At 41.7% G+C, this 69,312-nt stretch overlaps 4 protein-coding genes across 6 annotated transcripts; all 4 read left to right on the top strand.

The window, feature by feature from the left end:
- Positions 1–10,842: 10,842 nt before the first annotated feature.
- LOC112572935 (putative nuclease HARBI1) lies at positions 10,843–14,246 on the top strand. The gene is made up of 3 exons (XM_025252933.1): positions 10,843–11,556; positions 12,015–12,279; positions 12,604–14,246. Exons 1-3 carry the CDS (start codon positions 11,029–11,031, stop codon positions 12,963–12,965), a joined length of 1,155 nt encoding a protein of 384 aa, XP_025108718.1. The 5' UTR covers positions 10,843–11,028; the 3' UTR covers positions 12,966–14,246.
- A 20,699-nt stretch (positions 14,247–34,945) lies between these two features.
- LOC112572922 lies at positions 34,946–42,096 on the top strand. Its single transcript, XM_025252913.1, has 4 exons — positions 34,946–36,312; positions 39,111–39,332; positions 39,718–39,900; positions 40,058–42,096. Exons 1-4 carry the CDS (start codon positions 36,031–36,033, stop codon positions 40,448–40,450), a joined length of 1,080 nt encoding a protein of 359 aa, XP_025108698.1. The 5' UTR covers positions 34,946–36,030; the 3' UTR covers positions 40,451–42,096.
- A 4,132-nt stretch (positions 42,097–46,228) lies between these two features.
- On the top strand, positions 46,229–54,021 carry LOC112572902. 2 transcript variants are annotated; one of them, XM_025252885.1, is made up of 5 exons: positions 46,229–46,253; positions 48,272–48,932; positions 50,969–51,190; positions 52,183–52,365; positions 52,818–54,021. In XM_025252885.1, exons 2-5 carry the CDS (start codon positions 48,651–48,653, stop codon positions 53,133–53,135), a joined length of 1,005 nt encoding a protein of 334 aa, XP_025108670.1. In that variant the 5' UTR covers positions 46,229–46,253; positions 48,272–48,650; the 3' UTR covers positions 53,136–54,021. The 2 variants fall into 2 exon arrangements, with proteins under 2 accessions (XP_025108670.1, XP_025108668.1); XM_025252883.1 differs by lacking the exon at positions 46,229–46,253 and having other exon boundaries at positions 46,990–48,932.
- Positions 54,022–59,840: 5,819 nt separating this feature from the next.
- Positions 59,841–68,119, top strand: LOC112572752. Of its 2 annotated transcripts, XM_025252615.1 has the most exons (5): positions 59,841–60,578; positions 61,946–63,015; positions 63,558–63,779; positions 64,761–64,943; positions 66,919–68,119. In XM_025252615.1, exons 2-5 carry the CDS (start codon positions 62,734–62,736, stop codon positions 67,279–67,281), a joined length of 1,050 nt encoding a protein of 349 aa, XP_025108400.1. In that variant the 5' UTR covers positions 59,841–60,578; positions 61,946–62,733; the 3' UTR covers positions 67,282–68,119. The 2 variants fall into 2 exon arrangements, with proteins under 2 accessions (XP_025108400.1, XP_025108401.1); XM_025252616.1 differs by lacking the exon at positions 59,841–60,578 and having other exon boundaries at positions 61,850–63,015.
- The last annotated feature ends 1,193 nt before the right edge of the window (positions 68,120–69,312 follow it).

Here is a 69,312-nt window from a genome sequence, read left to right as displayed (position 1 = left end):
ACAAAGTTATACAGACTATTGTATTTACCTGCTGACTAAAACTTTATGAGCTTTTCTCACAACTTCATTATATGTCAGTCAATGTGGACCTTATCTCTCATTGACGACTGACGTTCCTGCTTTCAATCTTTTGCCAAACTCGATTATTTAACTGTATGGTATGTTACACTGTAAAGAGGAATTGACTGTTTTAAGATCGAAATCTCGGTTCACACTTTCCTGTAACAAGTCCTGTCAGTCATCCGTGACAGAGATGAACTGTTATCAGTCGGCTACCTGTAATATTTCTCAGATTATTTAAATGTTCAACAATCAACGTTATAACACGAATCGCGATCTGCACAGGGCTATTACTTCTTACTTATACACAGAGTATATAAAAACCAGAAAAATCGAATAACGGCATCCTAAGGTAACCCAGCTTTTTATAGATCCCTTCTAAAATGCTAAAAACTACAAAATAAAATAACAATAAAAGAATTAATATAAGAAATTAGGGCAGTTAGCCTGACCTTGACATCGCCATCCTCCAAGGCCGTCAAACTAAGAAGTACTCATTTCTACAGTAGTGTCACATCGCATTAAGGGATGGAACATAGACGCACACGGAGGGAGGTGGAATGGGGTCGTGATCTGCGTACAGCACGTGAAGTGGAAAGTGTGAGGGAGTCGACTACGACAGGATGCAGGTGCCGGATGTGGTTGGGTGGTGGAGGATGAAGAGGTGAGGGGAGATAGAGGAGAACAGCTAGCGCCAGCGACGATTCTGGAGACATAGGAGACAATAACTGAGCAATAAAGCCGTTTTTCGAACCCTCTACATCATCTTTGGCTCGTCTGCGGTAGGTGGCATAGTGCGTTTTATGTATAACATCTATATGTACAGCTCCTTGAAGACAATAGCACAATAAGGAAAGAGTTCGAGGTGGTTGGACGATGGGTAGATAGCATCTCTTTAGGGGCTTTGTCGCAAGAGAAGAAGGTCGATGGCGATTGTTAGTAAGCGATGCTGATACATCGCCGAGGTCGGGATCGTCCCACACTTTAGTTACAGTAGCAGAGCCTCCCGGTGACATAACTTCCTCTCCACTCTATCGGGCACCCCACCGTGCGAAACTGTCTCTCACTTAATTACTTCTGCATGCTAGCCTCTTTTACATCCTCCTCCACTCCAAACTTCCCGCAACTACCGTGATCAATTTATAACCTCTAATATTTGCGGACATGCAAGTTTTAAATGTTTTTGCAATAATTGTTGTTCTATTTTGGCTGGCGTGGGATAGTAAATTAGCAGGATAATAAGTCCATTGGTATCAAGGATTATGTGTAGACTAATGTACTTGTGTTGTTTGGTGATGGAGATAAAGGTTAAAAAAAAAAGTCTCAGTGTTCTTAGTAACTTACGAAAAACAGCAGCTTGATGTCTCTCGCCTACAGCTGCAGCGACGACGGCGGCCCACATGTCGGTTCACAGAGTGGCAACTCATCACGCTGATCTCACTTGTCCTTCGATGCTGGCAGGGCCGCCTCCTCCACCCACTTCCGAGGGCACCTGAGCAAGCAATCTCATGGCACCAACGTCTTTCAGGGCGGTTCACACGGATAAAATCCAGTGTCGCGCGTCACTTTGGATTGTCAGCGGAGAAATAATACCGCTACTACATTCTCTACGACTAGTCCCAGCACCCAAATTGTATTCTACAGAACTGAAACTCAACTTCCGCATGTGTAATGTGGGGTGTTCTTCTTAGACTTTCTTAAATAAATAAAAAGAAAAAGAAAGTAAAAGAAAAAGAATCTTCTTGACAAGCCGGCCCTTGACAGCGCGGGCCCGGTACAGACCGCCCTGTCCCTCCGTCATGCCTGTTAGGAGTGGAAGAGCAACATGAATAGAAGACTTTAGTGTAAAAGTGAATTGTATGTAAGAGGTCAAACATGACAATAAAAACAAAAGACAGTCAGCAAATGAAGAGGTTACAAAGATAGGTGGAATCATGGTGCCACCTCATCCCATACACGCACTTAACTCGCTTCCCAGGGCAAGGGCTTTGGGCATTTGAAGGACGATTAGGAAGTGAGACTTGGATGGGAGCGTGTAATTCGATCTAAACGACGCGTCCATTCGCGACTTTTTTTCAGCGCTCCGAATTTGTAGCCCAGTAATCGTGTCGCATGCTAACCCGCTGTTTTCACCCCGATCGCGCGTGTACGGTATAGAAGGTCAGTCGGCCGATTTACTTGACTTGCAACGCGACATTTTGATGTAACGGTTATCTAAGTGAAACACGCCGATTTCTGATGTTTAATAAAGTTAAGTGAAAAAGAAAAATTTTTTTGCCCCCCTTTTTAAAAATATATTATAAAGTGACTTAGTCATGAATTATGATCAATATAATATGGTAGTGCTTTTTGTTGAATGTTTCACGTGTTACGGAGTCTACCATTCCACTGGCTCAACAGCTTTTACCTTGAGTCTGTTTATATGTGCTGTAATATTAAATGGGTTAACATATCCTTCTTGTAGTAATATAGCAATATCTTAATTATCTCTGCTACTATTGCAGTATTTACTAATTACAAGAAAATGAATGTGAGCGGAATAACGATGGCAGAAGCAAGGTGACAGTGCATGAATGGGTCAATAACTAGTCAAGAATAAAGAACACACACATTTCGTATCATTGATGATAACTTCGAAGTTGAAATTTGACTGACTCATTGAGTCATAGCTGAATTACGTCGTGCTGCTTCTCAATAACAGAGTGCGGCGATACCAAACGTCTTGGCATTCTAGGGGAAGAGGAAAAAATCACATTAGTTTTCTGAAACATAAATGGAAAATTATTGCAGCAAAAGAAAAATTTTATGTTTGTACTAACCTTTGAATCAATTACAAAATGTATGAAATCAGCTATGCAATGAAACTTTGAAGTCCTGTTTCTAACAATTATCTGTACCTATATTTTTCTTTCTCTAAAATGCTGCATGCATTTTATCATTTTAAATAATGATTTAAAAGAACTAATATAAAATCTTAATTGCAGAACATCTGATTAGGTCTGCTACAGTGAATTTTACAATAAGTTTATTTTGTTCCCTCTATGATTTTCAGGAGGTCAATGATATTACAGGAACACAGTTTTGGTTTAATGGGATACTGAACATCTGATTCTATCCATCTAACATTTCTCTGTAATCAAAAATGTCATAGATGCATCAGGTTTTGTTGTCATTACTTTAAACTAAAAGATATAGTTTGTTCAATACATTTTTGAACAGAGTTCAGCAAAGTTGATTGAGTCAGGAAAACACTAACAGAAGTAGTTCACAACGAATCAGGTCACTCTACTTTTCAATAGGGGAAGGAGTGATGAAGAGGAAATTAAGAACAAGTGGATATATCATTGAAGTAAATTGTTAGTACTTAAACACTTTAATGTTACTTTAACTTTAGCTATTATCAGTAATATGTATGGTTATGCATACAGTCTCTAACATTTATCAGACAGGCAGGCTAGCATCAGCTAAAGGTTAACTCTCTGACAGATTGTGGGAGTTGTAATTGTATTACAATACACTGTAATAGAGTAAAATAATGTAGTATTATATTAGTGCATTAATTTTATTTATAAAATAATCGTCATTGCTTGTCATGTGTAAAATGAGCATCGTGTCTATTAACCTTGACCATAAGATGGTTTATGCTTTCATCAAAGAATAGCTGTTTGATGTAAGAGTGCCTTAATTAACTTTGGGCTGATTTTGAGTCACTTAATGGCATTATTTCTCTGAAGTCCCACTATGGGGTTATTTAGAGATCTGGGTCTGGTTTGTAGCTATAAGGGGGTGTCATCATTGCAACTATTGGATCCGGGGTGCTTATTCAGTGGAGTAGGGTCAGCATTAATATCGTTAAGACTTATCCCGAATCAGTGAATTAAATTTCTGTTGTTGCATTTTATTGGAGTATTTTTACATGGTGGATCACAACTAGCAGGATTTTTTTTAAACAGGGTTCGCACCTCTCGGTGCACGGAGAATTTTAACAACGGCCTGGCTTTACTTCAGCAGGTGGTAGTGTGAACGCAGAAGGGGAAGAAAGTTCGGCAGGTCAGTCAGCTGAGACAGTATATTAATTGGTTGTGTAGTTTTTGTTGTGGGTTTTGATCTTCGGTTGGAGTGGTATTGTCAATATGAACTTTAAAGAGGAAAAGTTTTCCGGAAGCAATTTTTCGAAAAATAGTGAATCTAAGTATTATTTTCTCTACCTTTACAAATCTTATTATTGTGTACAATAGCATTAAGGTCTACCTTACAATTTTTATTGGTGTGCAACAAGAAGCTGCAGTCCAAGAGACATGGATTGAGGAATGGGATTCGAAGGGTGGATGCGCATCAATGGTGGAAGGGAAGTTACAAGTAAATGAGTTTGTCAAGTTAAAAATTAATATAATGTTGAGCATGTTTATTTCTTCGTAGGATTATTCAGTAGGCCTATATTACTTACTTTTTGTACTAAAGGATTAATTGGTTACTTTGCAGATATTATCAAAACTTCTTATACACACAAATGCCATCAAGACATTACTGTTTAAAAATCTTTTTTATTCCCACCTTGTTCAGTTCTTGTAACTCAACAGTAATTGAGTGATTTGATGAAAACTTTAACTCTATTCTTACACAAGGCTAAGGCGGTCAAACCCCCCTGTACGCATGAATTACCCTTTTTCAAAAAATTATTAAAAAATGAACTAAACTAAGATAGTAATCCAATTTAAGATTGATATGCAGATCAAATGTTAGAAGTGGAACATTGTTACGTAATCTTGCTTGTGAACTCCTTTTATGATAATCCACCCAAATAGGTATGTATGTGAAGGTTTGGAAATGTTTTTTTTTAGCACAATTTCAAACAAAAAAATTCGGAGCAGCATGAAAACCATTTTTGCACATGTGCCAAATTCTCCTTCATTCTGAAGCAGGAAATCCTCTGGGATGTTCTTGTCTTTGTTATTCGAGATGCGTTTCAGATCGCATGATGATTGACATTGTGTACGCATCCGAAAAGGACAGTAGTGTTAGAATGGTTCCGCCGTCACTTAATCCCCAGAAACACTTCATCCCCAACGCTTCATCCTTAAGAATTAAATTTTAACCTATATTAAAATTATGAAGCGGGCGAAGAAATTTAAATTGAGGGAATTCAAATAATGTAGTTCATATAAACATTTCTACAATAAAGTTTTACAATTAAAATGAGGAAGTATATGAAATGACATTAATAATATTTAAATCATGCTATTTAACTCAACATGAACATCTACAACATAGTTAAAGTAATTTTAATTGTAAAAACTTGTGTGATGTTATATTGAAAATAATATTTGATATGTGCAATTAAATTTTTTCGCTGGCTTCATAATTTTTTATAGTTAAAATTTCATTTTAAGTTTGAAGCCGTTGGGATTAATGTCTGTCTGGGGATTGAAGTGTTTGGACACGCAGTATAAGAATTCGGCGAGCTTTCGTTTCAATTAAGACGTCCATCATGTAAGGGAGATAATTGGTATTCATAAAGCCTAAACTATCTTATTTAATAAGGTTTTTTCTTTTAAACCAGATCTGATAGGGCTAAACAAAATTACAACAATGCAATCAGCCAATCGTGAATACTGCATAATAAGTGAGCGTTCCCACCTGTGTTGAGTGCATAAAAAGAAAGAGTTAGCTCATCTATGTGAGAGAGGTTATTTCACTACTACACAGCAAAAATCAAAATGTGTAAATATATTGTAACTTTTTCTTTTCTACATGGGATTCCACCGAACTCATGGATCGATTTTGGTGTCATATTTTTCTCTATCTTTTATGTAAATTGTTTACTTTAATGTTAAAATATCTATTTCAAAAATAACTTTCATGGGTAAAAAGTTATTGACTGTAATTTTATGTAATAATTGGATGAATGCTTACTGTTCAAAAACCAAGTTTAATGCTGTTAAATAATGTATGTTTTCAAAATATTTCTTTGTTGAAATAATAAAATTGTTTAATTTATAACCTCTCTGCTACTATTTATGGGTTGTGAGGAAACGAGATTTGAAAAGCTGTTGAATGTTCTTTCATGGTGTGTGGACATAAGGCAAGTGTTGGCCTTATTCCCAAAATGAACATCCGAAAAGGTTTAGTTCCGTTAAGAGATTAAAGATACTGGGCGGGAGCCGACATGACGCTGTCTCTTGTGTGTTTCCTAACTGGACAGTTAATGACGTAGCACCTCTAATACCCACAACAATAACACAACATGGTGTCAGAAGTGAGCAGCAAAGTGCTAGCTGCTGTGATTTCTCCAGAACTTTCAAGGTGGGCAACGTTTTTTCTCATTTGAAATTTGCGTCGTACGTTCGCAAAGTGAATTTCTCACAAGATGGCGGACACATCAGCAGAAAACACTTCACTGCAAACGTTCCTGTTCCCTCAAAGCTGGATTTGTCTTCTAACATTGAAGTAAATTGGAAAAAATTTATTCGTCAGTGCAGAACTATTGAGGTAGCTACGCGCCTTGATAAAGAAATTCAGCTTATCGTTGTGCAGTCTCATTAGCTTGCATTGGTGAGGGACGCACAAGAAATCTATGAAGGATTATCCTTTGCAGAAGGGGAGAACGACAAGAATATTCAGACTGTCATCGACAAGTTAAACGACTTTGTTTGGGTAGCACACATGAGGTGTATGAGAGCTACAAGTTTCATAGCCGAAACCAAACAAGGATGAGTCAGTTGATACTTACGTCACAGTTTTACGCAAGTTAGCAAAATCATGTGATTTCAAGGATGTTGACCGCATGATCGGACAGACTTGTGATCGGTGTTCAAGATGACACTATGCGTGAAAAATTGTTGCAGAAGAAAACACTCAGCTTCCAGACAGCAATAGAAATTTGCAGAGCTCATGGAGACGTCCAAGACTCAAGCACACCTCGAGTGTTGGCAAGGCAACCAGCGAGAGTACAGTTGAGAAAACCATCAACAAGATCAGAAAAGGTCAGCCGAAAGTTCGTTGCGTACGAAGCCAGGCCTTCGGGGCAAAACCAGAGAACTAAGCCATGCTCTCGATGCGGAAAAGGTTCCCACAACAGAGATGGTTGTCCTGCAAAGAACGCTAAATGCAGAAAATGTTCCAAGATGGTCACTACTGATGCCGTCTGTCGCTCTTCAGGTCTTCTAAGATTCACACAGTGGAAGAGGAAAAGAAGACGAAGAAGCTTACATGGGTATGATTGTGGGCAGTGTGACAACAGATCCTTGGAAAGTCAGGTCTCCTGATGGAACACAGAGAATATGTTTAAGCTTGACACTGAGCTGATGTTACCGTCGTACCTCAGACCGCAGTTCCAGCAGCCAAGCGACCACTACAGAAAGTGCGCAAGAAACTGTATGGTCCAGGTCGTGTTGAGATAGCTGTGGAAGGCATGTTCAAGGCAAAACTGACATACAAGAATGTCTCTACACTGCAAGATGTGTATGTCGTAAAAACACTTGAAGAACCATTGCTAGGTCGACCAGCCATTACAGCGTTGAAGTTGATTGAGAGAATCAACACAGTTATAGAGGACCACGAAAAACAGCTACAAGGAAGAATTCCCAAAACTCTTCAGAGGACTAGGAAGTCTACAAGATCCTACAAGATTCGTCTGAAAGAACAAGCTGTTCCATATGCAGTAGCAGCTCCAAGACGCTTACCTTTGCCTTGAAACAGAAAGTCAACGGCAGAATTGGATCAACTTGAGAAACAGGGAGTGATTCGCACAGTCACTAAGCCAAATGATTGGTGCGCCCCAATAGTAGTGGTGCCCAAGAGCGACGAGAGAGTCAGAATCTGCGTCGATCTGAGCAAACTAAATGAAGCAGTTCGCAGAGATAACTACCCGTTACCGTCAACAGATGAACTGTTAGCCCAGCTGTCAGGAGCAAAAATGTTCACAAAGCTTGATTGCAAAAAGGTTTTCCATCAACTTCCACTGGATGAAGGAAGTCAGGAGTTAACAACCTTCATCACACCTTTTGGAAGGTACTGTTATACACGCTTTACCTTCGGGATAAGTTCAGGGCCAGAAGTATTTCAACGACGAATGTCTCAACTTCTTGCGAACCATGAAACTGTGATTTGTGACATTGACGATCTGCTCATTTTCGTAAGAACAAGCAAGAACATGATCGTCACTTGAAGAAAGTGATGTCGACGCTTCAAGAAGCGGGCATTACCCTGAACGACGAGAAAGTGCCAGTTTGCCAAAGAGAAGATATCCTTTCTCGGGCACATCATCTCGAAAGATGGGATCGCCATCGACCCAGAGAAACTGTCTGCTGTGAAAAATTTTCCCAAGCCAGAGAACATTTCTGATCTCAGAAGATTGTTAGGAATGGTTAACCACGTTGCGAAGTTTGCAGGCCTAACCTCGCAAACGACAGCAAACCGCTACGTGACCTGCTCAAGAAAAACATAGAGTGGTGTTGGGACACTGCTCAAGAAACATCGTTTGAGAAGATTAAGAAACAGCTGACTGAAGCGCCAGTGTTGGCACACTATGGTACTGACAAAACGACCGTCGTCTCAACAGATGCTTCATCTTTCGGTCTCGGTGCAGTATTACTTCAGAAACAGTCAGATGGTCACCTCAAGCCAGTTTTCTACGCATCAAGAAGTATGACGGAAACTGAGCGCAGGTACGCACAAGTTGAGCGTGAAGCACTCGCAGTGACTTGGGCGTGTGAAAAGTTCTGTGACTACATCACAGGACTTCGTGATCTGACAATCGAAACTGACCACAAGCCATTATTGGCTCTACTGAAAACAAAGAACCTTGAAGATCTACCTCCGAGAATTCAGAGATTCCGGATGCGCCTGATGAGGTTCAAGTACAACATTGTCTACACAAAAGGCAAGAATCTCGTGACTGCTGACACACTCTCACGAGCCCCAGCAAGAAACACTCCGACAGATGAGAGAAGTGAAGAAGAAGAGATCTTCATCAAGCAAGTGATTCAGAGCTTGCCAGCCAGTGAAAAACGCATCGAAGAAATCAAGAACGAGACTGCAAGAGATACTGTTTGTAAGACAGTGCTGTATTATCTCCACAATGGATGGCCACGTTCTAGTCCAGAACATGAAGAACTGAAAGCATTTTGGACAGTACGTTAGAAGTCACAGAACATGATGGACTTCTTCTCTACAGATCAAGACTGATCATCCCTGAAGTACTGAGAACAGACATTCTCCACAGACTTCACATTGGACATCAAGGCGTAAAATGTCGTGCTGGCCCGAGAGAGCGTTTGGTGGCCAAAGCTTTCTAAGCAGATAGAGTCCATGGTACAGAAGTGCACAATTTGCATCAAGGAGAGGCCAATTCCCCCTGAGCCACTCATTCCCTCTGTCACACCAGCATTCCCTTGGCAGAAAGTTGGCATGGACATCTTTGAACTGAAAAAAAGAACAGTACTTACTGTGGTGGACTATTATTCACGTTATATTGAGTTGGCACACTTGAAGAATACTTCGGCGGAACAGTCATCAACCATGTTAAGAGCATATTTTCCCGCATGGAATTCACACAAATCGTCATCTCAGACAACGCCCCGCAGTTCTCCAGCAAGCAGTTCCAAACGTTCGCTCAACAGTACGAGTTCACTCACACAACAAGCAGCCCGTACTATCCACAAGCGAATGGCGAAGCCGAACGCGCCGTTCAAACTGTGAAATCAATCCTGAAGAAGGCAGATGATCCTTATTAGCGATTCTCACATATCGCGCTACGCCACTTCAGCAAGGTCTCAGTCCAGCAGAACTGTTGTTCGGGAGAAGACTAACGCACAATGGTCCCCACCATACCATCTCAGTTTTCCGAGAAAAAGGAAAAAGAAAGGAAGGACTTTCATAAGAAAGACGAGATGCAGAAGTTGAAAAATAAACAGAACTTCGACAGAGCACACCGTGCCAGACCAGCCGCTGAGTTGGAACCAGGTCAGCCAGTTTGGGTGAAGCCAACCCAGACACCAGGGACAATCATCAAGTCTCTGCCCAAACAGGTCATATGAGAGAGACTCCCTATGGTCGCCAACGACGCAACCGCCGTCTCTTGATTCCAGAGATCCCAATCCAGAGATTCCCAGACCTATCCCAAAGACTCTGTCGTCCCTTATTCCAACAAACCCAAAGTCCGAAGAGGATCTCGACCCTTGTCTGATACACACTCAGATGATCCAGACATTCCTGTTACCAACCAGAGCCATGTCCAGGAGCCGCAGCCAGGAAGGCGCCAGCGTCCAAAGTCATCGCTCCTCCAGACCAGCCTGTCAGACTACCAAGAGTGGTCGCATCATCAAGATCCACAGAGACTTGACTTGTAAATGATTGACTCGAATCAAACGCACATAGACTTGAATAGGAAATTCAAGAATATTAAAATTAATGTTAATTAAGTTATATTGAAACAATGTCCATTTTAAAGAAAGGAGATGTGACATAAGGCAAGTGTTGGCCTTATTCCCAAAATGAACAATCCGTAAAAGGTTTTAGTTCCGGTTAAGAGATTTAAAGATACTTGGGCGGGAGCCGACATGAAGCTGTCTCTTGTGTGTTTTCTAACTGGACAGTTTAATGAGTGCCACCTCTAATACCCACAAACCAATAACACAACAGTGTGCAAGCCTGTGTGCCAGTGTAAGTAAAAGTGAGAAAGGGTGAGGGATGCAGCAAGAGGGGAGTTGGAGTTGGGAGTTTGATGGGAAAACACGACTTCTCATGGGTGATCGGTGGGAAGGTGGGTGGGTCTTTCGTGGGAACCCGTGGGAATTCCCTAAGAGGTCCCCTTAGGGTCCCGCCTCCAAAACCCGAGAGGGACCCAACTTTCTTCCCGAAGAGGTCCCATGAGGGACCCAAGAGTTCTTGCAGGCTGGGTTACCACCATTTCACGTCGAGTTTAGCTATCCGCCACTAAGTCGCCATATTGCCTATTAGCGCACAAACATGGCGGATTATATAGCTTTACTCTTGATAAGAAGGCGAAATCTTCGTCGAAACAGGATATTTCGTGACCGGAGCAACCCGTTAGATGTGTACGATGATGTGGAATTACACAAGAAGTTTCGATTTCGTCGAATTGATATCATGTCCATTGTGGATGAGATACGAGGCGAGTTAGAAATGTCCAATCGAGGCAACAACGTGCTCGCCAGTACACAAGTGTGCGTCGCTCTTAACTTCTATGCCACAGGTTCGTTTCTCAGTGAGTGCGGCGATTTAGTCGGAATTTCCGAAGCCACAGCATGTCGCATCGTAAGGAGAGTGACCAAAGCTCTGCTGTCACATGCTCCTCGATGGATCGGCCTTCCCGACCAGCGAGAGGCGGAGCAACAGAAAGAGAAATTCCTTGCACGTGGTGGATTTCCGAATGTCCTTGGATGCATAGACGGAACCCACATCCGCATTCAAGCGCCCAGAAAAAACGAGCACGAATTTGTGAATCGAAATAATTTTCATTCACTGAATGTTCAGGTAATACTTTGTAACCAATATCTGATGATTATTATTTTTTTGTTATTTCATATGACCAAACCGTTGGAAGTATCATAGATTGTTGCATGGTGCTCTTCTCCAATGCCAAATCACTACAAATACTACCTTTTAATATTTTTCAAATTGACCAATATTTTTCTTTTGGACAATTATGCACATAACTGTTAATCACTTTAACATATGTGTTAAACATTGGTGTGGAAGCAGAAAATAGACTGCTACTACACAGTCCTGCAATATTAGGAATTAAACACACTCTCATACCATTAATTAAAACTTTCTTATCTTCACCAATAATAAACATTCTTTGCTTTATGTTCCTGGGGCTCATTTAAAAAAAAGCCTTTTTGTTTGTTCAGCAACATATCATGTGTTGATGCATTGATAATCCATATACTCAAAACTTAACAATTATATTGCTTGACATATTGGAACAGGTTATCTGCAATGCAGATTTGATGTTTATCGGTGTGCTGGCAAAGTGGCCAGGCAGTGTACATGATGCTCGCATCCTTCGCCAGTCCAGGGTGTTTACAATCTTCGAAGGCAAGGGTAGACCAGTGGATGGGGTCATGCTGGGAGACAGTGGCTACATGATCCGAGACTGGTTGCTGACACCATTTCAGCATCCTACAACTTTGCCCGAAATAAAGTACAATGCAGCACATAAATGTACACACTCTACAGTGGACAGAACAGTTGGTATGTGTTTACATTCATTGGCACCAAGTGTTCCTGTTGGTCACATTGATTACCCATAACTGTCAGTCAGCATACATGAAACAAAAATATTTACTTTGTGTATTCACATTACAACATTGAATAGTTTTATATGGAAATAATATTGAGTTGATTGAAACCTGTTAACATGTAAGACGTATGCTGTTTGTGAATAAGGAGAGTGCCAGTCATATGTTTAGCTAGTAGTGCATGTAAATCATTGTGAATGTAGTTGTTGCATTTTGATATGGCATTACATTCTCGCAGTCAGAATAAATTTTTCAGATAATGATGTTTGTATTTCAGAGATAGCTAAGAAGAGATGGCGTTGTCTTCGGGGTCTGCGGGTAGAACCAGCTCGGGCCTGCGAAGTTATTGTGGTTTGCTTCATGCTTTCCAACAGAGCCCGATCTCTCAATTTGGGAGAGCCAGATGATGACAGCGACGACGATGATGATGATGATGCACAAAACAACAATGATGATGATGATGCACAAAACAATGATGATGCACAAAACAATGATGATGATGATGCACAAAGCAATGATGAGTATGATGACAATCAATATTATGACAATGTTCTAGAGGAGGATGTTCCCAAAGAAAGGGCGCTTGTTGCAGCAGGCCAGGCTGTGAGGAACCAATTAGTAAATAATTTTTTCGTGTAAGTATGTCATACTATTATTGTATACTTTTCTGTACAGTATTGGAACTATTTTGATAACAAAGTTAGTATATCAATAACAGACATAGTCACAGTTTAGATGTAGACCCAATGTACATGTGTTGAAGTGTTTTGTAGATTTTTAAAAAAATATGTTCTGTAGTATCAGAACTATATCACTGTAGAAACAGTTAAATTTTCAATCTGATGAAACTTAATAGCTATTCATTCATACAAATCCTTAGAAAGCAGCTAATGTTTTTAATTATAGTAGATGAGAGGTGCAGTTCTTCTTCGGTGGCTCTTTTTAAATACTGTAAGGTTTCCATTATGAAATCATTTTGAAGAAAATATTTTTATAACTAACTTAGTACATCAACACCGAAGATACAGTTTAGATGTAGGCCCAGTGTATATGTGTTGCAGCAAGTCAAGCTGATAGAAACCAGTTTGTCATTCACATTGAATACGTTATCCTAATTTTAAGCTTTCTGTACAGTTCATGGTGCAAGAACTATGAAAATGTAGCAAGTTTATCTGTTTTAGAAAGTTGCTAATCTTTATTAGAATATCTGGAAGGTGCAGTTCTTCTACTGAAAAGTGTGTGAGTTTCTATTATGAAGTCATTTTGACGAATAAGTACTTCAGCATCAGACAAAGTCTCAATTGTAGGCACAAAGTATGTGTTGTATCAGTCCAAATTGCAGGGAGAAAATTTTGTAACATTTCCTGAGGAATGTAATTTTTTGTAACTGTTTTGTTACGGTGATTTAGTTATTCATTGCCTCTCAACTCTGCTTAAACACATCAAGACTAATCTTCAGTGCATCACCTTGGTCTCTGTGAGCAGTATTTGTACTGTTGGTGTCTGTGCATGCATATTTCAGTGGTGGCACTGACGTAGGTGTATGCAAGATTATGCGTGTATACAAGCATGGATACCAGATAAAGAATTTTTGTTTATGTAGGTCTGGCTTCAGCCGTGCATGTAGTGTTTGGGTTAGGGTTACACGTGGCTGTCATCACAAAGACATGTTCTTAGTTTTGTCACTTGGTTATTAAATTCTTATGCTCTTCTTCAGTATTTTACATGTGCAGCTCTTTTGAACTAGTGTTTGAAATTTTTGGTCACTTAGAAGTAAAATTCTGAGTAAAGTAGTATATGACAGCATTAAATATTCACATTTAAAGAACAGCCAGAAAATATAAGGAAAAAGAAATGACCAACTTTTTTTTTTTCGAGGATGCACTTTTGGCTTGGAATGTGTACCGAGACCATCCCCCCTTCTCCCCCCCCCCCCCCCCGCAAAAAAAAAAAAAAAAAAAACACAAGAAAAAATAGTACAAATTAAAATAGATAATTTTTAAGATACAACACAGAGGACTGCAGAAAATTAGCGCACTGTTAATAAATTGTACCCTCAAGTACCTGTTATTTCTGCATGCAGCATCAGTTAGCATAATGTTTACCTGAACTTAAATTCTGCTTATCCCTAATTATATTATATTGACAGAATATATCATATTGACAGTACTGCTTAAATTATTTATCATGGACACATACACTATAGAACCAGCACATAAAGGAAGACAAGACGTTCAATGATTTATAAAAACAGCTCAAAATTGTGTTCGTAATTAAAATAATGTGTTTAATCTCCATAGAAACACTTCATGCAGGCCATGTTTAACAGTATTTACATCCAGTATAACTACTCGTTAGCCATATAATTATGTGAAAATTTCTCAAACATTATTTTAGATATATGTGAAATGACTGAGACTGTCGTGGTCTGCTTGATTGTCTTTTGGTAGCCGCCTCTTTAAAACTTGAGCTTTTAGATTCTCGAGTTCAATAATAGAATCATTTTTTTTAAATTTCTGAATTATTTTTCTCAGTATCAGATTTGTACTTCTGAATCCCATAGCTATTTTTTCCAGTTTCAGCAGAAGAACTTGTAGAGATCATGACTCCATCTTATTTATTACTCATATATTTTTTACCTGTAGACACATAAAATGAGTGACTAGCAGCCGATCTGTGCATGAGCTTTGTTATCAATTTTCACAGCTGGAAGACGTTTCTGCTGGCAACTATTCTGAGTTATTTTTTTAAACTAGCCATACCCTCATGAAAGCCTTTCTAGAACCCACCCATCTCCACCACACACACACGCACGCGCGCGCTCGCACACACATGCACCTTCTTCATTTCGTGGTGTGAAAGTCTTAGATTACTTACTTAGCTATTAACTCCAGTAAGAACTGCACTCGTTCATTTCGTTTATATCTAAGTAAGATAAAATCGGAACACACACACACGCATTCTCTCTCTCCTTGATTTCTTTATTTTTCAAACTCCTGAAAATGCCAGTAGACTGCAGATTTTGTTGGGCAGGCTTTCAACCTTTGCCCCCATCTGCATCAAATTATCTCCCTTTGACACAAAACCAATGAAGGTTTGTTACAGCAAACCACTCACTAAAGGCACCACCTTGAAAGTTATCCCCCTTTCCTTGCAAGTGCACTCCAACATACCCACTCCAGCGTGACAAGCAGCCGCTTGCGTGCACACACTCTCCTTTCTTTTGTCCTTCCTTTCTCTCTTTCTCCTGTCTCGGTCCTTTGTGTGTGCGTCTCTCCTGGCTGACACTTACGCACAATAGCCTTCTTTAATTAAAGATCAATCAGGCTTTTTTCTCCCACAGACTCGCCCCCAAAATATATTTACAAAATCCTGACTCCCGGCTCAGCAGCGGTGATTTACACAAGGAGGAGAAATCAAGGGAGGTTATTTAGTGAATCCGCACGCGCGGGTAGTAATATCAGAATCACTTTACACTTTCCCTTTCTGTTCCCTCGTTATCGGAAATCAATGCTTGTCCCCGGGATTGATTTATGGCAAAATGTTGCCGACACATCAGCAGAGCGATTCACGACTAGCGAGCTAGTTTCTTTCCCCCAATCTCCTCCTCACCCACCTACCCTCACCTTTTGCAGTTACCATCTAGATTCTAGAGAGAGAGGTCTGGAATTTTTTTTAAAGACATTATTGAGTCGGATATGCATACCCGGTTGTGAGTCTTAGCGGATTTCAGCACGGTTGGATTGTCCAGGCGTCATCTGTTGCCGCCGTCTCACCACCCGGGGTAGTTTTAAATTCAACAGCCAGTCTAAAATAATTATCGATGGTCCTTCTGTTTGTTTGCGAGGTCGCTCGGCCATTTTCATACGAATAGTAAATTTATTCTACCACCCGCCTGCAGGCTGCACACGCCCTATACCCACGAGCAAAAAGATTTCTTCTGTTTACTCGGGTATTTCGCTTCCAGGAGAAGATTACCGTGGACAGGTAAGAACGAACGATCGTGAGATTAGAGGGGCTGTAGGGCTTCCTCGTTGTTAAACTTAAAAATAAAATCGTTCTTTTATTTTAGGGTGTTCAGATATGAATGAACAGCTTTAACTGATCACAGATACAATTAAAAGGTCAGAACTTTCATGGAAGGTTTGGACCTGGGTGTGCTGATGTCATCTCGCATGCGATCTGATTTAACCCAAGAGAGTGATAAAGCTCAGCAGTGTAGGGTTTAAATCCAGTCATAGTGACAAGGATATAAGATGTCATTTAACAGAAAGAATGATATTAAGTGATGGCTTAAAAGTTTCACCTCTCTTGTTTGAGCTTGACATCACACATAACATGGCTGAAACTATTTCATCAGTGTTTTCGTTTGAAATCAGTAAACACGAAAATAGTGATGGTGGCCTGCCATGAGCTGCAGCTTCCGTAAATGGGATGAGATAATAATAATAATAAAAAACCAACGAGTGTGATACTGTTACTAAGCACCAAACAAATCCTCAGGAGCAAGCTCTGTAGGCTTTAACTGACATACACAGGCCAAAACAAGTGTTGTTCTCCCAGTGTGAGTGGTTAACCCTGACAATCACTGTCAAATCGCGCGTCAGTAAAGACTTACTCCTGAATGTACAATGCTGCCTCCCCACCCACTCTCATCCCCCAGCCTTTATTGTAGCCAGCCCCATTGTATTCAAAGAGCAGATTGCCAATCACGCACGCGGGTCGTGGTCCATCATGCATAGCGCGGCAATGGCTGCGATACCCGCTCAACACAATTTTCGGGTCACGTCCCTTTGTTCCGCTGTCTCGTCTACCCCATTCTCGGATTACTTCTCTTTACATCACAAGCCAGCCGATAGCTTTTAGTCTCTGTGTGTGTGGTTTTTTTTTTTTCTTCCCATCGCGAGGCTTAGGACCTTTCATGTTGACTCAAGCAGGAAGACAAAATAATGAGGTATCCATATCTGAATACTGTTATTTCAATTGAATTTCTGCCCCCGTCTATTCCAGTTAGCTTTCCATGGTCCTCTAAGTAGCCCCCCACCTTCACCCCCTAAATCGTTTCCAAGGGAGATAATCGAATAACCGTCTCAGAATCTAAAGGACCGTCAGGGAAGGACATAAGTACTATACAACATGGAAGAAAATGATTTCATTCTCTGTGTCAGTTTTTTTTTAAACTTTGTTTCCTCAAACCTGCCAGTAGGCTGCTTTAGGTTTTTATTTTGACAATTTAAAATGCAGTGATACAATCAAGGATAAAGCTAGCTGCCTGATCTTCAGAAAGAAACTTCATGTCTTTCAGAAACAAATATATTACATAATGATGCATGCACAAGTTCAGAGCTAATTACTCATTGTCCAACCAGGAGCCTTGATTGTTATGTATCGAGTTCATCAAATATTTTTCAAGACCCAGCTGAGAACTAAGGTGTTGAGGGACTTAAACTTCAAGTTTAAAAATTAGAATAGCCACTCCTTACAACATAACTTTATGCTCGGGTTGGCCTTTAACAGTAGCGATGTCGACACTTCCTGTTTGATAAACGCATCATTGGTTTCATCATTTCACAAACCACTGAGCTAACTTCCGTCTTGATTTAATTTTATTGCCATGAAAGTGGGTGCACGCCATTAAAAGTCAACATCTCAGGGCAGTCTGATATCGTGCGAGTCTTCCTAACGGCTTTCAGGTGTGGTGGTGTGTTGTCCCACCTGCACGTGACAGTGATAACAAAGCATTTAATAGCCAAACAGTCCAGAAGCTCTCCCATTGTGAGGGCCTTGCGTTCGTCTTTGATAAGTGTCGTTAAATGGAGGACATGCAAGTTTGCTCAGTTGAGAGGGTTTGACCCTTTGTTATTATACGTCAGCCTGCAATGTGTGTGTGTGTGCGTGCATGTTAGTGTGTGTGTGTGTGTGCGTGCATGTTTGTGTGCTTGTGTGTGTGTGTGTGTGAATGCGCGAATAAATCTGCGTGTGAATGCATGTTTCTTTCGCGAGAATATATATGTGCGTGCGTGCGTGCGTCCATGGGTGTGTGTGTGTGCGTGCACTTCGAGATTACATTTGATATCGGTGATACTGTAGTGTCGAGTCAAGGACATAATGTCAGGATAAAAGGAAAGAAAAAAAAAAAGCTATAGAAGTGGCTGAAAAGCGCTCCTAGCAACGCGGCCTGGACTGTACCGTTACAAACACACCCGCGATAATACGAGACGGAGGCATGCCACCCGTTCTGACTTGAAGTTAGGGTAAGATTTGATCAACCTGATATGTAAGCTTATATCTAGTTCAAACACACACATACACACGCACACACAGTTATAGATACATACACACTACACAGAGGGTGAATACTAGTCAGCATTCATTCTCAGTTGACAGGTTTATGTACTAGGAAGCCTGGCGCTGCAAGCTGGAGTTAAGGAGAATAATTTTACACCCTGCAAGGCGTTGACAGCGGGTAGAAGGTCCCGAGGGACCGAAAGACACTTGAGATAGAACCACACACACACACGCTAATGAACGCGCACCCGGGGTACAACTTACTTCGCCCCATTACCTTGCGTCGGGACTTAGTAAATCAAGACGAGCTTTGTAATAAAGCCATAAAGCCATTTCCATTTCAAAGAATTTATTCTCGTCTGAATGAAGTGAACAGTCCAAGTGTAAAACCTTTTATTTGATTTATGTAAACAGTTAAAGAAAATTAGCATAAAATTTTATGTGCAGTGGGATTTAAGATTGTGGAATAACTGCTTTTGCCTTTTGAGTAGCTTTAACCTGTAAGCCGGGAAAGGGTTAACAGAGATCTGCTTATACAATATAACCCTGTGATATCTTTCTTGCTTAATCGAGTTAATCCTCCGTAGTTTTCTTCAACATTTAACGGGGTAATTTATTTCTTTTCTGAAGACACGTGAGGCAAAAACTCGAATTTTCTATAAGACTTAAACAAACACTTGAAAAAAAAAAAGTTCCGTAACCGACACCCCGGATGAGAGAGCCTCATTCTGATTTACGAGATTTGTGAACCGTATCTGGCTGTTGGCAGCGGGTCTTTCCAGCGGTTCCAAACCTGGTTTGGCAAGAGACTGCGAGGTGCAGGCGGCTGTCCCCTGTGTGACACTACCTTGACGCCGACTGAAGCGTTAGCAGTCAAGTGGCAGTTGTGTGACAGCATGGAGTGTGCCTGGCAGTTGCCTCGCTACGCACTGAAGGCGAGGCCCAACGGTTACTGTTATGAGTAAATGTTTACTCGCTTCTTGCACGAGATAATAGCTTAGTCGGGGGCTGAGATCACTCGACTCACAGAGGATTGACCGCAACGTCCAAACAGACAAATAAACAAACAGCCAACCAACCCACCCACCATCCAACCACCCACCCACAAACCAACCAACCAACCAACCAACCAACCAACCAACCAACCAACCAACCAACCAACCAACCAACCAAACAGCCAACCAACCAACCAACCACCCACCCACCAACCAACCAACCAACCAACCAACCAACCAACCAACCAACCAACCAACCAACCAACCAAACAAACAAACAAACAAACAAACAAACAAAGAAACAAACAGCAATATTAATATATCCGCTTTAAAATAGCCTGCGACTACTTTGTTAAAGGAATACTGTAGTTAATCTAGCAGAATAAACTAAGAAAATAAACTACCTGAATAATTCATTCGATCTATTTTGAGCGAATGGCAGGAATTTCTAGCGCTCTACTAGCCAAGCACATCCGCCTGATGTATGAAGGAAGAAAGCCCACCGCCTTGGGTTGAAAAAAACTCCTCGCCAATGTGGAATCCATTGTCTGAGAGCAGGAATTCAGGAACCAACCCTTTGCTGACCATGACAACGCCTGTGTGTTTGTTTGATCGGCAGGAAGTGAAAGAACTCCTCCCCCCTCCTACCTGTCAACCTCCTGCTGTCCCCTCCCCCCTTCACGCCTGTCGTTAGGAAGACGTCGGCCGTTAACACTGTTATACCACAGAGGACTCAAACCCTCACAGGTACAGTCCTTCCCCTCCCACCCACTTGAATAACACCTCATGCATGCACTTGTACACATCACGCATTTTTCTTTATTTTTTCTCTTTATTTTTTCTTCTTGTTTCACACACACACACAGGCGTTTGAAAAACTGGAGGAGCAGACGTGCCAAGGGGTTAAACGCGGTTAGTCGGGGTTGTGGGCTGAGACACGAGGAGCTCGCGAGTTCCACTCAAGGAGGTGCATTGCAAAAACAAGCGGGAGGGTACTCACACATGACCTTATGACCTGCAGACAACGTACAGCACTCTGGTGTGTCTCCATGACGACGTCAAAGCGACGAGGAGTCACGTGAATGTTAAACAAGAAGAGGAAACCTGTGTGTCAGTGTGTGTGTGTGTATCATTCAGTGTGTGTGTCAGTGTGTGTGTGTGTGTGCAAGTTTCTGATTTCGGTGTTCACATCGCGCTTAGCAGCATACACAGAAAAATTCTCAGGAGTCAAAAAAAAAAAAAAAAGAAAAGAAAAAGAAATATTGGCAAAACGATGGTAATGATGGGTATTCTCTTGCAGAACAGCCTCAGTTTACGACGAAGTGAGCTGTTTTATCCCCTCATAGACCTGTTAGTGGCCAGGTAATAACAAAAATATTATTGGAGCTCAGACTGGTCCACAGGTGAGCCCGTAATCTCTCCACGCCGACGGTTGCGTACAACGGTCTGTGCCGCCATACTTGGTGCGTTTTCATGCTTGAAGCGCATTTCCTGTGAACCTGCTTTCATCTGTTCAGTCGGTTTAACTCTGTAGCAAAGGCTTCTGTTAGAGCTTGTGTAGTGTGTGAGGGTGTTGGAGCGCGTCATGGATTGCTAACAGTGTGTGTGTGTGTCGGTAAGTTAAAGGGGGAGAGAGATCACGGAAAAGAGACTAACAGAATAAAAACGAGATAAGGAACTCAAAGACAAATTTTAAGCAAAACAATTTGTGGAAGCTATACACTGAACTATCAACATGAGTACAGATGGTTGAAACTGGGACGTCCTCACTAGTTTTATTTCCTCATCACTCTCTCTTTCCCCACCTCTTATATTTCCTGCCTCTGCTCTTGTTTCTCTCTGGGTGCTGAACGAATGTGTTTAAACAATAAAAACATTTTTTGAATGACATTTTATGTTTTGTATATTGTGTGTACTGAATAGAAGTGTGAACAAAATTATTTATAAGATCAACAGTATGTTAATCACAATTTGCACAACAAAATATAAATCAGGTTTATTGGTTTAAAAAAATAAGAAAAAGGTAAAAATAGTCACGAGGCCAAACAGTCATTGGATGGTGAGATGGTAGAGACCAAACTTATTCGGAAAAGGGGGAACGAGGAAGGTGGGCAGAACTTTTTGTGAGGGTGGTGCCCATCTTCCTTGCTACCTTGTCTTCCCCCGACCCTCAAAGAGCCAAGAAGCCACCCGACAACTGGGTCGTATGTGGAGAGGGTACCTGGCTATAAAAGGATGGAGAAAGCAAGGCTGTAAGGTCAGATCTTTACACAAGCTGGTCTTCGAGAAAAGTGAGATCACTAACACTTCACTACCTACCAACCCATCAGGCCACGGGACTAGCTAAGAAAATGAATTGATTTACCTCGGGAGTAGGCCGCAGGTGTTGCCCCCCTGGGCGTGTGCCGGACACTGACGACAGAGTCGGCTCCGCTGGAGGGGCGAGAGCCGGGGGCACGTGCTCCGGGGATGGCCGGCAGGCTGACCCCACCGCTGACCCCACTCATGTCTGCCGCAGCACGTTGCCAGTCAGCCTGCCCGTACGGCAGCAGCACCACAGCTTCCACATCAGCCTGCACACCATCACCACCGGCCTCACCACTCTCCCACGTGCACCCGACGACTCATCGTCGACATCTCTCGATGAAGTGAAAGTTGAAAGTCAGGGTCACATGCTGAGATGGTGTTGATCGTCTGTGTTGGGGTGGCTTGCTGCTGCCAGTGCCTGTACCCTGGTTAATAATCCTTTGTGGTGCCGGTACTTTGGTCTTGGCAGCGATTCCCAGAGATTCCACTTTGCGTGGGTCACTGGTGTTGTCGGGTACCACCTACACACAACTCTGATGTTCTTTGAAAATTAGCTCCAACTGCTGCTCGTGCCTGTGGTAGTTCCTAGAAAAAATATAAGTGTTACACTAGACTTTCTTTGACTTACTGCTAAGACAATAAATGTGGTTACTAAGAAAAATATTTAAATAATGAGAGATTGTTTATTGCCACACTTTAATTGCGGGATTGTGTGACCAAACAAGCATGACACCAAACGACAGCAATGACAATGTCTGGCGGTCCACATGGCGAACAGACACAGACGTTAAATTAAGCAGACGACAGGAGCACCACCACACTCTGGAAGCCTGCCATGGAACTGCCCCCACCCTTCTACCCTCCATGGCACACCTTGCGGCACTTGTTTTCTGCCTTTGAAGATCACCTTGAGTGTGGAAGGACAGCTGTGGCATTGTGGGCTTGCTTGGCACAGTGAACCCAACTCGTCTTCAGTCTTGAGAGATCACCTTCACAGCTGCCGCGTGAGTCGGGCAGCCGTGTCTCACCAAAAACTCCTTTTGCTTTGAAGAATCTTGTAAGATGGGAGGAGCAGGCTAGGGTGAGAAAAAAGGGAAGAGTGCGAAAAAAGAATGAGAAAAAGAAGAAAATGAAAAATGAGGAGAAGACAAAGGAGGGTACTTTTTCAGGGCAATGGGAATGACGTAACTTAGCGTGTTAGCTGACCAACCCAATTGTTTTTTTAATTTAATCTTAGCCACAACCAAGTCCGGGTAATCCCGCGAAGACGCACTAACAGTGAGGAGGATAAGGGGAGGGGATGCACCGGAAAGAATGATGCATGAATAAAAACAGTTTTGATAAAGACCTTTAAAAAATCATCTCCGAGAGATTTAAGATTTGGAATTGTTATTCTTATAATCTTTACTACTGAGCTGTGAATTCTGCTCACAAACTGTCCCAAACAAGCTGTAGAGAAGCTGTAGCCATATCCTTCATTTTCTTTCACACACTAAAACCGCGGACACTACAGAGTCTGGACCTGCCGAGACCAGTTCTTAATATCACTCGTCAGGTCTCGGCAAGCCACGCGAAACACCCGGAACCACAGCAAGTGGATAATGAGGACGTAATTAACTCATCATTAATTTGTGTTCAGCAAAAAATGTCAGCTTCCACTCCGTTTCCGCTCTTCGTCTAAAAGCCAATAAACTCAGAACATGTGTGTGTATGTGATTAGAGAACCATCATTATTTTCCTTTCCTGCAAGACCATATGGGTTGGCCTACATTAGACTAGAAGTGAAGCAGCGGGGAGTAAATAAGTAGGTAAAGGTAAATGTTAGTCCGCAGGAGGAAAGTTATGGGTCTCGATCACAAGCGAGGTAACCGCCTTGGGACCGCTAATTGTAAGTGGTTCACCGAGTCTAGGGCACGGCGTAACAAAGCTTTCGTGTCTGGGCGCCTCATATTTTAATTAATAAATCAGGTTCCCCAACGTTTGAGGGGAGGGGCGGCAGAGGAAGCTGACCTCCCCTCCCTTCATCACTGCTTGAGAGCTCAGCAGCGCCACCGTCTGCGCCAAAGAACACAGAGAAAATCGATAAACAACAACAGCAGCAGCGTAAACAAGACGATGATGGCTAGTCCTCCAGATGATGACCTCAGCTCTGAGGACACCGACCTGTTAGCTTTATCCGAAGTCTTTGAGGCTCAAAAATTGTCTATGGTAAATAAATACAAAATATCAAAAATAAACAAAATTGACAGATAAAGATTTCTTATACCTGAAATGTATAGTGTCCATAGTATAAACATACGGTGTAAACATATTTTCTTTACATATGCCCTTTACCTTTGACCTAAACGACCACTACCTCTAATAAAGATTTACATAAAAATTGATTATAACTGTTCCTTATTCTTGAAATTAATATTCCATAAGCTGACCATAATGAAGCCCAACAGACAGAGATCCACACCTGCCAAAATACACCTGTAATCGCCACACTGCGTTGTTTGATGTTTCAGAGAAAATTGGTTTTAAAAAATCCGCTTAGACTATGTATGTATACATATCTACTGTGTGTCTGTCTGCCTGTCTGTCTGTGTGTGGAGAAATATAACAGAACATACCTGTAGAAGTGCGATACGCACGTGGCACAAACGCAGGTGTCCCAAGGTGTGTTACAATCCGATCATCAGACACAAGCCTGGCGCACGGCTTACCTGGCGTTCCAGCCAAGGTGTTTCGAGTGGACTAATTCCTCCGTGGCCACGACGGCTCAACCGCTTGCGGCGAGCCCAACGGATCACCCACGCCTCCATAGGTCTCTCATGCTCACCTCTCTGCAGGTGCAGCGATATAGGATTCATTCGATACATATCGTCAATAAGCATTAACTGGTCTCTTTTCTCTCCCTTCATCGTCTAGTAGAGAGGTTGAGAGATCTGAAGAAACATTAACTTCTCGCCTGGAGTGTTCAAGTGTTCAAGTATAAGGCTTCAAAGATTCTCCGCCATTAGACATTATACCGAAAAGAAAACAGCTATTTATTTGGGATAAAGATCACTTCGGAGGGATGGGGGTGAGAGTAGAGTGGTGGTTGTGGTTTCGTATTCATTTCACCGACTATGCCGCATCGTAAAGAAAAAAAAAAAAAGAACACGAATTCTTCATTAAGCGGTCTATTGAGCCGGATTCCAATGCAGCGGGTGTAGCGGGAATCAATTGATACTGTCTGATATTGATTTTTGAAATTCTGGCAAGGTATTCATCGGTTTCTTCGTCTCTGGCTAGCCAAGTCCTATCGACAGTTTATACTGACCTCAGCGGAGGAAAAAGAGTGTGTTCTGGAAGTGTGTTAGTGTTTTGTACTGGAAGAAGAATGCAGTGACGTATCCATGGCAACGATGATGATGATGATGTGGAGTCCTGAGCCAATGAGAAAGCTGGGATCACTTATTAATTAGACGCATCTGTGCAGAAACGTCACATCACAAATTTTGACCATTTTCAGTTTATACTGATCAGACTGTAGAAGTGCATCTGGAGAACTGAATGGTCCATTCATGATCTTGTAGTGATCTGTACTCACTCATTAGAAAATAAATTACTAGGACTTAAACGTTCTACGCCACAATCACAGCACCTCCGTTGGAAGCAGGTGGTGGTGGTGATGGTAGACAATCTGAAAAATCGTTTGTCCATGCAACAACAGCAAAAGAGCCGTAGAAGCAAAGTACGTGTTGCGCACGTAATACAAGTCCCTGCCACGTGTTGTGTATCGGGGAAGAGAGACTCGGTGCACCGGGTGTCAGCCTGCGCCTCGCCATGTGGCCCCGGGTGCGCGTCCGGGTGCCGGCTAATGTTTCTGTCCTGCCGACTGGTAGCTGGCGACGAGGCCGCACCAAGCGTCAACACCAGGCTGAACTAAACACTTTAAAAGCTCTCTCACTGGATCCGCACACAAAACAAGTGCAAAGGTCTTGGAGTAGACTCTCACACGATACCTGTCCGACTGAGCAAAAGGAGGGTGGGGTGGAGGTTTAAGTCAGACAGGTAGAAGGACATACTGTACATTCTTGCCATACTACAAGACAAAAGAGCTAAATCCAGAAAACTATTTTAAAGCTCGTCAGAGGAGTACAAACATGGAAAAACAACATTAATGATGGTCATGTGCACTGATATTGAATGGTGCAAGTGACAAGTAAATGTAAATATCAAATGACAAGAATCTAGTCATAAATAATAAATGTCTGGTGGAAAGTAAAACATACACACAGGTTAGAAAAACAAGTCCCACACAACATATTTCCTTTCTGTCCATCTTGTAACAACAACAGCGGTTGCCTTAAAAACCTTCTGTTCTCTGGAGCCAGACCATGACTATCGTCAATACTTTGACAAATAGAGGAATTTCATGACGGAAATGTTCAAGATATTTTAAAATCGGTGATCGACTTTCTATCTTTCTTAGTTGTGCTTTAAACATTCAATTAGTATGCGAACTCTAAACGCCTTTGCTCAGTGGCTGTAATGGGGAGAGTCATAAATCACAACCGAGCGAAACAGTTCTTTGTTGTCTGTTGTTTTTTTGTCTCATTGAAGTGGTTCAGTCTTTTTTGGTTGAGAGGTCTCATTAAGCGGGTTCAATGTCTCTAATTTGAAGTTACGATGGACATAAAAGCTTGAGATGGAACCTGTCCGCCAGACCGAACTGACTTAGCCGTTGGAGGCAAGTTTAGAAGCTGCCATGATCTATGATGCTGCACAATCAAAGCGGACAATAAACATCGTCCCACATCTCTTGTTCTTTCACCTTAAATAAACATTTTAGACCAATGCTTGGAGTCAGATTAAGTATAATGAAGCCAACAGAACACTTCAAAAAGAGGATATTTCGTTAATTATTTAGCGCATGCCCAATACTGGAAAAGATCACCGTTGTGTGAAAATTTTTTTGAGTGGAGAAAGCTATCTTTATTGGCTTCCCGATGGTAAATGCCCCAGAACTCGAAAATAGGAAATTGTGGTAGGAACAAAGAGAGATATTTCTTGAGAAATGTGAAAGATTCTTGTCAGCTAAGCTACAAACATTTGTGTTCGCCCCACTATTCCGGTCTGCGCACGGCACTAAACTTCTAAATACTGAATGAAAGTTGTCACGTGACACCAATTTACATTAAAGACTTTGATTGGAGTCAATGCAAGTCTTAAAATTCTGCGCCTCACCCTCCTCCCGACTCCTCGTTGCCTTATCCTCCACCGACTTCGACCTCTCGCAATCAGTTAAACAAAAGGCATAAGTCTGTGGCTAACCGATCTCCCAGCAGGCACTGGGCAAGGTGTCAGGTCTACTCACAGGCGGGAGTAGCCCCTCAGTTTACTGCCACCTGGCACGACAGCGCAGTAATCAACAAAGTGGGAGCCGACGCTGTTCCACCCGGTCTTTCAGCCGCTGATCCGTGACAACAAATCGTTTCTAACGGGTGGCTCCCTGCGACAACAATGCGTTTCTAGCCACGCGACTGGCCGCAACACAACACCACCCTGTAAGGCTGGGCCTCAGTCAACCTGAATATGGTGGAGTGAAGAGGTGAGAGGGAAGGGGTTACCTGGGTGATGATGCCCGTTATTGTTCGCTTCAGACATGTTTCTCTATTATAGAGCGAGGGATACATGTAGAAAGTTACACCTATAAGTCTGACCAAAAACAATACGAATAGTGTGTGTGTGTGTGAGAGAAATACTTGTACTAATATTGGATCATTTGCTTATTCTTTTAATCTTATTCACCATTGGGGAGTCTAGCACCACGATGTGAATTGAATTCTGATAAAGATTTAAAGCCATAAAGCAGCGGTTCTCAACCTTTTACTAGTGACGCCCCCGTGACGAACAAAGGTACGTCCGCGCGCCCCCCTTAGCCAGCAATGTAAGCTAATTTCACTAATACTTGTATAAGAAACTAAAAAAATGACCACCTTCGCGCCCCCCCCCCCTTGTAAGCACGTTGCGCACCCCTAGGGGGGCGCGCCCCACAGGTTGAGAACCGCTGCCATAAAGGCTTAAATATATTTCCCGATTCCAGGACTGTCATGTAAATATAATAACTACTAAGTGTGTCTATATTTTTACATGTCATAGAGTCGCAATATTTCACATTTTTCCCTTTTATACAGCAAGGGATAGATGTAAAATAGCAAATGTTTATTCTACCTCCTAGCTAATAAAAATTGACATTTTCTGTCCACTAATTGTCCCCACTTCTTCTTTCTCTCATTCGCGGGTGTTTGTGGGTTAAAGCGTGTGATTACTTATCACTCTGTCGCTGTTGCAGTAAAGAAAAATTATCGATGTATCCTGTGACTTGGGAGACGAAGATCGCCACAATTACCGAAGGTGTACTGAAACCTAAGGGGAAACAACTGCGGAGATCCTAAAGGATTGTGAACAAAAGTAGTTTCCCTTTCAATGACAACTCGTTCGTCCACAAATTTGTCGTCGTACATCAAACTTGTAGTGACTACTAGTCGTGAACAAAGTCAAAGCCTTTTGCAAATTTTTCGAGAGACTGTGACATGCAAAGTCAGGTCAGGAGAGGAGGCGAGTCCCTCTGTCATGGATGATTTTTCACCGTTTTCCTTTTATCGAATTCCTGTTAGAAATTATGCGACATTTCACGCCTCAGAAGTTTTAAGAGTGGCTGTTGCTAATGGACTGAGTAAAATTTATTTCTAACCATGCAGAGCTGTTAGCTCAGGTGGTCACGTGATCGCATGAAGCCACTTATTGAAGCATTACATTCGAAAGACGGGAGAGTCACCCCGTGCAGAGTTCGAAGCTCCGGTGTCGTAGACATCCCTTGACTGTCTGTGATTAGACGACAAGGATGGCAAGTAAACCAAGGAATGTATTTGATTAGCCAGCTCTCGAGGATAGACAAGGTAAGCAATAGTTTCCCCTTGAAAAACAGGCGTGAAGAGATCGATCTTCAACATTCACAAGACATCAGCTAAAAACATGAAAAATATTGCTGCCCAATATTGTCCACTAGATATTCACTCATTAATCGCTTGACTGGTGGCAGCTGATGCAAAGTTTTGGTGGTCGTCTGAGATACGAATTGGGTAGATACAGGTTGACAAGGGTCTCCACTTAGGCCTGATTTAAGTGGCGATAAACATGGCATGCTCAGTTCATTTATTTTATGTTAGCAAGCCATTTTTATGTATTTTGTGTGTGTGTGTGAAGAAGATGTTCCTTGTGCCTTGCAAGTGCAAGAACCGTGCTTTGTACGAAGTCATTGAAGGAAGCGACCTCTACCTAGCGTTTATGGTGACCAGTGCAAAGAGGTCGGTCGGATGATTGAAAAACAAGTCACGAGCATTGTTGTTGTTGTTGTTGTCCTTCTTATCATCGCATACTGTGAGTAGTAATGTTAGAACTAATCAGCTATTTTATAAGCCAAAGCCCCTATTTTACACTAGCTTTGATGAGTTTTACAAAATCTGAAAATGCACTCCAGCACTAACACTGACAGATTATTATAAAAATATCTCTAGCAGCTTTAGGAGGAAACAATGAAGCGAAACTTTATTTATTAATCTAAAACATGACACGAGAATTGATTAAAATATTGATTGTAGAACTTATTTTAACTATCGTCAAGACTCTGTGTGTTTGTGTGCGTGCTTGTGTGTGTGTGTGTGTTTGTGTGTGTGTGTTTGTGTGCGTGCTTGTGTGTGTGTGTTTGTGTGTGTGTGACCTGATGGACTGGCATGCTGCTATTTCTACTCAAGGTTAACAACAATTATTGTCTGTGGTCTGGCGTTGTTATCCTGAAAAAGGCTTGCATCTGAAACATACGAATCCCAAAAGGTGACCAGAACAGATATTTCCTGTCAGCTAAAACTTTCAAAAATAAATTAAAACCACTAAGAAAGGATGCAGGAGGAGGAAAGTGTTGAATATTTCTGACTCTACAGCAGAGGAGGGTTGCTTGCCTATCCGTCTAGGGCAGCGGTTCTCAACCTGTGGGGCGCGACCCCCTGGGGGGTCGCGACGTGCCTACAAGGGGGTCGCGAAGGTGGTCATTTTTTAAAAGTTTCTTATACCGGTATTAGTGAAATTAGCTTACATTGTGTAACCGAGTGGTGAGGGCGATCAAACTCCAAATCTCTTCTCCCTATTCAAGTACACTGTCTCGGCATGCAGTGACTTCTCACATCCAAAACTCAAAACACAATCCCCCTTTCAACAATTAAGCCTCCAATCTCCCTCCTCTCGCCTTTTCATCGACCTAGCTGGCTAAGGGGGGTCGCGGACGTACCGGTGTTCGTCAGGGGGGGCGTCACAAGTAAAAGGTTGAGAACCGCTGGTCTAGGGGTTAGTTCAGACCTGGGCAAACGCCGGCCCGCGGGCCGGATCCGGCCCGCCTCCTGTCTCTGACCGGCCCGCCCGCTGGCCCGTCCGCCAGTATATATACTATATATACAGTATTGGGTAAAACTGAGTTAACTATATTAGTCCGGCCCCCTTAAACCATCCCAATGTCTCATGCGGCCCCTTGGGAAAATTAATTGCCCACCCCTGGCCGTTAGTTCATTATCCAAACGCTGTTCTTTCACCTTCCCCAAAAGCATATTACTCTAATAAAATACCAGAATTATTTTCTTAGGCACATGTGTCTGTTATAGGAGCACAAACCGTGTAGATACTAAAGAATCTTTGAACAAACACCTCAGCTCAGTCGAGGCCCAGGTGTAAGTAGTCGGCACACGAAAAAAGTCTTTTTTGTAGGATTTCCTCCCTTTTTCTGTGCTTAGGTGGAAGGAGCAGTTATCCGATCGCATTTGGTGAAGAACTTGATTCACTTGCCACCCGTTGGTACCAATCTCACGTCCTCTCAAAAGAGATATTTTCAACAGGCTTTTTTCGCCTACAAATATTTTTTAAAAAGTGAAAGAAATCTTAGAATCCTCAGAAATCACAGCGGCTTTCACAACATTTTTTCTCTCACAGTGTCATCTGTAGAGGATCCTGTTTTGTCATGATCTTTCTGGAAAGAAGACTGATGTGCTCTTACAAAGCGTGCAACTAATATTCAGCTGGCCTATTATCATAAAATATTATTTTGTGGAAAATTCTCAATCGAGTTCTAACCCCAGAATTTGAAGTTAAATGTGCAAGCCACTCCTCTCACCTGACTGAGGCAGTGCATTGTCATTTCCTACAGAAACCTCACGAAATCCTCATGAACTCCACCCTGTCCCCCTCTATCAACAGCTCCATACCGTTTTGCAGTCATTTATTTTTTATGCTTTACCAAAAGTTTCTATTTAAAAAAACCCAGTGTTCGAATTATTTTTCGGCCTAATGTTTTTCTTTTATTTTTTAGGAATATCTCCGATATTTTTTCATAAAGTTTTCAGTCTTGTGTCTTGTTCGAGTGTCAGATCATTAATTCTCTTTTTATAACAAATGAAATTTGAATGTCTAAAAAATCTGTAGGGAGTAACAGTTTATTACCAGTAAACTGCATTGTGCCTGCTTTTGTACCCACATAAATGTTTTTCTCTCTTGTGCCTTAGAAGCTTCCCACACTCAGAGCGCTCCCTCTTCATCGACAGTTCTCGAAAGCAGACCGCCTTTATGACAGTTCTTTCGAACTTTAACAGACTCAACTTCCGAACCCACCTGCCCGGCGAGGCACTCGTTCGTCAGCTGCTAGCATCGAAGAAAAGGAGAATGCAGGCAGTTTGGACCATTGAAGTCAAACAAACAGACTGAGGGAAGTTTCGAGTGCCGCGAGATAAAATCTTGTGGCAGGTCGCTATTTGATGAGAAGTATTCACCTGTCTCTTTACAGGTCAGCGAGGTCATCTTCAAAGTATGGCTGAGTGCTGAGGCTTCGGTTCAAAAATATAAAAAAAAAAAAAAAGTAAACTAGTTGATGCCCACTTACTCACCTTCGTGCTTAACTAAAACTCTACAGTTCGACCGTTATCTAACGAACAGAAAGTTAAAAAAAAATCGTTTATGTTTGCTTGGTCAGGTGAAGAACAAGATGACTTCTAACAGCCTTGCACGTGTGTTTGTGTGTGTGTTTGTGTGTATGTGTGTGTGTGAATTCATGCATGCGTGTGTAAGCTTGTGGCTGCTCATTTCCACAGGTACACTCACCCTCTCCGGTCCCAGGGCTGTAACTTGAAGAACGCTCATTCACTTTAATGAAAGGTGTCGCACACCTGACATGTTTAATTTTCTGTGACGTAAGCGCAGTCGGCAGCAGGTAAACAATATTTAAAATCTACAGTTCGGGCTTCAAACACCAGCGAGTCCCCGATCTCACCCTTGGCAGCCCTGCTTTTCTCCTTCTTTCTCCCAGCACGGAACATACTTCTGCGCATGCCCAGCAGACCACCAGGTGCACGGAGGTCGAAGCGCAAGGTCAGGAGTTTCTATCGTTTCCAGGACTCGTGGACTCCATCAGTGTCCTGCAACTAGATGGTTGCTTAAATATTTAATGAAATAGTTGTTATAGGTGTGTGTCTCTCTGTGTTTGCGTGCACGAGACACAGAGAGATGGAGAGTCGGAGACAGAGAGAGAGAGAAAAGAAAAATTAATGACAACAAAAGTTTGGATTAAATTTTAGCAAAAAAAAAAAAAAAAAAAAAAAAAGAAAAAAAAGGTAAAGGGCTGTATATACAGTTCTCTATGTCCCCCTGGACTGTATGGATTCAGGCACTAATCTGGTTGTTTGTTCTCGTAATAATTGTCTACAATAATATTCTCCTCTACACCACGTAACCTTACACGGAACCATACCTGTCCTACCTGGCAAAGAAAATTATTTGAACGAGTTGGCTGGCTGTGTGCTGTTGGAGGTGTAATTAAGGGTACATGGAATAACTGGCGGAGGGATCAATAGAAGAGGGAGAAACACCTGAATGAATACATTCGATCCGTGTCTGTGTCCACTGATGTGCTTGAGAAAACAAAGCAGAAAAACATTGTCCTACATCAGTTCCATAATGGATCGAAAAAACAGAACATGCGAATGTTTCACTCTCTGAAAATAATTTTGCTTTTCTGCAGAAAAGTAGATTGATGCAAGTTTGAGGATTTTGTCAAAAGAAAAAAAAATACCTTTATTCTTTAAAATAAGTGTTGAATTACTGGTTGTTCAATGAATATCTGACGTTGTAGACGATAAACGCCTGACATCAAAAGCGATGAAGTCTGACATTAGAGATGATGAATGGCTGGCACTGGACCAAATGAACTTTTGGCACTTAAACATCATGAACTGCCGACTATGGATATCTAGCTTTGGAGTGGGGTGAACATCTGGTGACCACGACAGCGGGTAGGAATTCTGTCTCTTCCGGTCATCAAGTAAACAAGACCCATCACAAATAAACAAATGTGAGATGAGAGCAGTTTCAGCTAAAAGCAAACAAACAAAAACAAACAAGAGGAACGAGGAAGAAAAATACCGAGACCGTCACGAAGACTTTGACATCTGATCCTTTAATAATAATAATAATAATAACTCAGAAAGAGAGGACAAAACAACAATAACAACGGCAAGAAAGTAAGTAAACAAAACAACAAGAACTTAGGAATCAGAGCGTTCTAGTCTCGTAAATTGATGACTGATCGCCATTTCCTCTGGAGCAAAGAAACAAATATGAAAGTTTTGGGTTCACCCAAGTTAAATTCTGCTCATTTTGCTATCTTTTTATTTTATGTGATTGATATAAATGAACTCTAGTCCTCCCGATGCCACATCACTACTGTTTCACTCCCAGTGACCTCCCAGTGAAGTGCAACTGTCGACACCACAAGAAAATGTTGTTCTGTCCTCATGGATGGGCGACAAACAAACAAGGTGTGTCTGAGGGTGGGGACAGGATGTGGGAAGAAAGGATTCTTGTTTTTTGACAAGCATGGCTTATGGGATTGCATAACATTTCGTTGGAGAATTTGCCTTTAAATTGTGATCTCAGTCGTCTGTGTAGCACGTGAAGAAACATTCTCCGTTGCTAGCAGGGATAAAGGGCGTGGCTCACTGAATACTATGGCAAGTGAAGAGGTGAAACAAGTTGAAAATATGGAAATAAGAGACCCCGAAACCCTTGTACCACAGCCTACATCCTCCATTCTGTAAGCAAGTCACAGAGCAAACCTTGGTAGAGGTATTCATCTTCATTGAGATGGGCTCAAACTCTGACTTTCACAAAAACCTTTCAAGGAATGTCGCGACGATAAACAAATACTATTTTTTTCTCTGGATTTTTTTATTTTCGGAGAAAACTGGGGTAGCATATCTTACATCAAATGTAATTGTAGGAAATGTGAGCTGAATGATAATAATAAATCCGTTACTAACTAGCTACCTTGCATCAATCTTGTTATCTACCTAGCTCTCTAGCGAGCTGTCTACACGAGACAAAATAGAAGTAACCCTAGAAATCTAAGTAAAGAGTTGTGGAAAGAGGGATAGAGTCGGCTTAATTAAAAAAGATATAGCTGTCTCAACTTTTTCACAAGCTTGTTTGAACAAAAACACGAGGCATGAACATTTAAAGCAGCAAAATGATAGCGTGTGGCATGCCATGCCGACACTTTTCGTGACCCGCCGACCTCCCCTGTACACTGTCTCCGGTTGTCTTGTCACACCTAGCGGGGATGTGTGAGTGGGGAGGATGGGGATTGTGAACTGTTAATTTTGAAAAGCGTGACTTTAGTTTACTGTTCTTCTACAATCTGGCGAAAAGTAGCCATACATCTGAAGACTTGTTCAAATCTCGTTCTTTCTTTCATCTGGAACCAAAGTTCAGCCTCCGAAGACCTGCGTTAGACGAAACTTTGCTGGGTCAATGTGAGATACGACCGCTGCAGGTCCGGGTTAACACTATTACACAGGCTTGTGTAGGGACTGTGCTGGGTCTGTGTTAGGTTGAGATGCCTGTTGATGTTTCGTTAATGTGACTGCATCCTGGCTATTTATAGCCTAACAGCCAAGCAGTTTCTTTATTTGCATGTTTTGCATCTTCGACTTGCTTGTGTTTAACAGGTTTCTAAATCCTACATCAAACGACTTTGCATTGACTTCCCGGGTATAACGTTTTTCCCAGCCAGGTACTCGGTGTGGTGAAGGCGGTGTAAGGTATAATCTCCGCACCTTGCTATTACGGGTGTAAGTGTTTGGGAGGGTGGGTAGGTTGAGGGAAGAGACGTCTTGTGTGCGAAACAGTCTTGGAACTCGCAGCTGCTATCTTTGCCCTGCTCCTTCTAGTCAATATAATTACGTGCAGTCTGTACCCGGGGGCGCCACGCTCGCTCTCTGGGAGAACCTTTGGTCACGTGACACCTTGATAGATGTGCTGCGGAGCTGGCGGGGACAGGTAACAGCAGCGACACTGCACCCGGGACTTTGTTGCTGACATCACGTGCCTGTGGAGCGTGACATGTGTCCCCAGCGGTGACGTGGCGAGCGACGGACTGCCGTGACCCTCGCAGCAGTGACATCACTTGTTCCACTGCTGGCTGTATCGACCTCTGGCAGGCCTTCTGATGACGACGAGTGATCAATAATTTGTTTATGTTGCAATTGCTGCTTGTTCTTCTTTTGGAAGGGAAGGAGGGGAAAGTTCCCCTCCAGCAACTGGTTTAAGGACTGTCGATACGTGACATGAGCGGCAAGAACCGCTGGTCGTGAAAAGTAAACATCAACTGTAGACCTCAGCTCCAAGATTGATCCATTCCTTGCGCGCCGCATGCCATCTTGAAAGCTGGGCGTTCAACAGCCTTTTCTGTCTTTTCACCGAGGAATGTATATTTGATCGTCGATGGAGGAGATAAACTGAAAAAAAATCCCACCAGTCGGACTGAGGGACTGAGCGAAGCGAAAAAACTGAGGACTTTGCTGATCAAGACTTGTCCTTCCTGCTGGTGACAGAAAGACCGGAGGTTTTGAAAACTAATTCTTTGGGAAGATTTTTGATAATATTTTGTGTTTTCTTTCGAGCGCGAGTGGTCACCTGACATTTTAATTTTTATCGTTTATTCGGCAGTATAAACATTTGTTTTTTCCTGTGGTCCTTGGTTTCGGAGGGCAATGACGAAGGCAGGTGATATATGTGTTCAGCTGTGCGAGCGCACGCGAGGATTACCAAAGCTGGTTCTGTGTTTGTTCCTGGTGATCCTGCAGGGCACCATGTTCAACCTGTACATGTACATGTGGATGGGTCCTATCTGGTTGTGCTGGTTTCTCTACGATGGTCTGAACGTGGGGTTACTGACTGTGGCCTTTGTCCTCTCCTCCCGGTCTGTGGACGAGCAGCGAAAAGGACATTTCAGCCGCAGGACTATCGGGTGGCTAGCCTGGCTAGTTCTAGAGGTAAGTCCACAATAGAAAACAAAGTATTTCGGTCAGGCTGTGAAAGAAAGAAAAAAAATTACGCAAAACTATTTATTTTGTTCACCAATGGAGAAAATTGGAAAGCGCTCCTAAAGACACTAAACATGTAGACGGCGTTCTGTTTCAAATTCCAACTGTTAGTTTGTATATTGTCAGCCATACCATACCGATGATAAACTAACTGGGATTAAGTTGTGTCTATTTATTTTAGCCTATTTGTTCTCTCTTTGTATTTTACTTTTATTTTGTTGCTTTTCACCACCGCTCCCATCTTCTATAACATATCCATATTCAATAAGTTATGGTAAGTGTTTTGTCGAAGGAAATAAGTACAGCACGCAATTTTTCCATAAAAGGACAAACTCATACTCTCAGCAACCCTTAAAAAATCCCAGTGTTTGCAGTATTTTTCTTCTGTATGTCGAGAGAAGCAAACTATCAGGACAAAACAAGTTTCAAGCAAATCTTTTATTGAAACCTCGTCTGTGAGGAGCTGGAGGGAAAAATCATTGATGTCGCGAGCGAGAACATTCAACAACCATTTCCTCTTTTGATTCTGCTGTGAAGTGTTTGCTTTAATTGATGCTCAGTGATTCATTCAAGCGGAACGGTTGACTGGTTTCAGAGGATCACGAGGTGCAATGCAGTTGTCCGTCCATTGACAGCTTCTGCGCTCCGTGTTAATTGACAGCCTCGTTCTCAGATGCTTGTTAGCATGAAGTATGCATGCCTTCATCAACTGCATCTCACCATGCTTGCATTTTCACAATCAATCCATTAAAGGTGCCCTATCAAACAGTTAAAGATGTATGTAAAGTAATTAAAATGAATGAAACCAATGATCGTTACACGAGAAAACAGTTAAACTTTTAAACTGATATTTAATGTCGATGCATCAATATAGCAACATTTTAGAAAAGTTTTACAGTTTGTAAACATTTTTATAGTGAAACTCTTCTTTTATAAGTAAGACTTGAAGGAAGTAAAATATTTTATTAAATATTTTTTCACGTTTACAGGAGAGTTTTAAGTGATGTCCATATCGACGTTTCACAGAACAAAATAATAAAATTCTCACCTTTCCTTTGATCACACGTGCGTGTAATTTCAAGTACAGCAATAGAACGGTTGAGAAATTCTCTTTGAAATGATGCTGGCACTGGAATTGGTCGTGGCTGTAAATTGGGAAATACCATTATGTTCTCATGAATTTAAAGCAAACTTCAAATCGTTAGGTTCATAGGCTTTGGGGATCACAACCCTGAAACTAACCGCACTTCATGTACAGGATTGTGTTTGTTATCGAATCAGTTTAATCTAATCAGTTTGTCTAATTTGTCTAATCAGTTCATTCTAGGAACAGATGGATTAGAAGTTACGCCGACACTAAAAGAACCCAGATACCCTGTTACTTTAAAATGAGACCTATCAATAATGATGATAATGATGATGACGACGATGATGATGATAATAATACAGCGGCACAACATATTGCAGTGAATACTACTCTCACGGGACTCTCAGCTGCTAAATGAAACGCTAGTATTATCTAACCTCTGACCTCTTGCCTAGAGGAATAACGATCTCGTAGCATTTTGAATCCATCGACAGCAAAAAGATAATGCCGCTAAGTTTGTGTGAAGGCTTTTTTAAACCGAAGCAATATGGACAAGCTTTTGAACAGGTTTGGCAAAGATTTTACATCATATATACAGTGTATATATGTATATACTCTACAAGATGCTGAATAAATTTGTATAGTCCTCGTACAAGAAAAAAAAAAAAAACCGTGCACATACGCAAGCACACAAGCATAGAAAAGTCGGTGGATGTGCTCTCAAGAACCCTTTATACCAGACCTGGGCAAACGCCGGCCCGCGGGCCGGATCCGGCCCGCCTCCTGTCTCTGACCGGCCCGCCCGCTGGCCGCCCACCAGTAAATATACTATATATACAGTATTGGATAAAACTGAGTTAACTATATTAGTCCGGCCCTCTTGAACCATTCCACTTTCTCATCCGGCCCCTTGGAAAAATTAATTGCCCACCCCTGCCTTATACTCTTTGGGGAAAAATAAAATCCAACTGCCAAGCAAACAAATCCGTGGAAAAACTTCCCGGTTTGTGCTGTAGGGATCAGTTTAAAACAAGCTTTAAAGTCGGGTTGGAGTCCAGTCATACAGTACGAAAGTGGTAGGAGTCTGGATTTTAAAAACTCATGCTAACAGGTGCAAAAGCTAAAGGGAAGTGTCTACCTACGCTGCCAGCCATGTTATATAACATAAATCATTCAGCTGCTATAATTAGCAGTTGTAAATGACATTCGTGGGTAATTTTATTCTGTATTGATAGCCCCATCCTCCTTGCCACCCCCGGCGGCGGTAAAGGTGGGTTAGATGCTTGGCGAATGCAGAGAACTGCAGTACCATCAATAGTCGACATGAAGCGAACGATAATTTTGACAGATGACATCAGCTCCAGGAATGCTCAGACGACATTGATCTCAGAGTGTCAGAGCTTCCTGTGGGAGAAAGTCAGCTTTGTGTTCTGAATGTCAGGTTTGGCCCACGACCGTAGGCGTGCACTGGTTTGGACATTTTGTAGTTTGTACCTGGCAGGTGGTGAGCAGAACTCACTCACTGACTCTGCATAAAATGACAGTTTATCCTAGACAATGTCTTTGAAATTTCACTTTCATCATCTTTTCCCTTCTTTCAGTTTCATTTTCACCACTACGTCCTTTCACCTTTCACATTCCCTGCCTCTCCTCATTCCAGATTGGCGTGATGGTGCGGATGCTGATCGGCTTCCTGAATTTTTGCAAGTTGATGGAGGAGAACACTTTTTTCGGGCCCAGCACCTTCAAGACCACCATCGCCCTCTCGTCCGCCATCTTCCTCCTACTGCTGACGTCACACTACGAGGCGCCCTATGGCTCCCCCCAGCGGCTGTACGTTGTGGAGCTGACTGGCACAGTGCTCTTTGACCTCATCGACGTGGTGAGTATCTGGGTGGATGGCTGAGCGGTTGGGTGAGCAGGTGAGTACCTGTTGACACTCAATGAACAGAGAGAGTAGATGAAAAAAAAAATCTCCAGAATCTTCGTGCACTTAACTTGTTTACATAAAACTGCCCCGGGCGATAAACTTTCTGTTCTAAGATTATGGGAACGAGAGTTCTCCGTTCACATCCAGACATAAATGCTAAGTTTTTGACCTTAAAACAAATCGAGGGACTTAAAACACAGCTGTACATCCATTAAAGTTTATTCTCACATGAAATAAAGGATGTTTTAATGGCTGTACTCACACCTGAAATAAAAAAAACATTATTTGATATGACTCCATTCACATGTAAAATCATTGAACTTTGACCGACTTGCAGGTGGAGGCTGTGGACGTGTTGTTCGTCAAGGAAGCCGTTGAATCCCTGAATCCTACCATGGAGGTTGCCATCCTTGTGGTCGCCAGCATCAACCTCTTGTTACCCACAATCCCGTTTGTTACCCTGAGCATCACGGGATTCGGTCAGAGACGCCTGTCAAGTCTCCTCGTGTCGGCACACAAGGTTGGTAGGAGATTTTCACACTTGGCCGCCTGTTAAAAGGTGTAACACCTTGCATCATTTAGCAATTTGAATTTTTCTTTCCTTTTTTTCTCCTGGACTTCACTTATTTTTTTACATGCACTACCACCACCACTACCACTACCATCTGGGTTTGCAGGCCTTGGTTTCCGTGGCCATCAACCTGCCCAACCTCGTCATCCGCTTGATCCTCTGGCACGGCTTCAGCGTGGGCATCTCGGTCTTCGTCCTCAAGAACATCGTGGTCATCGTTCTGACCACCTACAGCTTCTACGAGCACAAGCACGACAAGTATCACCAGCACAAACATGAAGAGCGGGAGAAATCGTGGGAGAAGCAGCAGCTGGAGATGACGGCCCACCACGGACGAGCGACCATGACCCCGGAGGACAAGCCAATGGAGGCGGGTCACGCGAGCGAAGGTCACGATGAGAAGAAAGCTGCGGCGGAGAGTGACAAGCATCATTGCAGGGTGGAAGCGGAAGAAAAGACAACCCCGTATCACGGAAAACGACGGGAATCGGTGGCATAAAATTGGGAATTAAAGGGAAAGGGGGAAAGAAATACAAGAAAAAATTCGCGACGGGAAGAGGTGAGTGACAGAACCGGCACACCTGAGCAGGGATTATTTTATCCTCTTCATTCTACACCATTGGCTAGGTTTAGTCGCTTGTACCGTGTCCAGCCTCTTCAAGTTTGTTGCCAAAAACAGAAATAGCAAGTTACAACGAACATCCGTTTAATATATTGTAAGTAGTACGCTTCGTTAGCGCACAATGTTGAGAATAATATTATGACCTGGTTCCTCATCACCAAAGATGTGTTTTGTCGAGAATGATTGCTTAAAATTCAGATAATGACCACTGAAATACTCATTGGTCATGGAAAATAACCGGTGAAACAGTTGTTTGACTGTGTCTGCTGAAATAATAATTTGTCACTGGTCGTTGACTGGTCATTGAAAACTTGCTGGACTTAGATGGCTTTCTTGTTTGACATGGATCATGGTGACTGAAATACTTGCTCGGCATGAAAGTGGACACCTAGATACTTGTCTAACATGATTGTCATCTGTTGGTACGCACGTAAGCATGGTTTAGCAAGAAAATTTCCGAGATCACTCTGCACTGCCTCTAAAAGTAGCTTACATTGTGTACAAGTATATTTTACCATGACCATGTCCTCTCCTTCCTTTTTTATATTACTGCAGGTGTGATGCCCAGACATCACAGTAATCAGAGACTTGTTATCTTTCCTTAGAGCCATGTGTGCTTTGGGCAGGAGGTGTGGGGAGATAAAGTTAATGAACAAAAGACAAAAGTCATCTCTTGAGGAAGAGGAAAAATATCCTAACAGTTGTCATGACTATGTGAGAAACTCTTCAATCAAGAAACATAATTTAAAAACAAGGCGTTTAAGACAATCATTTAATTTATGTACATCTTTTAAAATATGTGGACTGTTGCTTTTCTAAACATTTAGCTGGAATATTCTGACAATGCCTTAGTATTTGCGTGGATCAGAAATATGATGTTACACCATTCATCTGCTGTGTTGCTTTCGTGGTAGGTAATTACATAATGAAACCAGAAACATGTTGGTAAACATTATTTTATGTTTTTATGATTAAGTTGTGATATGCTTTACTTCACTTCAATATTATTAAACAGACAGAAGCTGCTCATCTATCATGTACTTTTGCTAACTCCTCAATGCTTCACGCTTATGTTAAACAGACATTTTGCTAATCGTCCTATGCTAACTTTATTTGGAGTCGCAACTGTTAATTCTTTATCACTGACCGCTAACGCTAAACATCCGCATTTTGTTAAATATTTGTGTACATAAGTTCACTGGAAACACATGTCTAGTGTAAGTCTTCACTGCATTTCTCTAAGGAGGGTGAATCCAGGGAGCCAGGAGGGAGTCCGGACAGTTGTTGAACTGGTCGCTGAACTATTCATGATTTCAACTCCTTGTTGCATTTATAAATAACCAAAAACTTATTGTAACCTGTTGACTCACAAATGATGAATTTCATAAATATGCACATCAATACTTGCATACAAACATGAACATATTGGCATAACCTCTACATAAATAAGAAATACACGCGCGCAAACACGCAAACACACACACAAGGACAGTGAGTTACTTCATTTTTCTTTAGAAATAAAGTTTGTGAAGCTCTAAAATCACTTTGGTGTTGCTTAGTCAAATTTAAGACATTAAACTATATTTTTTTCACATGTCTTTTTATCGTTTCATTGCCGTTGAAAATTTGCACACAACTTTATCTGTGAGGTCGTCGCCATTGTGGAAAAATAAGACTCGTCCTCATTACAGACACGATGACCAGAAGAAATTACTGTGTGTTAACAGGGTACATCTAATTGTTCAGTAAGGGGTAGCAGTAATAATGATGTAAGTGGACGTGTACAGTACAGAATGGTTATCTCACTTTATTCCATCATTAAATTAAATGTGAATGCAGTCTATCCTGGGCTCTGCAGCTTATTCTCCAAATGTCTAATACATTTCAAAAGCTTGTGTTCGACAAAATTTATGTTAGAACATACATCCATATTGTGACAAAGAAAGTTTACCTCTTACAAACATTTGTGTTAAGCAGTCAATAATTTGCAGAGAAACACAGAAGTCTTAGAAAAAGGAGAAGAGAATGCTTTAAGATATATGTCATAATATGTGCTACAACATTTTCTAGATAAAAAAAGAAACATTTAATGATTGATAATCTTTACAAATACATACTAGAAAAAGTAAATACCCTCAGCAAGGAGCCAATTCACAAAACATCTTCCCTCCTCACACAAACACCCTTACCCTCCCCCCACACCCCTACCTTCCCCCTAGACCCACAGACATATCCTGGGTAAACAACGGTGGTCCGCCCTGTAAACATGTATCACAGTTCAAGTAAAAGTATCGGAGTCAAGATCCGAACCCACGATAAAGGATATCCGATTCTAACGATGGTGACAAACCTTCAGCCACTGCGCCTCACATCGCCTCTTACATTTATTCTACATGCAAGTTCAATCTAGAAGGGTTTAGTACTCCTAGGTTCTATAAAATAGGTGTGGATATTCCTCATGTACAGATCAACAGGTACTCATTTCAATAATTCCTTCTTAATTTTGTAGAGAAAGATGTTCTGAGTTAAAATTTTAGAACTAATGTTAGATCATGTTCGTAACATTTTGTGTTAAGATTTAGAAGTAATACAACAAGGGAAAAACTTCACAGAATATTGAGAACAGACATACCGACAGACCGACCGACAGACCGACAGACAGACAGACAGACAGACAGACAGACAGACCGACCGACAGACAGACAGACAGACAGACAGACAGACAGACAGACAGACAGACAGACAGACAGACAGACAGACAGACAAGGAAAAATAAGCGAAAAGCAAGAAAGAGCAAGAAGAAATGGAGCCAGACAAGATATATTGTGAACAAAGTCTTAACACCCGACAAGTCAAAGCAGCGATTTTCTTGTCCTAGTAACCCAAGTACATTTTCCCACAACCCGCAGACGACGGGGTAAAAATAAAACACTGAAGGTAACCCAGCAAACATCGGTAGACTGCTCTCCCTCTCTCTCTCTCTCCTCACTTGAGGACAAGAGGTAATGTGCCGCCTGCCGACATACCCACTATACACGTGGGGCCGCAGCCATCAAGTCAGACTAACTTATGTTCACAGGGTAAAAATCGAATGCTCAGGGTTAGCTTTTCAGCGCTGATATAAGTTTGTACAAACACAATGGCTAATAATTGAAGACTGTGAAGAGGCTGATGTTTGTTTTTATTATTACTGCTGTCAGGAAAACATTAGACCAAGAAACCTATAATTTTTGGAAAGGAGAAAGGTTGAAATAAAAGTAATAAAAATTTCCTTCTCCGTGCTTCCCCGGCAAAGAAACGATCGCTGCTCATCGTGCTAAACGGGTTTAAAAAATTCTGCAGTCTGGACTCGACGTCCTGTGGATAATTCGGAATAAGATGTGTGGCCTTTAATCCCCCATGGTACCTCCGGGCACAGGTAACTGTTTGGTATTTGGCTCCCAGAGTTTACTCCGATCAAACGCTGCCACTGGTATTAGTTTGTAAATATCCCTTTTCGATATTAATAACTAGAAAAAAACCTGGTGTATTATTTAAGACTACACTGCCTAATAAATTAGATTATCAACTCTCTCAAATTTTTTGTGATTTCTGTCTCAAAGGAAAAACAAAAATAAAAAACTCCAGAAATATTCCTTTGGACTAACATTCATGGCCATTTGCAACTTACTCCTGAAAACAAAAGTCCTTAAAGGTGTACTTGGGCAGTAAACTACAGGTAGCTTCATCCGACTGACAAATTAACTGCAGAGTCATGTGTCTTTGAGTAGGTGATAATATCAAATATTATATTAAATTATTACCTAACTGACCGGTATGGTGGGAGATCCCGATAAAGGCTGTCATTGCGCATGCGTTATTCTATTAACGGTTCAGCAGAAAGCCTGCCAACTAAAGCAAGAACTATTTAAAAAACAAACCCCAAACTGATCACCAAATGTTGCTAATCTGTCAATTGTTAGACGACAAACATCTATTTTCACCCACAAACAAAATTACCAGTTATCCCCGTTTCGACTGCGATATTTAATCTGTTTTTTTGTTTGAAACTCTCCCAATACAACTTCAATAAAAGCTGTATGCACCAAATAACTCTGTATCATTATATTTGTCCGCGCTAATACATTTTTTTTTTCGTCGTTTATACATAACAAGGGACGGGAAAATAACATTTACATTTTACATAATTTGTAAGCTGTCTGTGTTTGCGTGCGTGCGTGCGTGTGTCTGTTCGTGTGTTTGCATGCGTGAATTACTGTGCATAGCTGCGCGCTTGAATATGTCTGTGTGTTTACCAACCTGTACACTTGAGATTGCTCAAGCACATGAGCCCGGTCACGAGTATGATGCCCTTTTTATTTACCTCGCGGCAGTTTTGTTTTATAATTAGTTGCGGAGGTTAATTCCCAGGTTAATACCCTGGAGGTACCCATCTACACATTCATCTGTCCTGACCCCAGCGGCGTGATGACCCCGCGCAGTGCGACCACCCATGTGCGCTGTTTGCCAGCTCGTGTGCATGGTGGGAATGTTTGAAACCGTGAGACTGGGCCCCTGGCCCTCCTTTCACCACCACTCACCGTTTTGAGTCACGTGGTTCACCGTCCCAGCATTCGCTCCGCGTGACTCCACACCTTTTCACTGTTTATAGGGCGGCAGCCGGAGCACCTTCAGGGGGATAATGCAAACCTGCTTTCAGCCCCAGTGTCAAGTTCGTGCAGTTTCCACCCGGGAGACTGAAATGATCTTCAACACTCAACACCCATCCCCCCTTGCCCCCAGGAGGGATTCGAAGAGGATTTTTTTTTAAAACTTTAATATGAATAGTCGTGTGAATAGGATCTCCCCGTCTCTCTCTCTTAGGAAGTTTCGGGAAACTGTGATGTTTCTTATCAGGTCTGGTATTCATTTACTTTGTATTATAATGTATATCACAGCTCCTAAATCTTCTCTCAACTAGAATGTATGTGGATGTAATAAGCAGAAACTATATAAGAAAAGCCTATTCTTTTAAATTTGATCTTTCAATATCAAGTAACCCGCCGCTGTCTAATTTAGACAATACTTTGGATGATGAAACAATTGTCTTATTTTTTTGCCCTCTTTAGGCCAATTAAGAAATAATAAATTCGATAAAAACATCAACCAACCAATTAATCACCATACATATTGGTTTGGAAACGAAAATTTATTAAAATGTGCGTTTTTAAACCACCAAGTTTCTGTTTCCTGTAATTGTTGCTATGATCCAGCACAAGCACATTGTATAATTATTAGAATTATAAGCAGATTTGTTATTCTTGTTGTTACAAGTTCTCGCCAATGTTCCCACGATTCTTTTTAAGGGGATTTTTAAGCCCTTTCTTGTCTACTCTGAAAAAGAGAGTGCAGATGCCATGCAGGATTATTTGTCCCGTCTAGAGTCAAAGAGTACCCGTATGACTGGGGCTTGGGAGAGCAGCCACAAAGGACCGGATGTCTCGCCTGACGTCAACAGGATCAGCTTTTTGCACACAGCTCCTCCTTTGTTCAGGGAGGGGCGCAGGCTGGCCTGCTGATGAAGTGCAGCTCACCAATTTCTGACTGAAGGGGTCGTCTACTGTTACCTTGTCTGAACCCTTCAGGGATCTGAGTGCAGGGCATTCTATTATTGCTGCACCTGGCAACTGCTTTTACTAAGGTTGTTTACAGTTTAATTGTAATTCTCAATGCTATGAACTGCTCACTGTTGTGAATGGTGAATGCTGTGATGCACTTGGTAATAATCATGGGTATCTTGGAAGAGCGAAGAAGGGAAAAGTAATGAAGAAGTGAGATCACCTTTCTATAACAACCATTATGCATATACTGTAGGACATCGGTTGCTGGCTTGACATCTTTGACAGTTTTTTTGAAAGAAGAGAGAAAAGTAGAGAGAGATGTTTACAGTCAGTTGTCAAGGGCCATCCATCTAGATAATGAAAACTGCGTTTTTAAACTTCGTAAACAGAGTTACCTCTGGAAAAGTGCACTCGACAGTCAGTAAACAAATGTCTCGACAATCTGTAAATTAAAAAAAATAGTCGTTGTGTGATACATCCTATATCAGCGTCAAACAGTCAAATGATGTAACTTTTTAGTGTAATTTCTTCCTCCTTGTTGATCACAAGCTCATGACAATTTTTCTATTTTCCTGATTATGGATCGATCTGTTTTCGTGAAATGATTTTACAACCTGCAGGTCTGAACTCTGACTTATTATCATCTTGGTCTATGAACAGGATTTCATCAGGCAGAACAACATTGACATTCCATTAACTTCACAGAAAGAGTCACATGATTTCTGTATTTGGACTTTGTATTCTGTATTTTGTCCTTGTTTGTAATGTCCAGCCAACCTGGCTTTGACAAGGGTACCATGCCATTAAAGCTCACATTGTTATTCGTCAAACTGGGGGATAGGTGAATAGTGGATGGACAAGGTCCGCCACTGAGGGCTGTGTTGAGCGACATTTTAGCAAATCCTACACAAAATGAACAGCCCATCAAGTGTCCACACAGTTCTTTGTATGCCCACTCGGTGTAGACCCTAGAAGTAAAAATTCGTGTACACCTGGAGATAAATATTGTGAACTGAAGGTTAAATCTCTGTGTTTGACAGTCTGGCATAAAACAGTATCTTATAGTTCCCATCCTGCAATGTGCGTCCGGCCATCTCCTCCGGGACACTCTCTGTCTAAAATTATTTTCCAAGGCCTCGTGAAATGATGTCGCAGCCGAGGTAGACAGAAGAAAAACTGGATGGCAAAAGTTTAGTAGCTCCAATCAATCGATGATGATGATGATGATGATGATGATGATGATGATGACGACGATGAAGGTCTTCTCTGACAACTGTATGACTACACGTTTGTCTGGTTTGATCATGTGACCCTCCTGAAAAAATACTCTGACCATAATTCAGGTATTTTTTTAAGGAGGTGGTGGATGAGTAAGAAATGGCTGAGCAGCACAAAAGTATGGAACGACTTGACCATATTAAATAACCATATACTAGCTTTGCTCAGCCTCGCCCCTGTGACGTATTTTGTCAGTTCATCCAATTCCCTCGACAACAGTTCAAGAGACAGACTTGATCCGTCATCCCACGCTACAAAAAAAAAAAAAAAAAAAAAAAAAAAAAAGTGAAAGAAAGATTTTGCATTGATTCATCCACTTTGTCTGCTTCGTTCAATCGATCGTTTAAAAATAACCAGCTCCCTCCAACGGTCCGTGAAGGTGTCGCGTCGTCTGCGCGCGCAATGGTGATCGCGTTGCACAATTGCGCACCGCCCCACTGCGCACCGCCCCACCTCGCCTCTCCTCAACCACCCAAGAAACGCGAAAGGTAAAAACTCGCCTTTTGTCCGAACTGCGCTCACACCCTCTGCTCCCACCTCCGCTGTTGATGTCTGGCGACACATTTCGAATGTCACTCATGAGGAGAAAAAATAAATGTTGGTGAACATTCGTGGCGGCTTTCCCTCTCGCCCGGTGTGCAGGTGTCGTGGTTGGCGCGGGAGGAAAACAGTCTTAGCTTCGTGCTTCGATCTGCTGCAGTGTGTGGGGCTGCATCGACGGCGAAACATCTATCGATGAGTGGGCGTGCAGACGGGGATTTATGTTTGTTTTGAAAAAAACCTTCAAATCCTGCTAAAGCAATATTGACTTGCTTTCCAGATCGAGTTTTACTGGGTCAGCGAAGGATGACCAAGAACAGCGATCTCCAGATTATCTTTCAGCAGCCTGGAGGGAGAAATAGTAGAGGTCCTGTCTAGAGGTAGGTTATTGAATTGTTGTGATCTGGAGAAGAGGAAGAACTAACAACGCAACATCCGATAATCGTTAGCATCAGATGTCCACCAGAGGACTGATTGTGGAATGATGTGCAGTGACTGTTGACCTAAACAAAATGTTGATATTTGATACACTAATCTCTCCATTGAAGAAGACCGAATCATGACTTCACCATCTGATCATTCCAGAAAAAGAAAAGAACATTTCAGCCATCAATACCGTTCCTGAGAGGTTGCTCTGACCTGTCGCCACTTCATCCACAATGACACGTGCGGGGGATTTCTGCGTTCAACTCTGCGAACGCACGCGAGGATTACCGAAACTTATTCTATGTCTGTGTCTGGTCATCCTGCAGGGCGCCATGTTTAACGTCTTCATGTACCTGCAGCTGGGGCCGCTGTGGCTGTGCTGGTTCTTGTATGATGCCATCAACCTGGCCATGTGCATCGCAGCCTTTGTTCTCTCCTCCAGATTCAAGGAAGAACAGAGGAAAGGGAAGTCTTCACGCAGGACAATCGGATGGCTGGCCTGGCTGATTCTAGAGGTAAGTCCCAACCAGACAGTGACTTCAGCCAAGGTGAGGCTGTAACAGAATATTGACACAAACAGTTCTTTGCTGTTACAGGTCAGTCACCACAGTAACAGAATGTTAACAAACAAATAAAGAAAGAAATTGATAACAACTTTTTATTTATACGAAACACATTCTAGAAATATAATTTATCAAGCAAGATATAAAGTGTAACAGAAGTGTATAACACGAAGACTGAAGTAGTTATTTGTATAAGTAGACCACCCTCTCATACACACCCTACTGTACTTTAAAGAACAGCACAACCCTCGTGTAGAAACATCTATAAAAGGAAGCAGACCATTAACAAAATTGAAATGATGTCCCGCACGCAATCTCAGGGAGAATGTGTTTAATGTATTTTCTTTAATTAGTTTGATAAAACGTGTTCAGTCATCTGCTCAACACAGTTTGCATTGACAACTAACCGTTTGATGATGAGCCATAATGCTACATAATGCTTTGTGACCCCCTCCAGCAAAATAAAATAATTTTTTAAAAGGACAACGGTCACTTAAGGTCAAAAGAGCATCGAAGTCTTATGTACTTATATCGTGTGAAAAGTTTTGAATTTACTAGACTTACCAACAGTTACCTGTGTTTTAGTTCTACGAGTGCCATCCCTTGGTGAGGAGGCGGAAATGGTGTCATTGGATCGTCTCTCACCTGACTTGACTTAATCTTGAAATTTTATCTATATAGTGTTTGAGGTACCGAACCCACAAGCTTCATATGCACATTAACCGAACCCTTCTTTAGTGTCATCGCGAACTTGCGGATGTGTCTTGACCTCCGTGGCGGAGGCTCCGCCGAACCCCTGAGACCGACTCACCGAACCCCTAGGGTTCGATCGAACCCCGGTTAAGAACCACTGATGTGGTGGTTTGTGCTTGCTGATGTTTCAAAGCAAATATAGTTTGCGGGAAACAAGATGTGAACCCTCAACACTCTGTGTTTCCAGTCTGCATTAGAGATAACAGATTCTAGATGCTCTCCCTCTAACAACACACAGATATCAATGCCTTCACGTATACGTGCATTTATACATTCAGATATACTCTTCCTATTATTCAAGTATTTTTCTGTTTACACATTAACTCTGTCTATCTAGTTAAAATATTGTAATCGATATTGAACCCACTTACCATCGTCCTAGAGAAATGAAATTTTCCCCAGTGACTTATTTATGGTACAATACAATATTAAATCATTTCCAGAAGTCCTAAAGCAGTAAAACAATACATTTTTACTTTAAAAAAGTAACATTTCCATATTAAATCTAACTGTGTAGACATATTTCCGCTTTTTCGCGTGAAACATTTCCTTCCCTTGGTTGACTGCATTTAAAAAAAAAAAAAAAACGGGAAAAAAGTCGATAACAAAATTAAAAAAGAGAAACAGTTCAATCTAAAATATGTCCAAGACTGCCCCTCACACTTTTATAATTTCAGTTATATGCATTAAAAGAAATCACGATACCTAATTAAAAAAAAATTACGTAACCCTTTTTACAGTTCAAACTAAAGAGTGTTTAAATTTTTTTTAAACTTATTTTATTTTTATAATAAACCTGAATGGTAAACATTGCAGATCAGGTTTATTTGGTAATGTAAATCGTGTATAACAAATTATATTTCAGTCTTGACTCCAACTAGCCATTTAGTTCATCAGAAACTTTCATAAACTATTTAACTTTTCTTTTGACTGAGGGTTATTGCAACGACTGAAATCTTTTCGTATGGATATATCTGACGCTGCGAAATATTTATCCCTCATTCCTTCTCTCTCTCTCTCATTCACACACACGAACACACACACACACACACACACACACACACACACACACACACACACACACACACACACACACACACACACATATGAACACACTCGCACGCGCCCATGAACTAACAGTTTGGTTCAATAGCTACATCTTGATATACCCCAAAATAAATTTCTTTACACGTAGTGATGTTAATTATCCTCCTTACATGATTTTCTGTCTACAGGTCGGGGTTGTGATTCGCTCGCTCATTGGCTTCAACACTTTCTGCGACAGCCTGGACGAGGGCAGCTTTTTCGGGCCCAGTACATTCAAGACGACCATTGCCCTCTCGTCCGCCATCTTCATTCTGCTGCTGACATCTCACTTTGAAGCTCCCTCCGAGTCCCCCCAACGCCAGTACATTGTGGAGCTGACTGGAACTGTGTTCTTTGATTTAATTGACATTGTGAGTTGATGTGGGCACGGACAGTGTTGGGGCTAAGGGTTAAACTCGTAAAAACTTTTCCCTTTGTCGATCCAGAATTGTCCATTGAAGAAGGACATTAAGTCCAAATATCTCGGCCAGTCCATTGCCAATAAATTGTCTACAACAATGCAACTGTCAGCGCTTGAAAGGCTTAATAATTCAGCAAAGTGTCTAATTACAAACGGTGTTTAGATGTCCTCACTGGTGTCCCAAATGAGTTTAACTTAATGCACCGTCCGTTAAAAGTGTCACCCTGCTCACCTTTGTTTGCCATCGAGGTCAACCTAGTCCTCTGTGATGTCATGGTTATCTGTAGACAAAGTCTGACTTCTCCCAGGTCGATGAGCGTGCGCTTGTCGTGGTTCTCTGGAGACCATAGCCGACAAAAAACAAACCAAACAGAACAAAACAAACTTCCCTCAAAAAAAAAAAAAAAGAAAAAAAACAAAACAAAACAGAAAGAGATCAATCATGGACGGTTAAAAAGTCAAGCTTTCATTGCTGAAAGAGGAAAATATGTCCTTATATGTGTGTGTGTGCGCGCGCTCATATATCAGGTGAAGTTGATTAGGAAAATAAGGTTTCTTCGTATTTCTTCTTTTCAAGCGACTGCATACATCGCACCCATTACGATATGGCATTAATTATCATTTCTTGGTAATTATCAAGTTCCTGACAAACTTTTATGTCCTTAGCAGCTGTTGTTACATGTATTTATCTTTGTGCAAGTAACGTTTCACTGCGTCACACATATTCAAACAAATAATTTTGTTAAGTATATCGCTGCAGATAGTAATGAAGTGTCGATAGAACACAAAGTGGAAAGTTAAAAAAAAAATGTTTATCACAGGTAAAGTAGAGATGAGTTGGGAGGCGAAGGTGCTCCTTTGAAATTACAAGATCTCATGATAGAGGCCACTTACAAGTGTTGCTTTACAAAACCTAAATGACTAGTTCTCTTTCTGTCCCAGGTCGAAGCTGTTGATGTCTTGTTCGACAAACAGGCGACAGCGACGCTGTTCCCTGGCTTGAGAGTGACCATCCTCATCGTCGCCTGCATCAACCTTCTGCTCCCCACAATCCCTTTCGTCACGCTCAGCATCACGGGCTTCGGCCAGCGGCGTCTGTCCAGCGCCCTCGTGTCGGCCCACAAGGTTGACCTTTGATCTGCAAGCTTCTATACATGTTTCTATGTTAACAGGTGTTAAAAATAGCCAGTTTAACTGCCGACAATGACAAAGAAGTTGACTACTAACTCACACAGACATAGCAGCGCCACAAAATCTTCTAGAAAAAAGTGAATGCATGAGAGGGAACAGTTGAGGCTTTAAAATTTTAAATAGCTCTGAAATGCAAAATTAGAGAAAAACCTTTTATGTATTTACCTGGCATAAGGACGTGAATGCGTTACGTACAAGTATTTTTTAAAGATTTATTTTAAAATATTTTACATCATCATCATCATCATCATCATCATCATCATCATCATCATCATCATCATCATCATCATCATCATCATCATCATCATCATCATTTTTTTCTATTTTTTTCAACTTAGCCCCTTCCTTGTTCCATCATTGTATAAACTTTGACCTTGCTGTTTCAGGTTCTGGTGACGGTGGCCATCAACCTTCCCAACCTCATCATCCGCATGATCCTCTGGCACGGGCTGAGCGTGGGCATCTCCGTCTTCGTCCTCAAGAACATCGTGCTGATCGTGCTCAACACCTACAGCTTCTACGAGCACAAGTACGACAAGTACCTCCAGCATCGCCGCGAGGAGGAGAAGCAGAGGAAGCTGCGGGAGCTGCAGCAGGCGGCCATCGCCAGACAGCACCAGCAGACCGCAACTGCCTCGCCCAGGAGGGACAACCTCAGACGACACAGCCACCCGGCTTGGGGACTCTCTGACAGCCCAGTGTGACAATACCGGGTGGAGGAGACAGGAGGGTGTGTGTGGGTGTGGTGCTTAGGTTTATTTGGCAGCCATTGTTCGCCGCCATCTTGCCTTATAGTAAATAAACAGAACATTTGGTTTAAAGCCAATTCAGGGTGTTCTCTGTTGAGTTCGTTTCTCAGTATTTTTGTAGACAAGACTACAATCAGAACATTGTTATTATTTGGAGGAGGGTTGCAGGGACTTTTGTGTTCAATGAGAGAAAATATACAAATATATCCGCAAATGTGTTTACTTGCTTTTGAGTCTCGTACAACACATTACTGTCAAGCCCAAGGGGGAAATAAGCCTCTGTAGGTGTAGTAACGTGCCTCTGGTCATTTTGTTTAGCTTCTGGACATCCACAAAAGTCTTCTCCCACATCAATCACAAACGAACCGGTAGTCTTTTCCCTTGTAACAGACATTTGTTTGCATGAAAGTTTTGTATCCATGGAAACACTACGAGGCCTTGTCAGGCTCTATGCTGACTGTGTATATGTATACATACATGGAGTGAAATATTGCAATGTTATAGTATTATACACTAATCTTGTTTGAGTAAAGAGTGAATAGGTTGTTTATTTACTGAGTAGTTCCTTAGCGCGTGCCTTTTATTTTCTCGTTAAAATAGTTATCTTTGTCAACTTGTGATTCACAACAACAAACTAGAATGTACCAGTTCTCACTGCCGATATATATATATATAGTGTCACCAATCTATATAAGCAGAATAATCTGGTTTAGTTGTTACCTGACATGATATGACATGTTCTGCTTGCTTCTTGAGCAACCTCCGATTTGGAGATTTTTGAAAACCGCCAGTACAGAATTGTTTGATGTGTTTTGATTGGTTCATTTTCTTAGCCATTTATTCTCGAAATAAAATTTATTTTCTGTAATTTTTGTATTTATTGTATTGTATTTGTGCTTCAACTTTTTTTCATGCGTCCCCTCAGCAAGACTCTTTCTTGCATGAACGAATATTTGAAGTGATGTATATTCTTTTATCTGTCATCTTTAATTTTCAAGTTATTTCTTTAGTAGATGTAGAATACTATCTTCTGACTTCTAGGTGTGTGCATGCAAAGAACAAGTGATTCAGAGTGAAAGCAGTCAGCGGTTTGGTATGATTGAGAAAGATAACTCCGGGATAATAGTTGACTGAGTTGTTAAGTGAAACTCCAAACAAGAGAAAAGAAAGCTGTAGTCCAATTTAGAAAAGAATCAAGCGAAAGAGGAAGCTATAAAAATGTAAAATCATGCATGTAAGATCACTATGTATTTACTTCGTGGATGGTCAGGTGGAAGAAAAAGTATCCACTTTCTCTATGAATTGCAACACAGTGTGTTTAACCATCCATTTCTTCTTGTTTGTTTATTATTTGTCAATGTGCGGAGCATTGCTCACCTGTAGACAGCGCTGCTATGAAACTTGCCATGATGAGAAAGCTTCATATTGTAGTTATAACGACCATAGCAATACAGTTTATATCACACATTATACCAAATATACATCCTTTTTGATTTGTAACAACAGAGTTAAGCTAAGATGTCGTATATCCTCCTTATTTTGATAATTATGACACCAAGTCAGATAATGACCGCCGATGACCATCTCTTCTTTTCAAAGCAGTTTTTCATTTGTGTTTTCTTCTCAAGGTGACTACATTCCAGCCTCACGTCCGAGGCAACTTCATTCGGCAATACTAATTATTCTGCTTCTCACTGGCTACAGACTTGTTTGTCAAATCATCACGAATCAGCACCCACAATAACCTGGGAAATTCGGGTCTAAAATAGTGAGGCGAGGGTTTTCCATTTGTACTTCAGCTGTCTGGCCACGAAGCAGCCACCCCACCCCGGGTGTACCCCGCACTCAAAACCCCTGATTAGCGCAGACGCTACTCTTCAGTGTCCAGACCTCGAGGTTGCTTTGCCCCAAGTCAATTTGTCACTATTTAAACCACGGGCCCCGGGGGTATCCTTCCGCTGATTAGTGTCCGCATCTGTACCGCTAATCGTTTGTCTGATCATATTCTATGGGAGAGAGTCATTAGCTGAAGAGAAAATGTCAACAGATGCAATGATAAACTTCCCGTTGATTCGCTGCTTGACTTGGTATTCTGCCAATCATTGACCCTACCTCCATTCATGATTCTCTGAATCTGATTTGGTTTTACTGTAGTTTCTGGAAATATCTAAGTGACTATAGAAGTAGTTGTGCGAATGCACTGAGCCTCTACCCGTCCAGCCTGCTCTCTAGCGTGACGTGTCAAAGTTTACAGGATTAGGGCAGGGTGACTTGATTCCCTCATGTCGATTTACGCGATGAACTGCTGAGATTCTATGAATCTCTGGTTCACATGATGAACTAGAGTGTCCGTGGCTATTGTCACACATCGTTTGTTCGGCTTCAACTGCTGATGCTGTTTGTTGAGCAATAAATCAGCACTCGGAGCGCGACCCTCATGCTGTAGTGGATCATATATATCATACATATGCACATTTATCACGTGACGATCTTCAGTTTCATGTGATAAACTTCCTTTTGTGCGATGATCATACGATTTCATCTCACACGATGAACCTCCTCTTACGTGATAACCGCCATTATGTGTGGTGAACTCTGTCTCAGGCTTTGTACGTTTATCCTTAATTCATATCACGCGATAAACTTATGTAAAGTCTTCCTGTGTTACAGAGAGTAATGTCCTTCTTCGTGATATAAAATATTTTTTAGTTGACGATGTTTTGTTTTCATTAGGCGATGAACTATAGATGAACCTGTGTAACCAGCGCCCTGCCATTCAGGAGCAGCTCAACATGTTGACGGGTCGTTGCGGTCAAGGACCCGAGGTCCTCCCAGTGCTCCAGCCTTGCTAATGAGTTCTGTAGCCTCTTCTACTGTTGTCATGGCAACAGCGGTCTCAGTTAATGTGGTAATCATTCACGCCAAATGCTTTACGGGTGCGTGGACTCGTTGTATGGAGAAGTTATTGCTCTAAAATGTCCCGTAATTTTTTTTTAATTTCATTAAATTGTCTCAAATGGATTTCTTTTTTTTTCAGTGTTTGAATGCTTTTCACGTTTGAAAAGGCAAGCTACAAATTAACTAAAGCAAAACTATTGTCATCGATTAATCACAACATTAAATTATCTTCTGTTCGGGGTGGGGAACATTCTTTTCTGCCATGGGCCATTTAGATATTCACGGGCAAATCAAAATTACTGGTGTACTGTCTGTCCCGTCATTGGCTGGCATGTGACATCTCTCAGTCTCTGTCCTATAATGTACTGATGTGTGTACTGTCTATCCCCTCATGGACGTTCTTTCTTTGTCCTTCAAAATTCCCGTTATCGTTATGGGAAAATTAACATCGATTTAAGATAACAGCTTCTGTATTTATTGAATGTCGAGTCCAGCCTGCGGTTGCCATGGCAGGTCCAGACAAATGATTTCGTCTGCCTGCCCGCGAGCCGGACTTTTCCCATCCCTAGGTGGTTAACTGATACAAGCCTACAGGAGAATGCAACTTTTCAACGATTCCACAAAATAATGTGCGCTTTTGTCACGTGTCTCAGTGGCATTGGGGCGGTGTTTGAAAAATAAATTCTTTCGTGTTTTAGAACGTTTGAAAGTTAAAAGAAATATATTGTTCAAGTATTCGTACATAAAATGTATGCATTGAATCAGATCGCTCATAGTGCAAAACGTTATCGGTACTAACAACAACTTAGTAGTGTACAAATATGTGTAATGCTCTTCTAAACATACTCAAGAGAACACAGGGGCGATTGAAGTCCAGGCTGACTAAACCGGATGTCAGATGAACGCGAGGACTTCCCAGTGGGATTTCATGAAAATATCAAACCCAAGAATCTACAGCGGGCTAAAAAAAAAGATTAACAAATTTTATATATTCCTTCCTGTCGCTTTGTCTTCTTTTTCCTCTTTCCTTCTATCCCCTTCATTTACCCCCAGTCGCTTTCCGAATAATTCCCTTTGTCCTATGTGCTTTGTGTATATTTTGTCACCAACCTGCATAATATCGTTTGTCTCATGGATATAATCACACGTCAGCATATGTCATACATGTGTTTGCCATCAACCTGTATAATATCCTTTGCTCCATGGATTATGTTCCACAGTGCTAGTATACCTTTGGCATTTATCACTAAATCATACAATTTGATATGCCTTGTGAATTCGAATTACTTGTGTGTGCGGTTCTGTTAAAAGCTAATAAATATTATGTTTCCCCTATCCAGTCTTGATGGCCTAGGTTAGTACAAGATAACATCACAATACTGGTTAGAAGTTTAGAAACGTGTTTGTAAATCCTATCTCTAGTTCTTCCCAAGAATCCTCTCGCTATATATAGATGGAACTACCAAATATGAAACTGCAACAGATGCTAAACTTCAACAAAGTTTCTACATGCAATGTCAATTTTTTAGTGAGAATGAGGACTTTAAATTGCATTTTTGAATTCACCTTTCCATGCCCTGACCATGTGCTGAAGTAAACTATCTGTATTCAGTCTGCGGGTGTCTGTTTATATATGTGTGTATGGATGTTAACATGCAAGTCTATAAGCTAATAAGCTCACACGCACATATTAAATATAGAGAAAAAGAGGCAGGGAGAGAGAGAGATGGACCACACACACGAGCTATGGCTGAACCCCATTCGTTTCCACTCGTGTAATTAAAGAGATATGAGAGGTAAACAATACAGCAAACAGTCCTATCAGTGCACCACACACAAAGAGGAGAAACATTCTCATTCTCACCACACCTACAGGACAGCTTGATGCGGGTGTGGGTCACATCACAGTCCCACGAGAAGAGGACAGCAAGTATGATTAGTCTCCTCTTTCATTTTTATCGCATCACAGTAAAAAAAAAATGCAACATTTATTATTTCTGTCAACAGATGATGATGATGAGTTTTTAAAAAAGATTATAAGGAATGCTCCTATAGTTGCAATAAAATCATTTGACATAAACAAATCTTGTATCAACGTGTTGGTGTATCCTACCTGCTTTCCAAACCTGTTTGCAGCTGTGTTTTCTCGGGATGCTTTTATTTCCTCTCCATTCCTCCTCTTCTTTCCCTACATTCATCTTACGAATTGCTATCAAATAAATCAACCGCCTATCCAGACCTTGAGTAAAGAAACATTTCTCAAGTTATTAGTTCAAAACAAATTAATCCTGTAAATACCTCACCTTGATATCTTTTTACTGAACTCATTTAATTCCTTTAAAGACTTTTCTAAAAATAAAACATATTCCATTCCCTGCAGTTTACAGGGTTTAACGATGTTGGTATCAATAGTACCTGCGGTCTATCTCTCTCACCTGGGAAAAAAGCTTAATTGAACTGCTCGGTTGCCATGGCAGTGGTGAGGCCCGGAATAAGGCGGTTTCAGTGTTTCCACAGTAGACTGTTAAATTATTGAGTGCAACCACCTTCACCTGACTGCCTGCGGTTTACAGCAGAGTATCACGAGGGTCAGGTCAGGTGGTAGTTTTGCAATGCTCTCTGTTGTTTGAAGTAGCCAAGCAATGCATGGAGAAAGTACACGTGTTGAATACATTGAATACACTGAAACAGAGACCCTGCAGGTAGCAGCAACAAATACAGAAAGCGGTTTGCACTGATAACGGTGTGTACCCAGAATAATACAAAAATACCCAGAAGCACTTGGCATGGAGACAGTAAAAGACAATAAGAGCAGAGTTAATTAAGTTTGCATTTTCGCTTGTTCTCAAACTTACATGCAGACCGATTCCCGCTCACCCAAATTATTGGGAAAGGGATGAACGAATAGTTACAGCACTGGCGTCCTAACGTAAAGCCTCATAGGTTCGATACCCGTGTGACGCAATAAACTTTTCCCACTCTACCCAGTTGTCAGGAATGGGTACCTGGCCCCTTTGGGGTTGGAGAAGAATTGAGAGAGAGAGGAGATGAACACCAACCTCTCTTTATTTTTTCTTTCTTTTACTCAAACACACACACATTTTGCTAAACTTCATAGAACATTCAACGCTATTTTCTCGGTTAAGAGTTCACTCAAAGTATTGTGTGCTGTGACTTTGTTGTTCGTTTTGATTGTCAATTTCCATATTAGCTGTCGTGAACTACTATGGCTACTTCCCTGAAACTCGACTTAACAAAAATAAATAAATAAATAAATAAATAAATAAATAAAAAACCTACGAATTGACTTTAGACAAGAGCTTTGAACTTCTATTGTAAGAATCACGTGTGGTTAAAAACTGCTTTTATATCTTGAGGATCTTGTCACGTGTTCTTTTAATTTTAATCACTAAAGCTCGGCCAGCCTGTCCCTGTGTTGATATTGTCCACTATACAATTCTCATTATACAAATTAAGTAGCAACAGTAGATACTGCAGTAGAAATAAACAGCCTATGATATATCATTGCATGTTCACTGATAAGTGTATATCAAGGGTCAAAACAGAAGTAACACACAGAGAGATGTAGTGCACAGAACCAGGAATTATATCAGAAAGTACATCTACATGTACATTAAAGTGTACATTAAACTGTACAAGTCCATACGTAAGATGTACATGTGTTAAAGTACATGAGAAAACAGCAAATATATAGATGTTTATGTATAAGAAGTAAATATGTAAAAGGTGCTCATAGAAACATTACACTCAGAACGACACTTCATAACTTAGTAAAGATGTGTTACTTGCCTAGACTTGGTTGTCGTGAATTATGGGGACAAAGACTGCGTGCGTCCGTCTGTCTGAATGTCTGTCTGTCCGTCTGTCTGAATGTCTGTCTGTCCGTCTCTCTGAATGTCTGTCTGTCCGTCTGTCTGAATGTCTGTCTGTCCGTCTGTCTGGATGTCCTAAGAGATAATGTTGTCTGTTTACCTATCATTCAGCCCTTCCCTGTGTTCTCGGCATGGCGCTGACTTGTTTTCAAGAGGCAGTTAACAAAGGGATGAAAAAAAACCTTAAAACGCAATCTGATCCATATTCACAAGAGGCCTCGTGCACAGCCAGCCTCGGTTTCGACATCGCCATGGCGCATGACTAACGACGATCACCGAGATACCACAGATGCTTCCTCAGGCCACGCGAGTCTGTCATCATTGGTTTCCCCCAGGCTGGAGGTGAGGGAGGGGCTGGCAGAGGTTGGGATGAGGGGAGAGGGTGGACTGTCGTCACGTGCGCAGATGGCGCAGGCAGCGCCGAGCGCGTGGACCTCAAACATTGAGTCATCTTGCTCAGGCCCGCAGTGGCCAACAAGTGGGCCTCGCCAACAGTCTTCATCGTGCTTCAGGTGTTTGTACAACTTCCGTCAGCCTCTTACAGTCTGTGGCTTTAAATAACCTGTGATGGAAGTATGCAAGCTTGGCTTACAGTCGTGACGTCAAGGTAAGGGGAAGTGACTCTTAATGATGATTGTACAGCAGGAAGTATTGTTGACTTTCCTCCGAACTGAGTGTATTCTGAACATCATTCACACATTTTGAGTGACTGGTAAATAATTGTCAAGATTTTGCTCACATACATCGGTTTGGAAGAGAACACCAACGAGTATAAAATTGCATAATAATGGAAAACAGTAAAGTTACACAACTGTCTTGTACTTAATTACAGTATTTCACTCATGATCGTGGTTGCACTCATTAACAGTAAGCCTGCTTGTGCTGAATAACAGCTTGGGAAAACCTCTCTCTCTCGAGCACACACATTTCAATTGATTTATCATTCACGATAACGAAGGAAAAGGAAGAAACTGAGCTTGAGAAAAAAATAGGTGGAAGGAGTGATGGAAAAAATAAATGCGTTTATGTATTTTTTTTTACATTGAAAATCCTAGAAGTGCATTATTTATTTTTCATTCACGCAGTATGAAAATATAAACGAGGAGTGTTTAGCTTATCCTCTAACCTTTAATGTTTAGTATACTCTGACTCAAGCCAGTGCCACGTGTCCTACACGGAAGGAAATGAGTCACTTGTAGTTTCGACTCCATCACCAGAACTAAGTGGTGCTCAGTGTTTTCACAGTCCGATACCATAAACCATCGGGAAACATCTGTTGCACTGTGGTTCAGTGTCTGTTGACTCCGACTGTTGGTAAACAGATTCATGTTGGATGCTATACTTTGTTTTTCGGGACTGAAATATTACAAAACTTGGTAAGTAACAATCGACACGAGAAGGGGAGCGAACCTGAGTCATCTATTATCGCCCTTTATTCCATAGCCATCAGGTCATCATTGTTTGATGCAAAGTCTTATTAAACATTGAATAAGCAAATTCATTTTTGTTTCTGTGCTGAGCCAGCAGCACATTATATTGAGACAAAAGCACTCGCCATCATAATTCATACTACAAACAAAGTAAAATTAAGCCTGTGGGACACTGAAGTCATACTTCCATTGTTTTCTACTGTTTGTTTTGTTTATGCAATGTGTGTTGTGTGTATTGGAACTAAGCTAATGGCTTCCAATCACTCAAGTGTTAACAGCTGGCGTAGAAGTGTTCTGTCACAAAAACACGAAATAGGCGAAAACATGAGATAAATGGAGAGAGAGAGAGAGGTGGAGGAAAAAAATGACATATAGCTTTTTGTTATTGAGTTCAACCTTTTAAGAATACTCACCCACAACATTTCAGCTAATAAGTGGAAGTTTCATGAGTACCTCCCCATGAGTCATTCCCTTTACACGCTGTAGCTCTTCAAGAAGACATTTAGCAGCAAGAGCCTTTATATATATTTTTTCCCCCTCTCAGGTCAAAATGTGTTGGTTGGGCTCCCTCCACGCACCGCTCCCCCAGGTGAGATCAGACGAGAGCTGCCAGAAAAGACCAACGACTTCACGCTGGCGCAAGCTTTCTGTTGTGACGTCACTACCGCCTGCGTGGCGTGAGAAAAGCCGTTGACGTGCGTTAGTCACATGACAAAGACAGAGACATTCACACAGTCACGAAAGGATGCATTTCGGGAACCTACATCGAACTGTCATCGGTTAGGGTTCGAAGTCCACTCGGCGAGCTGTGAAAACTGTGGGTGACCTTATGTTGACCTGACGGCGTGGGTGAACAATGACGTCATTGGGTGAGGCAAGTGCACGCGAGGTTTGCGCTTCTGCCTGATCACTGGTGCTCTTTGTGTCAAATGTCGAGTGCTTTGGTGTCACCAAGGACCCGTTCGCATGCACCGTTACATCAGGAAGAAAAAAAAAACACACTGACAAAACTTTCGAACCCTTGCGCAAAGATTTACGTGGGACTGTTTTCAGGGAGACTCACCCTTGTGAAATGAAAAGGTTTAGGAGAAGATAAATAGATGATAAACAGATGAAGTGGAGAAGGAAAAATAGTAGACAACTGGTTGCCATTAGAGAGAAATGTGATCGTCGTGTTCATTCACGAGCATCGTTCGGCTGAACACGCGCCGGGAACAAGCCCCTAAATGAATCATTTCTCGCATTCCTTCAGCATACAGGGATAGTATTTAAAAAAACAGAGATAACCTGAATGTTGACTTGTTTTTATTTTGGAGCTGAAACAAGTGAGCCATGACCAGAGCAGGTGATCTGTGTGTTCAGTGCTGCGAGAGTTTGCGGGGAATCCCCAAACGTGTGTTGTGCCTGGCGATGGTGGTTCTCCAGGGTGGACTGTTCAACGTGTACATGTACCTCTGGCTGGGCTCTACCTGGCTCCTCTGGTTCCTGTATGATGGCCTCAACGTTGTCCTCTTTGTCGCTGCCTTCGTCTTGTCCTTCCGGTCCATGGAAGAGCAAAGGAGAGGGCGTTTTTCTCGCAAGACGATTGGCTGGCTGGCCTGGCTGATACTGGAGGTGAGCGAAGTAGTTAGAAAAGCAGGATATTTCTTATCATTTGATATCAAGTGTAATTTTGAATTTTTTTTCGGATTTTAAGGACTGTTCTAAAATGATTTTTTTTTTCTCTTATAGCAAAAGCTAAAGGTTTGGTCGGGGTGAGCATTTTGTTAAATCTATGAAAAGCATTTGTTCATCGGGTTATGTGAACTGGAAAGCGTTCCGCTCGAAAGAAATGAAAGCAATCCTTCATTTGTGAATAGCTGCCTGCAGGATATCATTTATTAGGCTAACCAATCAGCGTTAAGTGACGTAGTCATTGAAAATCTCTTAAGTAAACCTTAGAGTTCAGACCTTTGTGACAGATACGCTATTTGTGGAACCGCCATCACGCTTACATGATTTGGGGATTATTAATTATTGTTTTTGACATTGTTTATGACCATCATATTCATATCCTTGTATTTACACGTACTTTACTTCTCGAAGTCCATGGAACAAACCTTGTTTAATATATATCTGATTTCTAAGGGGTTTTTTTGTTGCTGGTTGTTTTACAGATCGGAGTGCTGACGCGCATGATTATTGGCCTTTTGAACTTTGTCGAGCACCTGAGGGAAGACGCGTTTTTTGGACCGAACACGTTCAAGACGACCATCGCCCTCTCAGCCGTCATCTTTGTACTTCTGCTGACGTCACACTTTGAGGCGCCGTCGGGGTCACCACAGAGAGTGTACATCGAAGAGTTGACTGGAACCGTGATGTTCGACCTCATCGACACGGTCAGTTCCTAAAACTCACATGATTTTAATTGGAGCCTGACATTCAATCCCTATTCCCAATCAGTAAGACCCTGTATGTTTGGCACATGCGCCATGAGAGAATGAATGTTCGTACACTATTGTTCATTTAAACCTAAATCGTTAGAATGAGTCCTCGATAAAAAAAAAATGAAAAAGAAGTAAAAAAGAGATATAAGAATTCTGACATAAAATGTCCGCAACTCGACCACTCGTTAAACACGAGCTGTCTGTGTTTTATTTCAAAAAAAACATTCATCGACCTGTAGTTCCTTAGACATTCCCTGGAGCCAGCAGACCGTACCTGATGCTTCCTGTTTGCCTGTTGAGCTCTTCCTTTCAATCCCTCTCTCCTCTTAACGATGTCTCACTTCGTTTCGTCTGTCCTTGGCCATGAAGTGTAAACACGATTGCAGATTACACCGCATCACATCGCACTCGTCGGATGTGCATTGAAAGCTTTGTTGTCCTCGTGATTAAGTCTTTGAATGTATGTACAATGAAGAGACCGGGGAACTCATTGTCATGCATGTTGTAGATGTTCGTATTCACAGGCCGAGCCTTGCAAGGACCAGTAAGATGTGATGTAAGCATGCAGGAAGGACTAGTGACCTTTATTGTTGATTCGCCCCCGTGTGAACTTAGAGCTGGTGGTCAAGCTGAGGGTCACTGTGATCTGTTCAGCTCTCTTTGTCTCGTGTCCTTTTCACTCAGTCACTCATTCATCGTCGATAGTACGACCAACCCACACAAACCCACTCATACACCCACCCACACTCACTTACTTTTTCTTTTCTTTTTTTTTCCTCTCTCTCTCTTAAAAGATTTATGTTGGGAAAAACTAATAAGAATGAAAGAGATTAAGATTACTTTTTAACGAACATTTGGACGAGTGTGATGGACACCACGCGCATTTCCTTTCACTTCTTCCTGACCACAATCCACCTGGATCTTGCTTTGAAGGTGGAAGCAATCGACGTGCTGTTCGACAAGAAAGCAAGGGCATCCTTCACCGACGGCATCCCTGTGGCGTTGATGGTCATCGCCTGCATCAACCTGCTGCTACCCACAATTCCCTTCGTCACGCTCAGCCTCACAGGCTTCGGCCAGAAGCGACTGTCCAACGTCCTGGTGTCGGCCCACAAGGTTTGTCCTAAGTCCAGTCTTTATAGACCACAGCTTGGATTAGTCTATGATTTCTAGGTTAGGCCCAAACAGTCGAGGACTGTCTATATATATATATGAAAAGCTGAGTCAATAATTTGCAACAACATATAAATTGGTTAAGGTGAGGCCATTATAAGACCCCTTGCGATATTTCTGTCTGAAGATGGCCTGTTTCTTAATATTAGTGGTATTAGCAGCCTATAAAGTTTAATGCCATTTTGTTGGTGACTGTAAGTTGAAAGAACAGGTTATAATGTTTTGTAAGAAGAGTACAATTATGTATATTTGCGAGCGTCAGAGTACATCTACGTGTAACTACGCTCGCGACACTCTTCTATCGTTTTTCAAAGGTCCGGCCAACGCTCAACACGTTTAATGTTTAAAAAATAAGCAATGTAATGATGGGAAAAAGAAAAAAAAAACTAGTAAAATAGTTCTGTCTACCGTCCGTAGAAGGTTAATAATTTACCCTGCATTTGCCACCCCGCTGTCAGGTAATGTGATACAACCAGTCACACGATTCGGTGTCCACACATACACATATACTGTCGGTGCAGAAGTCCGCCCAACAGACGATCACCGAGTTGCATCCAAGACGGTGAATCGTCGGTACGGATGTTCCCAGAAACTGTTGACCCGTGAATGATATCCAAGGCAACGAGTTATTAATTCAGTGGTGCACTGTAGCTGATGCGCCACCGGATATACATATACATCTTATATATAAATGAATCCCAGGCGGGTCATGTCCAAGGGAAATAGGTTCCAAGGGTGTCCAAACGAGCGAAACGTTAATGCTGGAAATCAAAATGTTCTAGTCAAAGACAATACAGCTTCAGTTCACGACTTTGTAGGTCAACTTTGTTACGGGTAATTACCCAGAACAAAACATCGGACCGTCCCTACCCTTGGGTAGATGAGGCGTTATAGTCCGTTACACATGACCAGCTAGTACAGAAGGTCTGTCCTCGCACACAGATCTCCACTGAATATCTCTCAGAAATTGAGTCTCTTTCAAATTGCGGGGAACGTCTGCGCCTCCGTGTCGCTCAGTTCTAGGTTCCATGCCGACCGACCGCAACAATTTTTTTTACCGTGTAGTCGGCATGGAACCCACCCGGACTGACTGTGTCCGCCAGAGTTACGCCCCGCCATGTGGAGCTCCACACAGATTGTTTACTTGTTTACTAAAGAGTCTGGAATTCCACTATTTCGTCATGGCGTGATGTCATTTCGTGGCTTGCGTCACGCGGTCACGTGGCTTCCCCAAGTTGTAACCCTGACCGACGTATGCTAATAGCACACAGTTCTTCCTGTGCTTCAGTGACTCAAAGCGAAACTAGACTTTGAACTGTGAACCGCTACACAGATATTAGCACATCAGACAATCAAAAACAATGAAAGTGAGAGTGAATGATAAAAAGCAAGAAAGTTATCAAGAAAGAAAGAAGAATGTATGAACAGATGCAAGGAAAGAAGGAACGAATAAACAGATTGGAGAAGAACTGAACCGGAAAAGAGAACTAAAAGGTTATTATCGTTAAATGAAAAATGTACGAATACAATAATTGTAAAAGTTTGGAGTCCATAGCCCATAGCTATGACGTGTAAGCTATGGTATCTCGGGGGATGACAGCATCAATAGCGAGCCTTCTGTCTCTGTGGTAATCAAGCAATGTCCGAGCCCCGCCAACAATGCTCCATCTCCAGAGTCATTTAAAGCAGTGATAAACATTCCCTGAGGGAAAGTAATATCCCCTGATTTAAATATCCGCTGGATTGGCATACAGCTTCGTAACCATGGAGACAGGAAGCTTCTCATTGACTTTTGCCCTCTGTGAGTGTGAGAGAGAGGAGAGAAAGAGGTAGCGATCTACTTTTTCTACCGTCCACTGTTCATATGTCTACCCACGAGGTATCTCCAGGACTTGCACGTTGTCATGCCATGTTTCAGGCCTTGGTTACTGTGGCCATCAACCTGCCCAACCTCATCGTGCGCCTGATCCTGTGGCACGGCTTCAGTGTGGGCATCTCCGTCTTCATGCTCAAGAACATCGTGCTCATCCTCCTGACGACCCACGGCTTCTACGAGCACAAGCTGCTGAAGTACAAGGAGCACAGACTGGAGAATGACAACCGCAAGGACATGGCGCTCAGCGAGGGTCAGCAGGACAACGCGAGGGAGGGCGCCACCGGAAGCGGAAGTACAGTTGGCTACAACAGGGGCTTGTCCCTCGTGAAGAGTGTGTCGAGTGAAGACTCCGATCCTGGTGATTCAGGCGGGCGGCAAAGCTTTTGGATAGAAGAAACGGTCTGACATAACTTGACTGTCTGTGAGTGTGTGAGTGAGTGCGTGTACCCGTGTGCGTCTTAGCATCTCATTTTTAATGTATGTTATTTTATATTTATATATCTATCAACGTACGTAAGAGATAGACGATCAGGATGTAGAAGAGAATGATGAATAGATTAAGGGCGAAAGGAGATCAAGCTGAAAGGATGGACGATGACTTTCTGTCAGTAATAAAATGTAAGTTCACAAAACATTTTCTTCAATAAGCAGACATAAAAAAATCAAATAAACCCCCGAAAGGAAAAGAAAACACTTCCTCGATAAGTAGACAAAATTATGTTAAAGGAAAAAAATGAAGCACGAGAGAGAGAGAGAGAAAGGGCTGTGTGAATATAAGTATGTGTAAGCGTGCGTACATGTGTGTGTGTGTGACTAGAAGAGAAAGAAAGATGTTATATGTGTTTTTTAATATGCAGACATTTTCACTCCCATGTTAAGCAAACACATTCCTGGTTGTGAAGAGGTAAGAAGATGTCCAACAGTGGAAATCCCCTTCATACAAAAATGTTTGCTAAGGGCGTGTCTACAGAAAGTGAAACTAAAACAACACGTGGACAGTGTCACGTGACTTCATTCTGCTCTGTGGCAACTGAGAGAAACTTTCTTTGAAAGTGGGCACGTAGCATGAACAATTATTGGCAAAAAAATTGTATCAACGCAGAAGAGAGACTAAAGTGAAAAAAATCAAATTACCAAGAGCAATGTAAACAGACAAAATAAATAAATGATGTCCCATGCATAACAGTATGTGGCGTTCTACAACCATGACAAATGAAATATCTTGTATAAAGTGGAAACAATCGCTGTAGCCTTTTTTGTTTTTTGTTTGTTTGTTTGTTTTTTGTTTGTTTGTTTTTTGTTTTTTTTATGGTTGGGTGTGATTGTTGTTTTTATTTATTTATTTATTATTTTTTTTGCAACGGTGATAAAGCATAGTATGGAAGTTTCTTAGCTAGCCATGATTGTGTGCCCTAGCAACTATATGTGGTGGGGTGGTAGTGTTGCTACCAAGGTAACGAGGGTCCCTTCCGGTACAGATGGCTCCTGTGTCCAGTCCTAGCTTTCCTTGATGATTTAGCTTATCAAAAACATATAAAACACATTATCCCAAGATGCTTTCACATACTTCTTTACTGTCAAGTTGACAGAACAATAATGAAAGCAAAAATGCTTGTTCGGGATCGTTCTCTGTCTTGTCTAGACCCTGGACAAGCGGAAGTTAACTGAAAGTTTAACACCTTAGAAACCTCTACATGCGAGAAGGAACAATGAACACAATGGTTTTTGTTAAAACACAATCACTTTCGTGGTTTTGCTTTTGGATGAGTCTGCGTGTGTGTGTGTGTTTGTGTATGGGTGTGTTAGTGCATGCGAACTTGGGAGTGAGAGAATTTTCTGCTTAGCTGAGGTTTCATGCGCGTGTTTGCTTTTCACCCAGTCACAGTTAACGCTCTCCATTCAAAGACGAGAATTTTTTTCCTTGGGCACTTTAGCTAAACTTTATTTACAAAGCAGTCAAATCTCTTTTGGAACTGCGATGTGACAAGAAAGCAGAAGTGGGTCAGAGGACACAAGTTCGTGTATTTGAACTCTTCCGTCTGCTTTTTCTGTTCCGTCTAAATGTTTTCAATAACTCTGTGTGTGTGTGTGTGTGTGTGTGTGTGTGTGTGTGTGTGTGTGTGTGTGTGTGTGTGTGTGCGTGCGTGCGTGTGTGTGTGTGTGTGTTTCAAATCTTTGTAAATTAAATTGATTTAAAAATCTTAGCCACACCCTTGAGAAACTACTTCTCTAACACGAACACACGCGGAAGAATAAATAAAGCATAAAACGCTCAGTAACAGGTGGACAAGAAGGATAGAAACAGACGACACTGGGAAATTACCCACAGTTTATGATTTCAGGAACTTTCAAAACCATAACAATAAAAAAAACAAGCAAACAAATAAGCTTTATCCTAAAAGAAATAAAACAAAAGACAAAGATACGCCTTGTTCA

This window comes from Pomacea canaliculata, linkage group LG9 (assembly GCF_003073045.1).
Source record: "Pomacea canaliculata isolate SZHN2017 linkage group LG9, ASM307304v1, whole genome shotgun sequence".
In the NCBI taxonomy this organism is placed as follows: Eukaryota; Metazoa; Mollusca; class Gastropoda; order Architaenioglossa; family Ampullariidae; genus Pomacea; species Pomacea canaliculata.
Note: the sequence above shows the minus strand (reverse complement) of the source record. Positions and strands in the feature narration are given on the sequence as shown.

What these genes read in the sequence shown, in the direction of transcription:
- LOC112572935 (XM_025252933.1), top strand. Translation starts at nt 11,029, where the DNA reads ATGGCGGATTATATAGCTTTACTCTTGATAAGAAGGCGAAATCTTCGT. An exon ending in TTCATTCACTGAATGTTCAG is followed by an intron (nt 11,557 to 12,014) that starts GTAATACTTTGT and finishes ATATTGGAACAG; the next exon opens with GTTATCTGCAATGCAGATTT. An exon ending in TACAGTGGACAGAACAGTTG is followed by an intron (nt 12,280 to 12,603) that starts GTATGTGTTTAC and finishes TTTGTATTTCAG; the next exon opens with AGATAGCTAAGAAGAGATGG.
- LOC112572922 (XM_025252913.1), top strand. Translation starts at nt 36,031, where the DNA reads ATGACGAAGGCAGGTGATATATGTGTTCAGCTGTGCGAGCGCACGCGA. An exon ending in TAGCCTGGCTAGTTCTAGAG is followed by an intron (nt 36,313 to 39,110) that starts GTAAGTCCACAA and finishes TCCTCATTCCAG; the next exon opens with ATTGGCGTGATGGTGCGGAT. An exon ending in TCTTTGACCTCATCGACGTG is followed by an intron (nt 39,333 to 39,717) that starts GTGAGTATCTGG and finishes ACCGACTTGCAG; the next exon opens with GTGGAGGCTGTGGACGTGTT.
- LOC112572902 (XM_025252885.1), top strand. Translation starts at nt 48,651, where the DNA reads ATGACACGTGCGGGGGATTTCTGCGTTCAACTCTGCGAACGCACGCGA. An exon ending in TCTTTGATTTAATTGACATT is followed by an intron (nt 51,191 to 52,182) that starts GTGAGTTGATGT and finishes TTTCTGTCCCAG; the next exon opens with GTCGAAGCTGTTGATGTCTT. An exon ending in CCCTCGTGTCGGCCCACAAG is followed by an intron (nt 52,366 to 52,817) that starts GTTGACCTTTGA and finishes TTGCTGTTTCAG; the next exon opens with GTTCTGGTGACGGTGGCCAT.
- LOC112572752 (XM_025252615.1), top strand. Translation starts at nt 62,734, where the DNA reads ATGACCAGAGCAGGTGATCTGTGTGTTCAGTGCTGCGAGAGTTTGCGG. An exon ending in TGGCCTGGCTGATACTGGAG is followed by an intron (nt 63,016 to 63,557) that starts GTGAGCGAAGTA and finishes GTTGTTTTACAG; the next exon opens with ATCGGAGTGCTGACGCGCAT. An exon ending in TGTTCGACCTCATCGACACG is followed by an intron (nt 63,780 to 64,760) that starts GTCAGTTCCTAA and finishes CTTGCTTTGAAG; the next exon opens with GTGGAAGCAATCGACGTGCT.